The sequence below is a fragment of the Acinonyx jubatus genome, chromosome B1 (assembly GCF_027475565.1).
Source record: "Acinonyx jubatus isolate Ajub_Pintada_27869175 chromosome B1, VMU_Ajub_asm_v1.0, whole genome shotgun sequence".
Classification (NCBI taxonomy): Eukaryota; Metazoa; Chordata; class Mammalia; order Carnivora; family Felidae; genus Acinonyx; species Acinonyx jubatus.
The window spans coordinates 53,130,874-53,202,962 of record NC_069382.1 but is presented as its reverse complement, the minus strand read 5'-3'; the positions used below and the strand labels follow the sequence as shown (position 1 = coordinate 53,202,962).

The window sequence follows — 72,089 nt, the reverse complement described above, 5'->3', positions numbered from 1 at the left end:
GCTTTTAACATCCCCGGGCACACACATGCAAAATCGAGTTTTCTTTGCGTGTGGAGTAAATTAGCAAAGTACAAAGATCAAAACTCTTGTTAATAATGAGTTTTCATGAGGGGGGTTAAGTGGATTTGGGCAGAGCTGTGCTTTTCTCCTTTTAGCTTCTTTCCTTCTCTTCACACGCGCTCGTGGGAAGAAGCTAATAGAACTAATATTCTTTGAGAGAAAACAATATTCTTCCCGAGAGAGAGCTTGCCTGAAGCAACCTCTTTTCGGCAGTGCTTCCTAAGTCTGTTAGGCCAGCCTTTTATAGACAGTGTGTATATATATATATACGTGTATATATATATATATGTATATATATATGTATATATATACGTATATATATATACGTATATATATATATACACACACATATATATATAACACAGGTGTGCTAGAGCTCCACTAATGAGCAGCGTATACTTTTAGTTATATTCTCATTTGTGGTGTCATCAGGGTCCAAGAAAGCAGGAATATTACAAATTCAAGTTAAAAAACAAAAAAAGAAGGAAAGCTTTGAGGCTCTTTTAAGCCAGGTATTCTGGGAATCATAAATGAAATCAAAACTTTGAATTATTACGGTGCACCCCATTTACAGCAAACCATTCACCGGTGAAAATTACATGGAGAAAGAATGCTTTAATGTCTATAAGAAAAGGGGAGAAATAAAACAGGTTTTCTTGTAATGTCAATTTGTGCCAACCTTGACCAGCCTCCCTTCTAGAAGCAAAGTTTGGCCCAATGTCTTGATTTTTATATAAGTTCTGTTAACAATGGCTTTTACACAAGGTAAAAACTGAAAACAACTTAATGACTTACCTCGAGTCTTAGCTTCCCTGGACACTGTAAACCAAGCCATGGACTCCTTAAAACTCTAACTGGCTCATCTACAAAAGTCAACTTCAAATTTGATCTTGGATTCATTTGGAGGGATCGCTCCTATCACAATCAAAGGTGGTGATGAATCTTCAGAAATCTCCCTGTAGCTACAAACAATGTCTGGATTAATAAGAACCGTCTTGGATAAGGACATATGCTTGAGCTCCTTATTGTATTCGCGTGAGATAATGAAGGCACGCCATTCACAATCATACCCTTTTCTGTTGCACAACAGTTTAAAATGGTCCTAGATGCTAATATGTGCAAAAAGTTGAAGTGTGCTTCCACTTTGAGTTTTAGCCCAAACCGTCAGGCAGTGAGGATGAAGACCGTGAAAGCAGAGTGATAAGCAAAAGTATCAGCCTTTTATGGCTAATGTTATAGTGCATGGGTGTGAAAGAAGCGGGAGACAATAGAAGATTATATTTATACATTCTGGACTGTGTAGTCCCTTTCAGTGGAGACTGATGCCTCAGGAGTTGTGAAGTCAATCACTAGAGGGTGGCATGAGGTCAGACACTGGTCCCCACCCAAAGCCTAGTACTTAGAGCAAAAGTTGAGCAGGAGACAGGCCAGTCACATACCAATCAACTGGCATCTGACACCAGATCCAATCCGAGCAGGTGTAAGAACCAAGGTCCTGGAGCACAGTTAAGATTAGAGGTGACCAGAGTGGACGAGGACAAAAGGAAACTGAGAAACGCATCTCCTTTTGGGATGCACAGTTCTTTGTGGTGGCTTCTTGTAAAAGTATGTGCCCTTCCCTGCCCCCGAATACCATGCTACCTCTGGTATTTGAGGGGTAGCATTTGATAATATTTCATCAGGTTGTCATCTCCCCCGCACACACCTTTCTAGTTTTGACACATTTCACACAGATGTCGTACTTACTGTCTTGGGACAAGTCTGTGCACTTCACACAAACCACGCTGTGCTAATACAAATGTCTGTAACTGATAAGGAATGAGGCATCTGGAAGATTTATTGCAGCTAAGACCAGAAAAGAGCTCTGTCCCTTCTCCTTCTCTCCCTGGAGACTGATGCCCTTTCATCTCTCCATCGAAACACTTGTTCTTCCAAATTTTCTATATTTGCCAAAGCAAAGATAATTCTTCCAGGTGCCACATCTCTCTTTTTTGACACAACCCTTCTATTCATCTACATGGAATGTCATCATGTCTGCCAATCTCTGCTTTTGAGTAGCTTTTGAATTTATATTTTCCTTTTCTCTCACTATCACCAGCTAGAGCAGACCCTGATCACATCAAACCTGGATTATTTTAATAATTTCTTCATTTGATGTGCTAGTTCCAGCCTTTTCTCTTCCCTATTTTCCACACCCCAAGCCCTCACTGTTGGATCCGTTGGTGCGATCTCTTTACCTGTAATAATAAATCTAACCCCTCCTGTAACACTTAGGATCTGTGCCACCTTCTCCATCCAACAACCTCCTACCCCCTTCTCACCACTCTTCTCCCTGTTTCCAATTTTGCAGTGTTTCCCCCACTTCTTCTAACCAATTTTCTCTGCTTAAAATGTCTTCTCCTTCTTCTCCAGCTATCCAAATGCTATTTATCCATCTAAGTCCATGTCAAATTATCTCCATTCTCTGAAAAATTTGGTCTCTTTGAATTCCATAGCCTTGTCAATACCACACATTTAGGAATCTAGAAGATTATGTTCCAGTTTGTGTCATTTAATTCTTGTTTTATAAGTTCAAGTTTGCTTCCTTCAACTGCTCTTGAGGACGATGACTTTGGGATGCTATATTAAGCGGTCTTCCCTATAGTGGGAAGACATCTTCCCCTACAGTGGGAAGAATGCAATGGCACAATACGCACACGATGGTTATTTAATATATATTTATAAAATTTGTCTGAAAACATGAAAAAAAATGATATTAAGAAGGACTCTTGGAAGGTCAGCTTGGGACTTGGAGAGGTTTAAACATTTTATACACGAGAATTAATTTGAAGACACAAGGAATGAAGCATTCTGCACCCTCTGACCTTTGGACCAGCAGCAATGCTGGCACGTTATACTCCATTTTTTGGCCCTTCTACCACAGTTCCTGGGCTGCTTAATTGGCCTGCATTCCAAGTTCATCGCTGGAATGTAAGACATCACCTACACGTTTAAGTAAATAGTTAACTCTGACCTCTTGCTCTACCAAGTGGAACAGTGGTTTCAAACATGGGACCCTACATCTCTGCCACATCCTTTGTCACTGTGTGATCCCCTCACATCTCAGTGTTAAATTCTCTTTCTCTTCCCCTGAAAATGATGCTAAAGCAAGACGGGGGTAAAATCAGAGTCCAGGGGAAAAGAAGAATTAAGTAAATTTGATTTTAAACTGAGAAGCAGTTTTCATTTTAAATAACTTGCATACATGGAACCTTCAGTTAAAAAAAGTAATATGATTTTTATTAAGCACCAAAGAAGCAGCGAGCCTGGGTGAAGTTGTATCTAGCTGGGGATTTGCTCAGCAGTTGGATAATCTGATTAGTAAATACTATAACAAGGTTAGAGAGTATACCCAGAATATGAAAATTTATTAAATAACCAAGAGTGAAAACTCTCTTCACTTAGATCTCCCATATTCCATCTTCAGGGTCTATAGCAGAACTTTTAAAGGATTTTTTATAAAATCAAAAAAAGGAAAGGAAAGTTGATTTTAGACTATTTAAATAACACCAGGACTGGATTCAAGGAAAACTGAACTGACATGCATTATCTCCATACAGAAGTAGCACCTGGGAGTAATCAATTAATTCGGAATAAGAGCATCTCATTTGTATTATTCTTTTTTTTTTTTTAAACACATGTGGTTTAGAATTTCAATACTCAAAACGTAACAGGCTGAAAATACCAAGTTGGCTCCCCAAATCTATGTTAGACAAGGTTAACCTTCAATAACATGCTGACTAATCTCACTCACCCTAAACATATTATTTTTGGATTTGACTTAAATAGCTAAGTTACCACTTTATCTCTCTCTTTGTCCAAGCCAATCTCTTCCCTCCCTCCACTTTACAGTACCGTCTTTTCTTCTTGCTCAATATTATCAAACCAAACCACAAATCTAATTAAGCTGTCTTGATGGCCAAAATCTCTGCTCCTGGAGAAATGCATCATGCAGCACATGTAGGTAAGTGAATTAAAAAAGCATCCAGGCAGGTATCTGGTGAATGTCTCAGTTCATCCTTGCATAATAAACTATCTTCTCCTGCTCATTCATTTGTCAGTCACAGTAACTAAGGATTATTATTTGCTGAATGTACGTGACACCAGCAATTTGCAAAGTCTGTTGGCAAGAAAATCAGGTTAGAATGACAGAGTGAGAAATTAAGCAGAAGCCTGATGTAATTAGCTACAACAATCAGTGCTCTAATTTCTGATTTATTGTTTCCTGTTTTCCTGCTGCACTCCACTCTGTGTATACTGTATGCGCTTCATATAGGTCAAACAATTGCCTTATCAGTCCTGGCAAAGCGAGGGGTCAGAGTTAACAATATTTATTTAAACATGCAGGATGCTTCCCACTGCAATTAGGAAATAACTATTACTAATAGGTCCTTGGCACTACTTCCTCATTTATACAATTTTTTTGGGGGGAAAAAAAAGAAACAGAAACAAGAAAGAATTGGGATTTATTTCTTACATATGCACAAGAGTTGGCTTAGCTCTCCTTGTAAAAGAATTTTCCTTACTTTCAAAAAATCTATGCTTCTAAATGAGGCAAACAAATCATTATTGTTATAGCTGAATATTCTTTTAGGGGAAAAGTATCCTTCCTGATAATTAATACAGTTGCATTTTCAAATCTCTGTTAAAAGGTTTTTGTAGACCCCAGCCCCCTGGTAAACTCTCTGGAGGATGTCTTTGCTTTCCATCATTTGGCCACAAACTTAAAATGGAATTAGTCATCCTTCTCATAGTTTAAGAAAGCATTCTTTAAAACTACATGTAGGATCTATTTCGAAGAGGAAAACCATGAGCATGTTTAAACTCCAAGAAGAATTTTTAAAAAGAAACCTCTGAAATAGAACAATGAACTCCTGTAAGATAGAAATACCACTATGCTTAACTCAAAATAATGTTTACAACCTGAAAATATAAGTCAAGGTAGTATAAATTCAAATGAAATTTTTATCACTAGCCGGTAAGGGACAATTTTATAGGCCCTTCCTTTTGAAAAACAAAGGAACTGGATATGATGAGATAAATACTTTTGCTTTTATGCTTTTTAAAAAAAAATTGAAAAACTTTTTATTTTAATTTCAGTTCGTTAACATGGAGTGCTATCGTAGTTTCAGGGGTACTGTATGGTGATTCAACAATTCCATGTGTTTTTATTCTTTCAGTTTCAAAAATTTACATATCAAATGCTCTCAGAGCACTATATACCTACAGTAAGAGGAAGCGGAACATCTTTAGAAGGCCTTCAGGGAGTCCTCCACAGCCTGCAAAGCAATGTGGACATTACAAGACTACATTGAGTATCAGGAGACCTGGATTTTTATCCAGGCCATTTCTCTCATTAACTATTGGTCTTGAGCAAGTCGTTTGCCCTCTCTAGATCTCATTTTCCTCATAGATTAAATTAGAAGTTTAGATTTGATCTTTAAATCTTCTTTATAACAAAAATTAGTGTATGTCAAGCATTTATGCTCTGTGTCAGACACTATACTAAATATTTTAGAAGCCTTATGTCTTTTTTTTTTTGCTATTAATACAACTAAATTAGAAACATTTCAAATTCCAATTAAATTAAAATTTAAAACATGATAATGGACAAAAGAGGGACATTATGTACTTGCAAAACACATGAGGAGAAAAATTGTCTATTATACTTGCCTTTTTTTCTGCTCTTTCCATTGTTCTGTCTCTCCTGATGCTCCCTGATTCCTTATTTGTCATTTCCTGTTCATTTAAAGAACTTCCTTTAGCCATTCTTGAAGGGTAGGTCTGCTTGTGACCATTTTTTTTTTTTTAGTGTCCATTCATATGAGAATGTCTGGATTTCCTCTTCATTCCTAAAGGATAGTTTTCCTGGATATACATTTTACTGTTGACTGTTCTTTTCTTACAAGTTGAAAGACATTCCATGTCCTTTAATTCTCCCAGTAGTCTATGAACGAGGAACTAGGAACTCATTATCTCTGCTTTACAGATGAGGAAACTGAGACTTTGAAATTCAGTGGCTTGTCTGAGGTTATTCAGCTGGAATGAGACCCAGGGATCATTTCAAACCTATAATTAATACAAGTTAATTTGTGCTCATAACCCAAGTGCTTAACCTTTTTGTTCTACAGTCTTACATCTTAAGCTCTTAACATATTAATACTGTAATCAAACATATATACAGATCCATGGAAATCAACACTGTAGTATACCTTAAACAAAAATGCAAAAATCCACAAGGTTCTACTGAAATAAGATGGATTACCTTAACACATGATTATCCAATTGTACTTGTATCTAAGAATAGTTAAGTGAAAATGTCAATAAAGATTTCCAAAATTAGCATGGAATCAATCACTAAATCATTGCTGATTACATACTGTGTTCTTAATTCAGAATTTTATTCTATAGAATGCTATAGACATCTAAAATGCATGCTTTTCTCCCAAGAGGTTAATAATTCAGTTGGGGTTATAATCCATGTTATATATCCATTTACGATAAAAATTGAGGTTCACATACAAGCTGAAGGAAGTCATCTGAAGAAAGGATTTCAAGTCTCAGAGCAAGAACAGTCAGTGTATATTCATGGATGAGGTAGATGAATATAATCTACATTAATGCAAGTGGGGAGAAAGAGATTTACTGGAAAAAAAACTGGCAGAAAGATGTTAGTTAAGGGATTGAATAGAGACAAGAATCTTTAAGAAAGTCTAATGTAATAGTGCTCAGGATAGAAGAATAGGTGTGTGTGTGTGTGTGTGTGTGTGTGTCCCAGAACCCTGTGACACTGTGTGTGTGTAGAGAGGAAAAGTAGGGAGAGAAGGGACCTCATATTGAAAGAAGTTACTTAGGCATTATTACAATGTTCTACTTATAATGGATAAAACCCAAAATGAAAAGTGCCAGTAGGAAAAGAGAGGGAAGACACATGTGAGAAATGTTTTTAAATTTGAAAAGATTTTTATTTGTTCACTCAATTATTCATGTGATTAACCTTTCTTAAAATGTTCTTTTTAATTTTTTAAAAATATTTATTTATTTATTTTGGGACACAGAAAGTGAGCACAAGTGGTGAGGGAAGGTGAGGGAGAAAGAGGAAAGAAAATCCCAAGCAGGTTCCCCACTGTAAGTATGGAGCCATAGGTGGGGCTCCATCTCATGAACCGTGAGATCATGACCAGAGCCCAAATCAAGAGTCAGGTGCTCAACTGACTGAGCCACCCAGGTACCCTGTAGGCTAAGTTTTGAGGGATAAATAGGTAGTATCCAAATGAAATACCAAAGTAAGGGTATTCCAAGGCATAAGATAAGCATGCTCTAAAGTGAGATATACCATTGTATGTTTGGGATTCTGAAAGAAGTTTGGAAAGGTGAAGTATGAGGTGCTAGAATATAGAATGGGAGACCTACCACTAGAAAAGAAAACTGGGACAAAATCTTAAAGAGTCTGTTATATCTTCATCTGAAGATAATAGGCAACAATGAATGGACAGTTGGGTTGCTTCCATATCTTGGCTATTGTAAATAATTCTGTAAGAAACATAGGGGTGCATGTATCTTTTCAAATCAGTGTTTTTAATTTCTTTGGGTAAATGTCCAGTAGTGGAATTACTGGATCATATAATAATTCTATTTTTACGTTTTTGAGGAGCCTCCATATTGTTTTCCACAGTGGATGCACCAATTTACATTCCCCTAACATTACTCAAGTGTTCCTTTTTCTCCACATCCTCACCAGAGAAACAAAAATACCATATCATTCCACTCATGTGGAATTTCAGATATAAAACAAATGAATAAAGAGAAGGGGAGACACACAAAAAAATACAATTGTTTTTGAATTTTATTTGAGAGAGAGAGAGAGAGTGCAAGCAGGGGAGGGGGAAGAGGGTCAGAGAGAGAGAGAGAGAGAGAATCCTAAGCAGACTCCACACTCAGCACAGATGCCAACTCGAGGCTTGATTCCAATACACCATGATCATGACCTGAGCCAACATCAAGAGTTGGTTGCTCAATCAACTGATCCACCCAGGTGTCCCCCAAAACATACTCTTAAATACAGAAAACTAACTGGCAGTTGCCAAAGGGGAGATGGGTGGGAGGATGGGTGAAATAGATAAAGGAGATAGAGTACACTTATTTTGATGAGCACTGAGTAATGTATAGAATTGTTGAATCATCATATTGTACACCTGAAACTAAGATAACATTATATGTTAGTTATATTTCAATTGTTAAAAAGAAAGAGAAAGAAGAAAAAATAAAATGAACAATGAACGTGATTGGATTTGAATCTGGGAAACCCAGATATTCAGTGTATACTATTATGTCAGCTGCAAGCAAAGATAGTTTTATTTTTTACTTCCCAATCTGTATACCTTTTATTTTCCTTTCTTGTCTTATTGCAATAGCTAGAACTTCCAATAGGATAGTTAAAAAGAAGTAATGAGAGGAGATCTCCTTGCCTTGTTCTTGATAACTAGTGAATATGCCTCAAGTTTCTCATTATGTTAGCTGTAGGGATTTTTTGTTGTTTGTTTGGGGCGGGGTGGGGGGTTGTTTGTTTTTTATAGATATTTCTTATCAAGTTGAGGAAATTCTCATCTATTCCTAGCTTACTAAAATTATTTATCATGAATTGGTGTTGGATTTTGTCAAATGCTTTTTCTGCACCTACTAATATGATCATGTGAGTTTTTTTTTAAAGAAAGTTGATGCAATGGATTACATAAACTGATTTTTTTTTTATTTTTTTAACGTTTATTTATTTTTGAGACAGAGAGAGACAGAGGATGAATGGGGGAGGGTCAGAGACAGAGAGACACAGAATCTGAAACAGGCTCCAGGCTCTGAGCTGTCAGCACAGAGCCCGACATGGGACTCGAACTCATGGACCATGAGATCATGACCTCAGCTGAAGTTGGACGCTGAACCGACTGAGCCACCCAGGTACCCCTACATAAACTGATTTTTGAATGTTGAGTCAGGTTTGTATACCTGGGATAAATGTCATTTGGTTATGGTGTATAATTCTTTTTATACATTGTTGAATTCTACTTGCTATTATTTAGTTGAGAATTTTTACATCTATGCTCAAAGAGAAATTATTTCTCCTAATGCCTTTGTCTGATTTTGGTATTAGAGTAATGCTAGCATCATAGAATGAGTTAGAAAGTATTCTTTCTGCTTCTGTCCTCTGAAAGACATTGTCAATAACTGATACATTTTCTTCCTAAAATGTGAAGTGGAATTCGAAAGTGAATCTGTCTAGACCCCACCTTTCTATTTGAGGAGGTTATTAATTTTTGACTCAAATTATTTAATAAATATAGGCTTATTCAGTTTGTCTATTATTTCTTGTGTGACTTTTGGTATTTTATGTTTTTCAAGGAATTTCATCTAGATTATCAGTTTACGGGCATAGAGTTAATTCATAGCACATCTTGATTAGCCATTTAATGTCCAAGGGATCTGTAGTGATATCCTTTCTTTTATTTCACATATTAGTAATTTATATTGTCTCTCTCTCTTTTTTTTTTCTTACTTAGCCTGGCTACAAGACTATTGATTTTATGTATCTTTCAAAGAACAAGTATACGATTTTGTTGATTGATTTCCTATTTCCAATTTCATTGATATCTGCTTATTGTTTCTTTTCTTATGCTTACTCTGAATTTAATTTGCTCTTATTTTTTTTAAGTTTCTAAGGAAGAGACTTTACCTATTTTAGATATTTCTTCTTTTCTAATATACTCATTTAATGTTATAAATTTCTCTCTATGGACTGTTATTGCTACATCCTACAAACTTGGTTGTGTTTTCATTTTTATTTAGTTGAAAATATTTTTAAATTTCTCTTGGGATTTCTTTGATCCATGCTTTATTTAGAAGTGTGCTCTTTAAACTCATGTATTTTGAGATTTCCTACTCATCTTTCTGTTATTGACCGCTAGTTTAATTCCATTGTGATCTGAGAGCAGACATTGTATGATTTCTATTTTTTCAAGTCTGCTATGGTGTGTTTATGGCCCAGAATGTGGTTTGCCTTGGTTGCATGTTTCATGTGAGCTTAAGAAGCATGTCTATTGTGTTTGATGAAGTAGTCTGTGGATGTCCATTATAGCCAGTTGAACAATGGTGTTGCTGAGTTCAACTATATCCTTATAGATTTTCTGCCTCTTTTATCTGATCATTTCTGATAGAGGGATACTGAAGTCTCCAACTCTGATGTGGTCTCATCTATTTCTCCTTGCACTTCTGCCTCATGTAGTTTGTTGCTCCAACGTTAGGCACCTACATGTTAAAAATCATTATCTTCCTGGAGAATTGATCCCTTTATCATTCTTTAATGTCCTTTTTTATTGCTGATAATTTTCCTGCTTTGAAATTTTCTCTGTGTGTAATTAATATAGCTACTGATTTTTTTTTAGAGGTATCATGGTATATATTTCTTCATCCATTTATTCAACACATATTTGAATCTTGTTTTTTGATCTACTCTAACAATCTCCATCTTTTAATTGTCCAATTTAAACCATTGGCGTTTGAGATGATTATTGATATAGTTGGATTAATATCTATCATATGTATTACTGTTTTCTATTTGTTGTCCCTGTTCTTTTTTGCTTTTCTGTCTACTCTTTTTCTGCCTTTGAATTGAACATTTTATATAATTCCATTTTCTCTCCTTTGTTAATGTACAAATTATACTATTTTTTAAAACTTTTTGTAGTGGTTGTTCTGGAATTTATAATATATATTTGTTATAAATCTAAGAACACTTTCTAATAACACTATACCACTTCATGGTAGTATGAGTAACTTATAATAATAAAATAATCTTAATTCCTCTCTCCCATGCCTTGAATCATTGCTGTCATTCATTTAACTTATTATAGCATACATAAGCATATGTATAAATATATATACATATGTAAGATGCATACATTAGCACACATAATCAAATAGGTTGTTTCTGAAAGAAAAGAAACATATGATCATCTCAATAGACACAAAAAAAGTATTTAACAAAATTCTACATCCATTTATGATAAAAACATTTAATAAGTTAGACACGGAAGGAGCATTGCAACATAATAAAGGCCATATATGACAAGCCTATAGTTAACATCATACTTAATGGTAAAAGGTTAAAAGCTTTTCCTCTGATAGGGAACAAGAGAAGGATTCCCACTCTCACCACTTCTACTCAACATAGTGCTGGAGATCCTTGCTAGAAAAATCAGACAAAATAATAATAATAATAAATTAATAATAATAATAGACATCAGAATTAGAAAGGAAGAAATGAAGCTGTTCTATTTGGAGATGACATAATTTTATGTATAAAAAATCCTAAAGACTCAACTAAAAAACTGTTGGAACTAATCAATGAATTCAGTGAAATTGAAAGATACAAAATTAACACACAAAAATTAGTAGTGTTTCTACACGCTAACAACTAATTTTCTGAAAAAGAAACAAAAACAATTGATTCCATCCAGAATAACATCAAAAACAATAAAATAATTAGGAATAAATTTAACTGAGAAGACGAAAGATCTCTACTCTGAAAACTACAAGCCACTGATGAAAGAAATTGAAAGAGACACAAATAAATGGAAAGGTATCCCATGTTCATGCATTGGAAGAAATAATATTGAATGTTGCTAAAATACCATCTATAGATTTAATGCAATCCTTATCAAGATTCCAGTGGCATTTCTTACAGAACTTAAAAAAAAATACTACTAAAATTTATATGGAACCACAGAAGACCCTGGAGAGCAAAAGAAGTCCTGAGGAAGAACAATGCAGGAGGCATCACACTTCCTGATTTCAAGCTATATTATAAACCTATAGTAATTAAAACAGTACATTTCTGGCACAAAAGCAGACAAATAGACCAATAGGACAGAATCAAAATCCCAGAAACAAATCCAAGCACATACAGTTAACCAATATTTAATAAGAGAGCCAAGAATACTCAATGGAGAAAAAAACAGTGTCTTTAATAAATGGTGTTGGGAGAATTGTATATTCACATGTAGAAGAATGAAAGTAAAAAATTAACTCAAAACTGATGATTAAAGGCTTAAATGTATACCTGAAACCATTAAACTCATAGAAAAAACAAGAAAAAATCTCCTTGACATGGGTCTTGGTAATATTTTTTTTGGAAATCACACATAAAGCAAAGGCAACAAAATCAAAATAAACAAGTGGGGTTATACCACACTAAAAATCTTCTGCACAGCAAAAGAAACCATCAACAGAGTAAGAAGACAACCCTTGGGGGTGCCTGGGTGGCTCAGTCAGTTAAGTGCCCGACTTCGACTCAGGTCATGATCTCTCGGTCCGTGGGTTCAAGCCCCGTGTCGGGCTCTGTGCTGACAGCTCAGAGCCTGGAGCCTGTTTCAGATTCTGTGTCTCCTTCTTTCTCTGACCCTCCCCTGTTCATGCTCTCTCTCTGTCTCAAAAATAAATAAGTGTTAAAAAAATTAAAAAAAAAAAAAGAAGACAACCCTTGGAATAAGAAAAATATATCTGCAAATCATGTATCTGATAAGGGGTTAATATCCAAAATATACAAAGAACTCCTCCAACTCAATAGCAAAAATAATAACAATAACAATAATAATAATCCAATTCAAAAAGGGCAAAGGACCTGAATAGATATTTTTCAAAGAAAATATATGAATGGCCAACAGGTACATGAAAAGATGTTCAACAATCACTTGTCATTAAGAAAATGCAAATTAAAACCACAGTGAGATATCACCACCTGCCCCTTAGAATGGTCATCATAAAAAAGACAAGAGAAAACAAATGCTGGTGTAATTGTGGAGAAAAAGAAACTCCTTTGCATTGTTGGTGGGATTGTAAATTGTTACGGCCATGATGGAAAAACAGTATGGGGATACTCAAAAAACTAAGAATAGAACTACCATATGGTCCAGCAACTCCACTTCTGGGAATGTATCTAAAGGAAACTAAAACACTAACTTGAAAAGATACCTGCACCCCCCCTCCCCGCCACAATGTTCATAGCAGCGTTATTGACAATAGTCAAGACATGGTAATAACCTAAGTGTCTATCAATAGGTGAATGGATAAATGTGGCATATATATACAATGGCATAAAAAATGAGAGAAATCCAACCATCTGCAACAACATGGATGGATCTGAAGGGCATTACAAAATAAGTCAGGGAAAGACAACTATTATATGATCTCACTTATATGTGGAATCTAAACACAAATCAAAATAAAAGAAAACAAAGCAAAAAACACCAAACTCCTAGAAAAAGACATCATATTTGTGGTTACCAGAGGTAGAGGGTGGAGGGGGGTAGGTGGAGGAACGTAGTCAAAATATACAAACTTCCAGTGATAAGAGATAAGTTCTAGGGTTGTAATGTACAACATGATGACTAGAGTTAATATTGCTGTATGATATCTAGGAAAATTGTTAATGCAGTTGATCCTAAGGGTCCTCATCACAAGGAGGATTTATTTTCTTTTTATTGTATCTATATGAAATGATGGATGTTAACAAAACCTATTGTGTTAATCATTTCACAGCATGTGTAAATCAAATCATCATGCTAAACACCTTAAACTTACACGGTGATGTTTATCAAATTGTTTCTCAATTAAATGCATTGTTACTAGTATTGTTTTGAACAAACTATTATCTGTGATATCAATTAAGGATAAGAAAATTTTAAGTTTTGGGACACCTGGGTGGCTCAGTCAGTTAAGCGTCTGACTTCGGCTCAGGTCATGATCTCACAGTTGGTGGGTTCAAGCCCTGTGTCGGGCTCTGTGCCGACAGCTCAGAGCCTGGAGCCTGCTTCAGATTCTGTGTCTCCTTCTCTCTCTGCCCCTCCCCTGCTCATGCTTTGTCTCTCTCTGTCTCTCAAAAATGAAGAAATGTTAAAAAAAAAAAGAAAATATAAAGTTTTTAACTTTATCTTTATTATTTCTTCTTCAATGCTCTTCCCTTCTTTATGTAGATCTGAGTTTCTGACCTATATGGTTTCCCTCTTCTGTAAAGCACTTCTTTTACCATTTTTTGCAAGGCAATGCTACGGGCAACAAATTCTCTTAATTTTTGTTTATGTGAGAAAGGCTTTAGTTTGCCCTCCCTTTTGAAGAATAATTTTTCAGGGTACAAAATTCTAATTGGTGTTTTTGTTTTGTTTTGTTTTGTTTTGTCTTGTTTTCTCTCAACACTAAATATTTCACTCCACTCCCTTCTCACTTGGATGGTTTTTGAGCAGTCGGATGTAATTCACATCTTTGTTCCTCTTTAGTCAGGGTGTTTCTTCCCTTTGCCTTCTTTCAGGATTTTATTTTTATCTTTGATTTTCTGTAGTTTAAAAATATCTGCCTGGTATAGGTTTTTTTTTTTTTTTTTTGATATTTATCCTGTTTGGTGTTCTCTGAACTTTCTGGATCTACAGCTTGGTGTCTGACATTAACTTAGAGAAATTCTCCATCATTATTGATTCAAATATTTATTTGCTCCTTTCTCGTTTTCTTCCCCTTGTGGAATTCCCATTACACGTATGTCACATCTTTTGTAGTTGTCCCTCGGTCTTTGATATTCTGTTCTTTTCCTTCAGTCTCTGTCTCATTGCTTTTCAGTTTGGGAGGTTCCTGGACATATCCTCAAGCTCAGGGATTTTTTCTTCAGTCCTTTCCAGTCTACTAATTAGCCCATTAAAGGCATTCTTCATTTCTGTTATAGTGTGTTTTTTGGTTATTGTTGTCATTGTTGTTGTTATCTCTAGCATTTTTCTTTGGTTCTTTTTAGGATTTCCATCTCTCTGCTTACAATCGCTATTTGTTCTTGTATGCTGTCTACTCTATCCATTAGAGCTCTTAGCATATGAATCATAGTTTTTTAAATTCCTGGTATGATAAATTCAACAGTCCTGCCATGTCTGGTTCTGACACTTGTTCTATCTTTTCAAATTGTGGGGGGGGGGGATGGAGGGGCCTTTTGGTATACCGTGTAATTTTTTCTCAAGAGCCACATGTGAGGTACTTGGGTAAAAGGAGTTGCTGTAAATAGGTCTTTAGTAATGTGGTGGTGAGATGTGGGGAAAGAGAAAGTGTTCTATAGTCATGAGATTAGGTCTCAGACTTTTAATAAGCCTATACCCCTGGACTATGAAGTTCAGAAGTATTTCTTAGTTTTTTTCCTCCATCCTTCAGTGGTAAAGGATGGCTAGAGTGGGTTGGAGTTGGATATTCCCTTCTTCCACATGGAAAGCTAGAGTGACTGGAATTTGGTTTTTCCCTCCCTCTAAGACAGTTAGGCTCCGATAATACCTGGTTCACGTGGCAATTTCCACACATGAGCCTCTGCTCCTGTGAGCTATGACTTTCTATATTCGCCTGTCTCTCCTATCTTGAGGGCCCTGTGTTCTCATTTCTCCTTTGGATCCTAGAAGAGTTGTTGATTTTTCTGTCTGTTCAGCATTTTACTTGTTATTAGGATAGAGTGGCAACTTCCAAGCTCTTTACATGTGGAACCAGAAACAGGAAGCCCTTAGTTTTTTTTTTTTTTTTTTATGTGAATGATAGGGTAAACATTGATGTCATTTATAGAAACAATATTTGTTATTACTGAGGTATTGTTGACGTATATATAGGCATAGCTGGGACATAAACCTATACACAATCCATATGAAGCTGTTCTATGAAAGGCATACATTCCTTAATTCTTTCATTTACTCCACAAATATTTACTGAGTGCAAAATAGGCTCTGTACTGTTTTGAAAAAACAATGGGGAACAAGTAAGACAAATCTTTATTCTCATGGCAGAAAGTCAGGAGTTCAAGGTACCTATCAGAAGTGAAAGGCTCTATGAATGCTAATTGGCTAAAGTTGAGGCTCCTGGGTGTGATATTTAAGAATAGCAAGACAGGCAAAGTGGACAACATCCAGGCTGGAGCGTTAATGGAAGGTCATCTAGTACAATGTAGTTCTGGATCATGGACTTAAATTATTCAAAAAGAACAGCCACGTCTACAAGTATGATGGCATATGAGAACCTGGATTTAGGGAACTCTGATTTCTTCGAAACTCACTGTTGCCTCGAACTAATGGAGGAGGTCCTATTTATGAAGGGCAGAAGCTGAGGGACAGTAAAGTTTCGTGGACTGCTGCCTTCCTTTGACATTGACGGCCATCTGCTTTTTGAAATACTCCTCAGCAACATGTCTCAGTGCACCACAGGCAAGAATGAGGTGACGCCAGAATTCCACCAGAATGTTGATGTCAAAATCTCTCTCACGGAGGTGCACTTCTGTGGGTCTCCCACCCTAGAGGGTGACGTGGACCTGATTGAGGCCTTTGCCTGATACATGCTAAGATGTACATAATCCTGGAGGCATTGAAGATACATCTTCCAGAAGCTGCAATGTGTGACTTCTCTTGATCGTGAGAACATTTGGATCTACCCCAACCTTCTGCACTTGCACAGCAAGTTCTTTGACTATGAGATCCCCTACACCATGATACTTAATCTCTTTTTGCTACTCTACAACGACTAGCACCAGAGGCTTTTTGTGATTAGCCTGAATCTGCCCATCAGGCAGGATCAAACCTAATGCCACTTCCTGACCCTTCTTTTCCCTAAGAACAAGGACATTTTCTTGACTCCTATTACTAATAAGGAAGAGATGAAGAAGCCCTTTGACAGGCAGATCACCAAGAACATGTCAAGATGCCTCCAAGAGATGTTACTCGGGTCATGATATATGCTTCTTGTTCAGGTCAAGTTGGTATAGCAGGGGTCATGTGAGGTCGGGCCTGTCGCTTCTAACTGGGGCCTATTTCTACTTTTATTTTGTATTTCTGGTCTGTGAAAATCAGCATTCAATAGAGGGAACTGACTTCGGGGAAGAAAGAGAAGGAAGGGGTGATCAATTTTGCCAAATACTACTGATTGGTAGAGAAAGACAATGGCAAATGGAGGTTAATGATGACCTTGACAAAAGCAGATTCATGAGCTTTGAGGTAATACATCTAGGGATTTAAAATCAGGCTCCACCAGTTAATAGCTTATGACTATGGGCAAAAAACTTAAATATTCTGGGCCTCAAAATTTTCATCTTGGCAATCTAGTTATATAGTGTCTATATTCAAACTGGTCTGATGACTAACAAAATAACATATGGGAAATAACTCATGATTCAAAAAATAGTCTTTCTTTTTGTTCCGCTTTTCCAAGTCAAAAAAATTGAAAATATTGTTAATTAACTGGTTTTGTCAAAGATCCATGGGTTGAAATAAAAAAAAAAAATAGATGCCTACATTTCTGAAGTAATTCTTCCACTCACAAATTCAAGGCAACAAAGTTTAAACTTTTAATGGGAATAGTCACAAATTACTAAACAGTCACATAATAGCTAATAATTTTAATAAATGCTTTAAATTTCAATCACAAAGAAAATAACTAAAACATGTTTCTTACACAAAGAACTAACTTCCTCTGAAATAAAAACAATGAAAGAAGAGATTGCGAAAATGGGAGTATTAATAAAATTAAAGGCATATTAACTTAAATTAAAATGGTAATGATGTCCCAGTAGGAATAAATTAATTCTTTTTAGACTGAGGAAACAATTTCATGCAGAATTTACAGCAAAAGAAATGCTATCCTTGTAATGGAATCTATCATTTTGCAATTAATTTAACATTTTGTCTGGGTTAAGGCTTAATTACTGCACAAATATTCTTAAAGTAACATGAATTTCTGTTATGACAGTGAAACAGTTAAAACATTTTAGGGATGTTTGGAAAATACCTGGGAATTTTTGTAATACTTTCTTGTGTCTTCAGAGGAATGAAATTCCCTAATTTTAATGTAGTCTGACATGCTAATCTTTTTCTTTTTTTTCCCTTTTTTTCTTAAACGATTTTTATGTATTTATTTTGAGAGAGAGAGAGCATGAGTGGGGGTGGGTCAGAGAGAGAGAGGGGGAGAGAGAGAGAATCCCAAGCAGGCTCTGAGCCGTCAGCACAGAGCCCAACATGAAGCTTATCTCTTGAAGCAGAAGATCATGTTCCAAGTCGAAATCAAGAGTCAGACACTTAACTGTCTAAGCCACCAGGTGCCCCATGATATGTCAATCTTTTTCTAAACGGGACACATTCTATGTCCTATTAAAATTTTAATGTGTTTTAAAGTATATCTACTTATTCACTCATTTATTCAACAACATTATTTCCGTGCCCCTCTGTATCAAAAATAGGATACAAAAATGAACAAGGTAAATCTCAGTTCCTAAAGAATTCATCACACAATTATGGAAGGGTGAGAGGCGTGGAAAAGACAATTAGCACAGACAAATAAATATACATTAAAAAACTAATGAGATAAATGTTATAGCATAGATATCTATGAAATGCCAGGAAAGAAAAAAAGGGAGGTTAATTCACACTAGTGGAGGACAGGGTTTATTTCAGAATTAAAAGTATATATATTTCCAATACATCTAAGGGCTGTGGATATAATGTGTTTAGTCTTATTCCTGGATAGGCCTAAGGGTATGTCTGACTTTATTAGCTGCATAATTTCAAGTAATTATTAACCAATCTGAGTTTCAGTTTATCCATCAATAAAATAAGCATGATAATGCCTGCCTGATGGGATAATTAAAGGTTTAATGAGACAATTTATCAAAGGATTGACATCTAAAAGTAACTCAATAAATGCTAATTCCCTTCACCTCTATTTTATCTTAAGCTGTTAAAACCATCTCAGTGTAAATGAATTATCAATTGATATCAGAAATCTAAAAAATGTCCATAGTCCCTCCAATGCTTAAAACTGTAGTAGCTGAGAAAATGTTAGTATATCAGATGATTCTAGTGTTCCCCACTTAAATTTCCATCTGTTTCGTCCTCAGTAATTAAAAAATAATAATAATAGAAAGTTGGGCATATAGCCAGTGAGAATGAGGATTAAATCTCAGTCTTCCTTACGGTACCTAGATGTGGTCACATACTATAGTTCTGGTCAATGGTGTGTGAAGGGAATCTGTAGGCATCTCTCAGACCCTTCCTCACTATCTCTTGTTCTTGCCAATTGCCCCTCATATGCACTGGATCCCATTCCTCTTGTCTTCTGCAGGGTTTCATTCCAATAATTCTCCCCATCTCTCCTAGATCACTGATACTTTTCTTTTCTCCTAGACCATTTTGTGTCAGCACGAAAACATGATGGCATTTCATCCATCTTTTAAAAGAATCTTCTCTTACCTCACATACCTTGCCAGCTACCATTTCATTTCTTTTCTCCCCTTTGCTGAAAATTTTTCAGAAGACATGTCAAAACTCACTGTTTCCAATACTTTTCTACTTTACCAAAACAACTACTCTCAACCATTCTTCTGATTTCCAGGTCGCTCTCAAGTTGTCATTTCTCTGTCCTTATCTAGACTGGACTAGTATTTGACTCAATTCATGCCTCCCTCTTCTTTAATGTTTTTCCCTTACTTGTTCTCTTGTTTTCTTTCTTCCTCATATAGAATTCCTTCTCAATCTCTTTGTACTTTTCTCTTTTCTACGATGTTTTAATGTTGGAGTTCTCTAGGACTCATATCTTAGTCCCCTTCTCCTCCATGTACATTCTCTGGCTGATATCATCAAGCACCATGCCTTTGAATACCATTTGTATGTCACAAACCTTTTGTTTCTGATTTCAGAAAGTATTCACTGTTTCACCATTTAGTATAATACTTACTGTATATTCTTTTGTAACTGTCCTTTATTCGATTAATGAAGTTTCCATCTCATTTCTAATTTTCTAATATCTCTTTTTTATAAACGGACGTTGAATTGTGTCAAATGTTTTCCTGCATCTGCCATTATATCATTTTTTTCTTTATTCTGTCAATGTGCTAATTAATACTGGTTTATTTTTAGAATGTTAAGGCAAACTTACATTCCTAGAATAAACCTAATTTCATTGTGATATATTATCACTTTTATATGTTGTTGGGTATAAAGTGTTAATAACTTGTTAAGAAAATGTCGCACCTATGTTCATAAGAGATTGGCTTGAAATTTTCTAGTTTTTGTGAGGCCTTGTAATTCTCGTATCAGAATTAAGCTGGCTTTATGAAGCAAATTGGAAAATATTCCCTCTCTTTTTATTTTTAGAAGAATATGTTAATAATGGTGTTATGTCTTTCTTAAATGTGTTGTAGAACTCACTTTAGTAAAGACAACTAGTCCTGGAAACTTTATTGCAAAGAATCTTTTAATTACGGATTCAATTACCGTAACTGATATAAGACTCTTCACATTAAAAAAGAAATTTTTTTAACGTTTATTTATTTTTGAGAGAAAGAGAGATGGAGTGTGAGCAGGAGTGTGGAAGGGGCAGGGAGAGAGGGAGACACAGAATCTGAAGCAGGCCCCAGGCTCTGGGCTGACAGCCAGAGCCCAACTAGGGGCTTGAACTCACGAACTGCGAGATCATGACCTGAGCTGAAGTCGGATGCCCAACCGACTGAGCCACCCAGGTGCCCCAAGACTCTTCACATTTGTTAAATTTGTTGCTTTAGTTTTTGATAGGTTACGTTCTTCTAGGAAGTAGCTCATTTCATCCAAATTTTAGAATTTTTGCCATTTACAGAATATGTGGTGATCATTCTGCTTTCATGACAACATTAGTAACTTTTGTTTTTCCTCTACCAATCTTTCCAGATGTTTATCAATTTTATTTTATTTTCAAAAAGAAATTATTTCAGTGATTGCTGCTATTTTTATTTGCTATCTTCAACTTTCTTTATGTTTAATGTGTTACTCTTTCCACAACTTCTTGAGATGGATACTTGAAATAATTTATTATTCATCTTTTTCTCTAATATATAAATTAAGAGCTATAAATTTCTGTCTAATTTCCCCATAAAGTATCTGTATATCATATCTTCATTATTATTCAGTTTAAAGTATTTTCCAATTTCCATCAGTTTTTTTTAACTCATGTACTTTTAAGAATTATATTGGTGATTACGTTAGAAATTTCCTACTTAATCTGTATTTATTTATTTTTATGGCCAATTTTGATAAATGTGACAGCTACATTTGAAAATATATATTCTGCAGTTGTGTGCAGTGCTCTATATATTTAATTCCATCCAATAAGTGAACTGTATTTATATTCTTACTGATTTTTTTTCTGCCTATCTTATCAGTTGCTGAGAGATGTACGTTAAAATGTCCTCAAATGACGGTGGGTATTCTGTTTGTCCTTTTAGTTATGTCAACTTTTGCTGTGTGTATTTTCAAGCTATGTGTGAAGTGCATGCAAATTTTAAATTCTTAAATCATCTTGCTGGATTGAACTGTTATCATTACACAACATCTAAAATCAAGGTTGGTATTCGTTAGTTTGCTTTGTGGATGATTCTTTATTCTTTTTGCATTCAATTCTTTGTTGTTTTTGTATTTGAGGAATATCTCTTATCAGTAGCACAAAGTTGGCTTTTTTAAGGAATTTGATATATTTTAAATGAGAGTCTTTGTTATGTAACATTTAATATAAGACCCGATATCTTGAGATTTAAATCAGCTATCTTACCATTTGCTTTTTTTTCTCTCCTTACCTGTCTTACATTCCATTTTTCTCTTCTCTTTCTTTCTATATGATTAATCAAATATTTTATCTTATTTTGTTTTTTCTCAATGATAGATTACTCCTTTTAGTGATTAGTTTGGAGATTATAGCATGATTTTCTCACTTATTAAAATCTGATATAAATTTGTAACTTCACCTCCTTCCAGAAATTGCAAAGACTCAAGAATAGTAGAACTCCAATTACCCATCTTTCTTATGTAATTATTAAGATATATTTTAATGTTACGAATACCTCAAATCCAAAGGAAAAGTCATGCAATCTTCGTTTAGAGATATTAACATACTCACCTTTTACTGTGTTTTGCTCCCTTAATGTGTCTCCATGCCTCCATCAGTATCATTTCACTTCTGTCTGAAGATATCCTCTCAGATCTTTGTTGCTTTACTAGCTTACCAATTACCTACAAACAATTATTTTTAAATTTTTCCCAGATTTTCTAATTATTCTTGGTAAGTGCCTTGGTCTGAAAGAAGATAGTCTGTTTTTGCTGGAAGCAAAAAGTCTCACTGGATGTTTCCATCTCAGACCTCTCTCCCAGATTCCCTCCCGGATGCATATAGTCAAATGCCCACTTGATATCTCTATGTAGCTATATAACAGCTCAAACCTCGGGCTCCCCCTGACACTCCTCCCCACATCCCAACAAACCCTCACTTCATGTACGGCATCCTTTTAGTTGGCCAACTTCAAGCCTTCGAAATCATTTTTCATTCCTCTTTTTTCCCTCAGAACTCCTAGTCAATCTTTCAGAAATTATGTTGGCTCTGTCTTCAAGACTTACCCAGAAATCAACTATGTATTTCCATCGTACTGTTACAACTCTGATGTGAACTACTATTATATCTCACCTGGATTATTACAAAAATCACCTAATAGGTCGCTGAGTCTACTCCTTCCCCCCACCAATCTGTTCTTAACAGTGCAGCTATAATGATCCTTCTTATACTTGCAGCTATAATGATCCTTCTTATACTTAGATCATGTCACTTCTCAGCTCATACCTTCCATTTCGATAATCAAAGACCTTACAATACTTTGCGAGGTCCCACCTGATTGCCCTTTCCTTGCCTATCTGACATCGTCTACTATTTTCACTGTACTCCATCACACTAGCCTCTTTACTGTTTCCAAAACACAGAAGGCATTCTTATATCTCAACATTCCCACTCTAGCTGTCTCTTCTTCCTGTAGAGCTCTTATCTTATATATTGTATTGGTTAACTTTCACTTTTCCAGGTCATTTCTCAAATCCCACCTATTCAATGAAACAAAGCCTACCATGATGAATGTATTAAAATTGCAACTTGCCTTACTTCTGAATGACCATCTTAATCCCCCTTCCTCTGCTATAGTTTTTCTTTCTTTGTATTGAATTTTTTTTATCTTTAACATAATATATGATTTGCTTATCTTATGGTTTATCTATATTTGTCTTCAACTGCTGGCATATACGTCCAAAAAGAAAGAGGAGTCTTTGTGTTTTTCATTGGTGCATTCCAAACATTTAGAACAATGTCTGGCATCTAACAGGCTTGCTATATGTGTCTGTTGAAGTGGGTAAGTGAATGAACGGATGTATACCTTCCTCTGTCTACACATTCTCTTTCAGAAAATAGGTGATATTTGTCCATTTTGAACCATGAGACTATGTATCATCTCTTAGTGTATTAGTGCCCTGTGTCAGCTGTAACAAATTACCACAAACTTGGTAACTAAAACAAGAGAAATTTATTCTTTCACAGTTCTGGATGCCAGAAGTCCAAACTCAGTATCCCTGGGCCCCAGTCATAGTGTCTGAAGCCATGCATCTTCCAGAGTCTCTAGGGGAGAATCTTCTGTTCCTTGAATTCAAATTTGAGAATGAAATTCCTGGGTTTATGGCCACATCATTCCAATCTCTAAGACCAAAATTTTCAAATTTCTCTCTGCTCTGTTTTTGCATCACCTTCCCCTCTGTATGTGTGTCAAATCTCCCTCTCCCTCCGTTTCTAAGATACATTTAGGATCCACATGAATCCTCCAAGATAGTCTCTCCATCTCAAAATTCTTAACTTATTCACATTTGCAAAGACTTTTTTCCCAAATAAGGAAAGATTTAAGGGTTTCGGGATTGGGATGTGATATCTTTGGGGGCCATTATCGGCCTACTACACCTAGGGATACTGGTGTAGTGAGTATATTTTCCTTAAAACTCCATGGAGCAGGATCCTTACTTTGGGATATTAGGTTAAAGAGAAATAAACCTATTTGAAGCCGCTGCTATTTTGGGCCTTGTTAAGTTCAACCAAATCAAATCCTAACTGATAAAAGTTGGTGAATCATTGTTAATGTTGTTTAATTGAAATATTGCATTTACCTAAGATGAAATTACACAGACTAATCCTAAGGTCATGTTTTTTTAAATTTAGACTGGAACTTTATTGGTTCATTGGGCAACATTGGTTATTTCATGTTGATCAGAAACTCTGATATGAAATGGGAAAAAAGTTACAACTTGATAATGAAGTACAGTATAATTTAAAAAAAAAAAAAAACTTGAAATGACAAGGGGCCTGGGTGGCTCAGTCGGTTGAGCAGCTTACTCCTGACTTTGGCTCAGATCATGATCCCAGGGTCTTCTCTAGCTACAAGTTGGGCTCTGCACTGTGCTCTCTCTCTCTCTCTCTCTCCTTTTGCCCCTCTCCCCCACTCTCGTGTACTCTATCTAAACAATAGCAACAACAACAACAAAAAACCTTGAAATGTCTAGAGTATACAAAAAGTAATATAAAGAAATCTTATAGAACTGTTTAGAACCACCGCTCTATATGAAAGCACATTAAATAGCTGAACAGTTATCTTCTTTACCCACTACATTTTCTCAAAAACCCTAATAAGGAGCAAATGGCAAGAGTCTAGACTGAGTCAAAAGACGTGAATGTTCAAAGAAAGTATGTTCTAAACAAATACCATATTTGGTAAGCACCACTAAATGGTGACCAAAAAGCCTAGTTTTTTAACTACAAAACTGCCTCTTTAGCTTAATTGTAAAACCTGATTTTTATTTTGACATGTTCGTCAAACACTACATTAAGAAAATATTGGGCAATCCCAATTCTGCAAAAATAATCCCCAACAATCTTACAGATATCCTCAAGGGAAAGGTATTATGGAGGATTATAAACCAAAAATGTTTTGGGAGATTAGGACTCTGAAAGACAGTTCAGCATATTGTGGAATTCTAGAGAACATCTGTGTTTGGTCGTGTTTGGTCATTGCCCACATGTCCTATTAGTAAGTAACACTGTTGGGTAAAACATGTCAGGCCAACATAAACTTAATCATCTGACACAGTTATGTACTAAATGTTATCATCTTACAATTAAACTTCATTGGTTGCCAACTGCTGCCCCAATGATCATATAGACCATACATTCCATCGAGATAACCCCAAATTTTATGTTGTAGCTCTTTCTAGAAATTATCATCAGTTGGCTTATTCAGTAACTAATGTACCACCATTTACTCAGCTGCCAAAACCCAAATCCATTTTTCCAGTCTTCCTTTACCCATCCAATAGGCTCACCTATTAAATATCTTCATTCCTGTATCTCCCCATTATAACCATTCAGGTCAACTCTAGAACTAGCATTTCCCATCCAGCTTGCATTAAGGTCCTAAATAATCTCCACACACTTATCAATGCCTTTCTAATACATTCTCCTCCAGATGGATCTTCTAAAATTTAAACACATTCTTCTGCTGAAAACCATTTGGTGACCCACCAGATTCCCTAAGGCATTACAGTGGAGCCATGAAGAATGTGGGCCCTGGATCCAGACAATGTGGATTCCAATCTTATCTCTACCACTACCTGTGTGATTCTAGGAAGTTGCTTCATGTCTCTTGTTCTCAATTTCCCATCCTGCAAAATAAGGAATATAATAGTACTATTGCATTTGCATGGTTGTAGGGATTAAAAGAAATGATGCATGTAAAATTCTTAGTCCAGTGGCTGGTACACGGGAAACACTCCATAAAAACAAGCTGCTATGTCTCTAGTCTTGTGTTCTCTGCAGTTATAGGAAACTGCTGGCAATTCTCTGAAGGTATCATTCTGTCTCTGATTTCTGTCTTTACACATGCCGCTTCCTTTTACTGGCATCCAGAGTCCTTTTCCTGCAACTTTAATACCGCTTTCCTTAATTGATTCCTACTTTATCCTTAAAAATTAGTGAGATTGAATGTCCTCCTGGATGTTTTTCCTCATTATTCTGGTCTAGGTTCAGTCTGTCTATGGTACTCACAGAGTAGTTCATACTGAGGGACCTGATGTGCTATATCACAATTCTTGTCTAGTTGTCTATATATCCATATGGATTATAACAACTACAACTATTCCTCTCTGTATCCCAGTTGCTTAATATGGGACATTTACTATAATGAAATCTAATGGCACACCGAGTGACCAAAGATTGTAAGTGAAGCAAAAATGGCAGAAATAAGGGTTATGTAAAGTTGGATGAATCTGAGGATACAGGAGTCAACAAAAAGATCCCAGTTGTCAAGAGAATAATCATATGCAAATACTTAAGACTGGATCTTTTTTACACATAATAAATTCCAAACTAATCAGATCCAAATGTAGGATTTGAAACCATATAAGCAATAGAAAATGACACGGGTGAACTTTAGAGCCTAAGAGGCAAAAAAAAAAAAAAAAAAAAAAAAAAGAAAGAAAAAAAAGGAAAGAATGATAATTTTGAACACACATACACACATTCACAGGCTTTTCATGACAAAAATAAAAAAAAACCATAAGCAAATTAAAAAACATAATGTTTTCTAAAATCCTACTTATAGGCAAAGATTTATTATTCCTAACATAAGTTTTTAAAGTTGATAAATAAAATGAAAGAATAGAGCATTTTTCTTGTCTGGAGGATTTTCAGATGAAAGGATATGATATTTAAAGCTTAACTTTTAACAATTTAAAAATTTTTCCCATAAAAGTTGAGGGATAAATGAAAGATTGACAAAATGATAGCTATTGAACTATGTAATGGGTACATGGAAATTCATTCTACTCTTCTCCCTATTTTTATGTATAAAAATGTCCATAATAAAAAAGCTTTTTGAAGTTGATTGGAAGAAAGAAAATTCAATCATTTGAAGATTTAGGCTAATTGAACTCCAGTGTTTGTTTATCAGTATTATAATTTCTAAGAGTCTTTACCAATGTTCTAATATTCACTTTGGATTGAAATTACTATATTCCAGGCTCTATAAAAGGCTAAGGAATTTTATCTAGTAAGTTTTGTTCATGAAGGGTCAGCTATGTCTGGGAGGATGTCTTCTGAATTAGAGACTGAGCTTCCTAAATGTCAGGCTGTATCAGATGTATCAAAATAGTTCTTAATCATTTCACACATACCAGGCAGGACTTCCGGCAATCATCTAAACCAGGACCTTAGTAGACCCACGCCTTTGAGCCTCCTTCGAGCCAATGCTGTTTCCTGGATGGGGACTCAGTGGCGGGTGTCAAATCCTTTGTGCTGACATTCAAATGGTTGTCTTACCTTTTTCTGAAATGGCAATAAAATGTCTTCAAAGGCTTAGAGGTTTATTTAAAGCCTCTAGTACAAGAAAAGTGACTTGCCAAAGAGGGATATAAACCAACTAACAAATGATCCTACATTTTGCGTAGATATACATATATATCTTTTTTAAGTGTATTTATTTATTTATTTATTTAGAGCAAGAGCAGGGTAGGGGCAGAGAGAGGGAGAGAAAGAATCCTAAGCAGGCTCCACGCTGTTAGTGCAGAGCCCAACGGGGGGGCTCGATCTCAGGAACCATGAGACCATGAGCTGTGCCAAGATCAAGAATCCTATGCTTCACCCTCTGAGCCAACCAGGCTCTCCTATATCTTTATCTTTTCATCTGTTTTCTCCACAATGGTCACTGAAACTTTCTAATCGCTTCTCTACCTGCTACTGTTGCTCAACAAATTCTGTTCTGCACTTGACTGCAAAACTAATTTCTAAAAACTTCATCATTGTGCTCTCTTTTTGAAAAACTTTTGATAGCTTATCAATATCTGTAGATAAATCCACCCTCAGAAATTCAGCGCCTTCCACTCCAGGCAAACTTACCTTATCAACTTCTGGGCCTTTTCTCACCTGCCTTTCTATCCAATGAGCCTCACTGTACAACTTAAATTATTACATACTGGTTTATTTTTATAATTTTATTCTTTCTATTCCCACCTGGACACTAAACTTCTTAAACAGTAGAAACTACATCTTAAAGTTATTTTTCTTCCTAGAGTTCTTAGCATAGTGTTATAATATGTAGTAAACAATTAGATTTAGAAAAGGGCTAACTTGTTTGATTCAGCCTAGCATTTTACTTTATTCTGGTTCCAAAGATAAGGAGACTAAAGATAACCTGTTAGGTTTCTTCTTCCGGATTTCTGCCCTCAGTCCCCCACATGTCTAAGACTAGAGATGGAACCATAATTCAAAGGACTCGATGTGTTTGTAAGTGCATTTTATTTTATTTTTTTTTAACGTTTTATTTATTTTTGAGACAGAGAGAGACAGAGCATGAACAGGGGAGGGTGAGAGAGAGGGAGACACAGAATCTGAAACAGGCTCCAGGCTCTGAGCTGTCAGCACAGAGCCCAATGCGGGGCTCGAACTCAGGGACTGCGAGATCATGACCTGAGCCGAAGTTGGACGCTTAACCGACTGAGCCACCCAGGCGCCCCTGTAAGTGCATTTTAAAATCTCTGTGCGAACACTGAGCACATTGCATGACTCATTTTCAGAAAAGTTAAATTTCCATATATTTGTAATTTCTTTTTTGAAAACTTTTTTTTAATGTTTATTTATTTTTGAGAGCGAGGAAGAGAGAGAGTAAGCAAGTGCAGGGGAGGTGCAGAGAGAGAGGGAGACAGAGACTCTGAATCGGGCTCTGTGCTGACAGCAGAGCCTGATGCTGGGCTGGAGTTCACGAACTGTGAGATCATGACCTGAGCTGAAGTTGGAGGCTTAACCGACTGAGCCACCCAGGGGTCCCTATGAAATTTCTTTGATAAGTCTAAAAAGTAATTTTTATTGATTTTATAAATAAACAAACCTAACACTTGTTTTCTAGATGACCATAAGTTTATGATGCTACACGATGTCTAGGAATTTATGGATATGTGAAAGAAAATGTTTACATGGAGTTGTAATTGCTTATGTCTCTTGTAACATCAAATGTGACTTTTGCTAGAAAGGTATAGCAAAATTTGGGAAGTTAAGATTTCATTCAAATTAGCCAGGCCCTGAATTTTTCTCTTAAAATTTTGAAAAGTTTCTGATAATAATGATTATACCTTAAAAATGGAAACCACTTTAAAAGATATGCTTAGGATGTGTATCTGAATCTATCAATCTGTGTGTCTATCCATCCATCTACTCTCTACCTTCCCCTACCTCTCACCCAAGCTCACTGTAGGAAAATAGAACACTGAATTAAAGGGGTCAATGTGAAATGCAAAGCAAAATTAAGTAAGTATAACTCTGATGATAAGCATCATCTAATATCTGCGCTCGGCCAAACACACAACAGTGAAAACTAAATTCAATATCACAAACATGTAAGCAAACCTGCTCTAAGCATGATCTGTTAATGCCTGGGGGGAGGGGGGCAGTATTTTCTTAACCATTAAACAATATCCTATTAATAGCTACATTTATGGAAAGAAATCCAAGTGAAAGACACCACTTGGCTTCTTTAAGTGTATCAAACCCACAGATTGTTGCCAAAAGGGGTACTTGCTGATTTTTCCCTGCGGTCGTTTAAGAGGGCAGAGTCACTGTAAGACATTATCGCTAATTTGCTGCTAGTGAATTTGTGGTACAAACCAGAATTTTAGTTTGACCCTTGATTTTATAATTTAATACGAATATTACTTACATTATTAGTTTTACTGGTAAATCAGGAGCAAGTTGTTGGAGTCCAGCTGTGACCCCGGGGCAAGAACTTTTTGCCTGCTGTCACCTTCTGACAGTTTGGGCTGTTAATTACCTCAATCAACTAGCACACAAGCACCTCTCTGTCTGCCAGCTGGCAGACTCAGCTTCAGAAACTGGCAGCTTGGGAAGATTTAAAACCTGTAAAAAGGACTGCTATGTAAACAGTTTATTGTGTAATATTTGATGACCACAGTAGACCCGCATCAGTAATCAAAGGTAGGGTCTGCTATTGTGCCTTAAGAGGTTAGCAAAGAAGAAAGTTTAAAAATGGCTTTTGGTTTTTTATCTTTTTTTTTTTTTTTAGCCAGAAGAGTGAACCTAGGGATTTCAGTTCTGGAGGCGTTATGTTGGTGCCTTGGAGGAAAGCCAGTCATTTCGCTCTACTGAAATAAATGTGGAACCAAACAGAAAGAAAGGTAAGCAGTTGTGTTTCCTTTGCCAAAATCACAAAATAGGTGGGAAAGCTTAAAAGTCTCTACTAGGTAAGCATGTTTCTTGGGCATTCACCCTGAAAAGGAATCAGTACCCACGACGCATGTGTGTAAATTACGTATGTGCTGTATGATGTAGCTGAGCATGCCTGCTATTCTTTTCTGACTGAAATGACTTTCCACACATTCAATGACATTTAAACTACATTTTTCAGAACGATGCTCCAACTTTTGAGATTCTATCTCATATTTCACAGTTTGCTTTCCAAACTCCACAGAAAAAAATGTTTAAATATTAATTTGATTAGACTATCAAATGGTAAATCAAAATGCTAAATGATTTTTAATTTTGTAGATTCTATTTGAACATGAAAATTCAGAGGCTTCTGGCTTTTGTTGATTTCCTGGCTGGTTTCACAAGCAAACTGGCCAAAGTTCAAATCATGATCAAAACCTAAATTATTTATTTGCTTTAAAGCAATAAGAAGAAATGTAAGATGCCATGGTAGGGGCGCCTGGGTGGCTCAGTTGGTTAAGCGTCTGACTTCAGCTCAAGTCATGATCTTGTGATGCCCGAGCTCGAGCCCTGCGTCTCTGCTGTGAGCACAGAGCCTGCTTCGGATCCTCTGTCCCTCTCTCTCTTTGCTCCTCCCCTACTCGCACTCTCTCTTCCTCTCTCTCTCAAAAATAAATACACATTTTCAAAAGTAATATGCTGTGATGAAAGAAGTTAATTTTCGGAAAAGAAATAAAGCTAAATTAGAATCTATCTGCTTTTGATTCATTTCTTTAAGGCATTTATTCATATATCTTTCCAGAAGAAATAGAGAAACAGTAACCTTGTTGACATCTTCCTTGGAACCTCTTTTCATGTAAATTATCAGACCTATTTAGAAGTAACTATTTTTATTCAGGTACACACACACACACACACACACACACACACACCATCCAGACATCCTGCAGGTGAGCGTTTTAAGTTATCTGTATTCCAGAAAGACATGAAAACCCCATGTCTGAGTAAGAGTAGTCCCAACAGGTTTGTAACCAGCCTTGCCTTCCAGAGAAGAAAAACTTACCTCTGCTTCTCTACCTTCATTTTTCTCAACCTCTCTGCAGCATCTTTTACTATTGTTGATAATAGTAGATACTACTGCTGGCTAACTATATGCCGCGCAATGTAAGAAGCGCTTTAACGGTATTATTTCTCATTTATTCTTTGCAACAGCCGTATGAGATACGTCGTAAGATCGCCTTCATACTGTACAGACGTTAAAGCAGAGATTCCATAGGAAATCTGCCCGACTCATGGCTCTCGCCTCTTAATGGCTCTACTACTCCCAGTCCGCAGCATTACCTTGAAAGGTATTCTTGAAAGGCAATCACATCTCTGTGCTTTCTCGTCTCTTCTCCTTCTTCTGCCTGAACATCACCGGCTTTCTTTCTTTTTTTTTTTTTTTTTTCCTCTACGCATATGGAGTGTTTCGTCCATTCCTAGGGCTTCTTCCCATCCACTGTTCTTATTTATCTCAGTGGCTTTGGCTTTTACTACTACACATGTGGCTTCACATTCTTCAAATTTCTTGAGTCCCCAAACCTGCTATTTGGCTGTGGTTATGGCTCCTCTTTGCAGCAAAACCGCCCTTTCCCTGCAAGTTGTGTCTTAGTTAATGGCATCACTGTCCACCCAAACTCAGGATTACCCGTCATCTCTTCATTTACCACCGCTGCAAGTGAAAAGATCTTAAGAATCTTACTTTTGAAAAAAAAGAGCTTACTTTTGAAAAAAAAAATCTCTTTTCTTTTCTTTGCACCTCCAGCATGGCCAAGTTGGAGTCCTCATATTTAGTCAATAAACTAGTATTTCAGCAGCGTCCTAACTGCTTTCATTGCCTCGTGTCTCTATGTTCTCTAATCAGTCCCACATTGTGCCACCAGAAACATCTTTTTAAACACAGAAGAGTTCTTAGAACTCCCCTTTTCAAAAACCTTCACTGGCTTCCCAGAGTACACAGACTAACATCCAAGCTCCTCTGTTCAGTAAACCCCTTGGCTTAGTTCTGGCTTATCTTAATCCAGCTTAAGTTCTACCTCAATATCCCAAGATATACGCTGCGCCATTCCCTCACCATGCCCTGCCCTCGTCTCCTCTTGATTATGTTTTTGCTCTCTTTCTTTGTGGGCTTCTGCTTCTTTTTTATCTTAATCCCTCTTGATCCATCTCTGGATTTCCCCTATGAAATTCCTCACAGACCCACTAAAAATTCATCCGCCGCTTCATTTGTTTAAGAAATATTTATTGAATGTTTACCGTGTAGGCACAGTATACTCAGATCTGGAATCTTAAAAATAAAGTACAGTTACCTTTCTCTTAAGGGAGTCTATAATGATCTAATGGGGAAGACAAACAAGTAAATAGGCAAGGAAAACGATGCATGGTTTTCATGACAGGCATAAACCACCAAATCTCACTCAATTAAAAAGTAACCTTAAAAGTGCCATGAATATTTAAAGAAGAAGGAAGAGGGGGAGAAGGACAAAGTAAGGGGAGGTAGGGGAGGAGGAGAAGGAGAAAGAGAAGAAGAAAGATTCATTAATGAAGTCTACTAAACCTTTATGCAAGCAATGATACTAATTATACACAAACTTTTCCAGGAAATAAAGATTCCACCATTATATTACAGTTATGCCAACTAACAACCTAATCTCTTAATACAACAGAAGTTTTGTGTTTCTTTTTTTTAAGTTTACTTAGTAATTTTGAGAGAGAGTGAGCAAGCAGGGGAGGGGCAGAGAGAGTGGGAGAGAGAGAGTCCCAAGCAGGCTCCGTTGTCATCACAGAGCCCCACTCAGGAACCCTAAGATCATGACCTGGGCCAAAACCAAGAGTCGGGCATTTAATCAGTTGAGCCATCCAGGGACCCCACAGGGGTTTGTTTCTTACACTTACCATAATCATTTGCAGTTTAAGGGAGCCATCCCCTAACATTAAAACCAGACAAACACTCTACAGAAGAGAAAACTGGAGACCAATGTCTTTTATTAATATAAATGTCTTTGATTAAGGTGGTTTTACCACCTTAGTGAGAACTCATGTTACTCTACCATATCCTCTGCGTCCAGCCGAAGACAAGGAGAAATAGAGTGTGGGGATCATGAGACGGGTTACCAGGTACCAGGTCTTAAGGTATATGTTGCCTCTGTTTTTCATTGGCCAAAACTCAGTATCCTGAACCCATCTAAAGGTAGGGTAGGCTGGGAAATATACTTATGCTGTATACTCAGGAAGAAAAGGAAATAAACGAGCACTTACAATTGCCCCTGACACAGTGGCCATGAAAACAACATATACCTAATCAATTTCCTTTGGTATTTACATATATTTTAGTTGCCTCGAAGTTGTTGGAGCAAAGTGAAACAAATGAATAGGTTGTACTTTTCTTCTCATTGAATAATCACTGATTTAATGTAACAGAGATGTTTTCTCTGCCCAAAACTTTCCACCGTACTTATTACAATTATAGAAGCAGCGTCTTCAACTTCTACTGTGATAATTGAAAAATGCTGAAGAATTGATTTGCTGAATGTAATGAAACTGAAAATCTTTCCATATTTGTATCCATGTGGATAAATGAGATTATAGATATCTGCATCCATGTTTCATAGTAAATTCAAACAAAAATGCCTGCAGTATGTACAGACTATCACTTTTTTTTTTTAATTCTACTTCTTACCTAGGACAAAAAAAGTACAGATATTCTTTGCCTTAAAATGGGGTTATGTCCTGGCAATCCCATCATAAATTAAAAATAATCATAAGTCCAAAACACATTTTTTAAGTTTATTTATTTATTTTTAATTTTTTTAAATGTTTTTTTATTTATTTTTGAGACAGAGAGAGACAGAGCATGCACGGGGGAGGGTCAGAGAGAGAGGGAGACACAGAATCCGAAGCAGGCTCCAGGCTCTGAGCTGTCAGCACAGAGCCGGACGCGGGGCTCGAACTCACGGACCGTGAGATCATGACCTGAGCCGAAGTCGGATGCTTAACCGACTGAGCCACCCAGGCGCCCCTATTTATTTATTTTTGAGAGAGACAGCATAAGTGGGGGAGGGGTAGAGAAAGAGGAAGAGAGAGAATCCCAAGCAGGCTCCACGCTGTCAGCAGAGAGCCTGATGTGGGGCTCGAACTCACAAAACCGTGAGATTGTGACCTGAACCTGAATCAAGAGTTGGACACTTAAGCGACTGAACCACCCAGGAGCCCTCCCGCAAAAAAAAAACATTGTTAATACATCTAACCTATCGAACATCATGGCTTGGCTTAGCCTACTTTAGATGTGCTCAGAACCCTGACATTAGCCTACAGTTGGGCAAAACCATCTAACGAAGTCATTTAATATTAAAATGCTGAGTATATTCTGTCATTTATTGAACACGTCACTGAAAGTGAAAAACAGAATGGTCGTATGGGCACAGAATGGCTGTGTGTATCGGTCATTTACCCTAGAACGGCTGACGGGGAGCTGCGACGTGTTGCCACTGAACGGCAGCACGAGAGTGAATTGCACGGCATACCCCTAACCCAGGAAAAGATCAAAATTCAAAGTTCAAAGTATGTTTTTTTACTAAATGCTATCGCTTTCTCACCATCGTAAAGTTGAAAAATTGTAAGTCAGGGACCATCTGTGGGTATTAACCATCTCATTATATCATGGAGTAGTGGAAAGAGAAGTGGATTATGAAGTAGGAATCCCAGGTTGTAGCGGTGGCACCATTAATATCTGTGGTCTTAACAAGCCAGCTCAACTCGCTGGATCTTGTCAGTAAAATGAAAGATGTGGATGAGATTATCTCCAAAGTACTTTCCATTTCTAGTGTTGTGAGAGTCTTTAGAAAGTCATAAACTCAAGCTGGCTGGCTCCCTTTGGAGTCAGAGGGGTTTATTATTCAAGGACTGAATGTTTTGGTGGCAGAACCTCAACTGGTATGAAAAGAGAGACGGGAAGGGAGATAGAAACCCAATTGAATCAAAATGCCTCTTTATCTTAGGAACTTGTAATGTACAATTAATTCTATCCAGGGAAACCTAGAATTATTTTTATTCTTCCCATAAGAGGCTATTTGGGGCTCAGAAAGTCAGTAATCATTGCCACAGATCATAACTTTATCCACCCTGCACTTATGACTTGTGGAACATGTTCTAACAATCCAATAGCTAAGACTCTCAAATGAATATTAAAAATACTGAAATTCTCTGATTTGCATTTAGTTCATTTCTAAGGAGTAACCACACAGAAGATGATTTAGGCCTCAGAAAAGGCCACATGAAGTAGTAGAAATAACAGAAATAGAAGCCTGAAAATCTGTATTCTATTCTCTGCCCTGCTCCAAATTATTTTCATGAGGTTGGCAAATCACTTAAGATCTTTAGATCTCAGTTTCTTTACTAAAGAAAGAAGTGTTTGGGTTTGTGGGATGTTAGGATGCCTGACAATCATGGGATTCCTTGAACATATGAAAAATAAGACCCGAATTGAGAGATGCAAATTATCATATAATACTGAAAGCCTACCTCAGATAAATCCAGTAGGAAGACTCATAAACAATACTTCCCCCCAGAACTGGCATTCTGGCTTACCTTGGACCTACCCCCACTGTTAAGAGAGAAAGTGAAAGGACAAGTTTCATACTGTTTAGATGATAAAACATGAGTTAAGTTCATATGTCAAGGGTCTCAAAACCAGAGAAGTCTAAAGTAGAATAAGTGAAAGATAAGCAAGATGTCACTTGGATCAATGGGAAGGTGACCAATTTTGCATATTTTTCTTGTCATTAGGTCCGTGAAATGAGAGAGGCAAATGTTTCTGGGGAAACTAATTCACTGTCAAGCCTCAACTTAAATCTTGCCAAGCTTCGTGTAACAGGTGTCGTCTAAAGAAAAGTAGGGAGAGAATATATATTGAAGACGGATTCAAAATAAAGTGAAATGTATTTTCTAGCAAATATTAATACTGCTTTTAGGACTTAAGATGCAAGAAAATTTTTAAAAAGAGGGATTTCATTCTCAGAAATATTCTTACAGCAGGAAATTTTTCTAGAACCACACTAGAATATCTTCTGAATATTAGAGTAGGAAATGAATTTCTCTTTACCTTTATTTTGCTGTTAGATCTCACACACCAAACAGCTTACTAATCAAGGTGGTTCAACTGTTTAATCACGGTACTTTTCATTCTTTTGATTATTACTTTACTTTTCTCTTTAGGACTGTTGGATAACTTCGATTTTATCCTTGAGAGAACAATTCTGCTGTTAGGAAAACAGAAACTGTTGTTTAACTATGCAGATCTTAGGACAATCATAAGAATTTAGATTCATACAAACAAATAAACAAAAGTGGTTTTTGCCTTACTGACCACATGATGAGCACCAAGCTGCTTTTGCTTTAAACAAATAGGGACTGTTATTTTAAATTTCTTCCCATTGTATAATGTCACAAAACATTTCACAAATTATAACCAGAAAGGAAATTAGACTCACGAGGATTCTCAAGATAGTTATTGTAAGTACTTGTGCACATTCATTCATATACACCAACAGGCACGCGTGCACACACACGCACACACACACACATGCACACATACAGACTGTCTTGGAAATGAAAAGCATGGTCTAACAGTGTCTGCAAAACGTACCTTATTAACCCTTGGGCAAATCGTCCCAGGAGCATGTAGGAGATAAAATTTTGAATAGAATGGCCCTTTAAACCATTCATCATTCTTATATTAGAAACAACTACTTCTTCATAGGTTACCTACAGTGTTTAAAGTGCCAGAGGTTCTGAGTACATAAACAAGTTAGAAAGATTTCTAAAATAATTACTCAAATATCATTTTCCATTTCCCTTTCACAGTAAGTATCTAAAATAATAATTTTTAAAGTTATGCCTTGCTTTCTTGCTCTTTTTTGGTAACTTTCCATGAATTCTTATGTTTCTCTGAATCATCAATGCCTCTGTTCTCAGTTAAAGTCTTCAATGAATGAACATTTTCAATACAAGAAAAAAGAGAGACGCCAAAAAAGTAGAGAGAAAAAATGAAAGAAAAAAGGTAGAAATTTAACATTTTGAAAATAAAGAAAGCATCTCTTCAAGATTCTACCACTCAAGGCTTTCAACGTTGACAGCTGGTGACTAAAGCTTCTAAGGATTAAGGAAGTATTTTGAAAAATTTCACATGCTCTTCAATTCACTAATTGTACCCAGAAGAAAACAAAATTCAACAGGCTTTTTAAAGCTCTCTTGGATGTTATAAATACCCTGCACTCTATGTGTGCTCCAGGAGGAAGGAAGTTTGCCAGAGATTTGCAGGATGAGGTGTTTGTCCATTCTGGGGAAATCATCCATTGACATTTAGAAGACTTTTAATATTCCACGATAGATTTCACCAGCAGCCTTTGTAAGACATGCTTTTCTTAAACTACCTATACTAATACTCTAACTGATAGTGGTGAAGGACAATCCTCAGCCCCATAGAGGCAGACAGTAAACTTACAACTGAAAGAGAATAAACTGGAATCTGGATAAGGCTTGCATGTGCCTCTCGTCAGTAGTATACTGGTACGTATAACAACAGACTCTCTAGAAGAAAATAAAATGTGTGTGTGCATGTTTATTGCTTATGATAAATTCTATTGATATAAAGAATGTGTAGCATACAAATTACAAATAGTAATGAAGTTTCTAAAACCCTTTCTTCTTCAAATTTCATATAGCCAATTTATGTTCACAGGAGGCTTTTTGTCGATTTTTGCCAAAATCTTAAGTCCACAATTGTTCTCTGGTTACAATCCATGAATGAATATATTTCCAACATGAACATTGGTTAGAATTTTTCTTTACCTTAACAAACAATATGAAAGTAAAAACCCTGAAGAAATACTTTGGAACCTCACTCATTGTCAATGACATGGACATTTCCTCTGCTGACTCTCCTAACAGTTTGCAAATACTAGAAGAAGTTGTCACCAAAGTTTGCGTTATGCACAATAGAACAGCCACAGATCTAATACACTTTTCAATATGATCTGCATTATGAACATTTCCTCCATCATTGCCTGAAGTCTGGGCCATCGGAAAAAAAAATACCCCAATACATAAAACCATGATACGCAGCGTTTGCCAGTTTCTGTGGCTTCAGCACTTCCACAGTGATGGAGTTCAAGCTACTAACATGCCTCCCTGAGGCAGAGTTGAGAAGAAATCTACAGTAGCACAACTTTATATGGCGTTCCTACCATACAGAGACAGTGGACATATGTTATGTCAAGAGCATAGATAATAGTACACTATAGTAAGTTAATTAGGAAGTAATACATTTTGAGTATTTACTGCCTTTGTGTGTAACATAATTGGTTTAGTTGTAAGTTTCTATCATCCGATTTTTAACAATGGCTATGTTTAACAACCGGCTCACAAAATTCTTCAGTACTTAACCATCAGCTCCTGTGAGCCAGTGTGAGCAGATTCTGGCACACCACTACCTCCTGTTCAAAATGACCAGGGGGTTTCATATTTAGCATTTTGTCACAGGTTCATGAATCTCCATTCTTGCCTAGGTAAAAGATTACTGGAAGAATCAGAAGAGAATTTCTTTTAACTTCATCTAGGAATATACCACTTCATAGAGAAGTCCCAAATTTGGCAAATGCTTTGAAAGCTAATGTGTTAACATTATAAACATCTTATACCTATGTGTATTTACACACCATAGAAGAAACAATAGAGGGTTTACATGGGTTTACACCTTATATAGGTTTAAAGGCTTTCTGTTTCTTTGTTTCCATAACAATTGCGGTGATCTGAATAGAAGGGGCAGGCAAATAGTCTGCTTAGACTCATTGAAAACATTCAGAACAAAATTTATTTATAGTGTAAAACACAAGAGCCTATAAAATTACCGAAGCCCAATCTTCAAGAATGTAAGCAGGACACTGGATTTGTAGATCAGAGTCTGGCCAAAATTCCATTAAGTGACCTTGAACCCTGTCAGAAAGTTAAGTTAAAGATACCTAGGGGCACCTGGGTGTTCCGTTGGCTGAGCATTCGACTTTGGCTCAGGCCATGATCTCGAGGTTCGTGAGATCGAGCCCCGCATGGAGCTGGCTGCTGTCAGTGCAGAACCTACTTTGGATCCTCTGTCTCCCTCTCTCTCTCTGCCCCGCCCCCGCTCTCTCTCTCTCTCTCTCTCTCTCTCTCTCTCTCTCCTCAAAAATAAATAAAACACTTAAAAAAAAAAGATACTTACAAATAAGTCATAAAATTAGTTGCCAATCAAGCTCCACACTGGAAAAACAATGAGACAGTGCAACCTAGTAGAGAAGGACAGAGGGTAAAGAGTTGGAGGCCAAGTGTGGGTCTAAATTCCGGTCAAGCCACTTAACTAACCATGTACCTTTAGAAAACTACTTACCCAGGCTAAGCTTCTGTTTCCTCAAAAACAAACTGGAGATTACAATAGTTAGTTTAAAACGCTGTCAGGATCGTGTAAGAGAGGATATATACATTACCTGGCACGTAATAGCAGATCCGTAAGTGATAGTATTACGAAGACATACTCTTTCCTGTCTAACCAAATGAGTGGAGAAAAAGATAGGAACCCATTAGAAGGTAAATGTTTGTAACGCACTCAAGATTCTTTTTCTGGGCAGACTTCATTCAAGACAAAGTAAGCAGTGATTTGTATCAGCCCCAGAGGCTACCTCAGGCCCCAAATATCTAAAAAACATCATTGGATTTCTCCTTCGGGTTAAGGCCCCACAAATTAAATCTGAAGCTATATTTGGTCACCATCAAGTACAGGACCTTCAGAAGTAGTGCAAATTCCCAGCAGTCCAGTAAAGAAAAAAAAGGTATCAAATATCTGTTATTTTGCTATGGAGTCATATCCAAAGGGCACAATTTAGGAATAGTGACATTAGAAAACACTAGTGCAAAGGGTGCGTGGGTGGCTCAGGCGGTTAAGCGTCTGACTTCAGCTCAGATCATGATCTCACAGTTCATGAGTTCGAGGCCCACATTGAGCTCCATGCCGAATGAGCCTGGAGCCTGCTTCAGGTTCTCTCTCTCTCCCTCTCTCTCTCTGTCCCTCCCCCACTCACACTCTGTTTCTCTCTCAATAATAGACATTAAGAAAGAAAGAAAGAAAGAAAGAAAGAAAGAAAGAAAGAAAGAAAATTCTAGTTCAAAGGCACTGTTTGCTTAAAATTGATTTCCTTAGCCCTGTAGTACCTACTAATGAATTGGCTTTTCATTTCGTTTTCCCGAGAGAAGATGGGGCAAAGAGAGGAAACTTACTGTGGGGGTGGAACAAAACTACTCTCACCTGCACAGCTACTACCTGGAAAACCTGTCACAACAGCAGGAGGCAACGATGCGCTCGGGTTTACCACCGCCATGGGTTAGTGGTGTGGGGAAAGAAAGAAAGGGAGCCGTGTAAATAAAATTATTTTATGTTGCAGGTTTGTATGAAAACAGCGCTGGCAACAATGGCAAAAGCGCTATTTTCTCTGAGCCACAAAGAATATTTTCTTGGATATTCTCCTTAATACAGAAATGTCAACAACTTTGTAAATTTTTCACTTGGACTCTTCTTTAATGGCAGAGAGCCATCTTCTGAGGTAGCTAGGTACCAGGAGGGGGTGCATCAGTTGAGTTGAAAGTAGCCTTTCTATGTGCTTGTAGATTCGGAACCAGAATCCTTGAAATGGCAGGAAAAGGCAGTAGCAGGCACACAGAAAATTAAAGTCCAAAAGCAAAAGTAGTGACAGTTCCAGAACATGAGAGAGGCTTGGGATAGTCATCCCGTTGGAAGGAAAATTAGAGGACTTTCCTTAACACAGTATTTGCTCAGCAAGCAAGCACACAGTTTTCACTCAGAGAGCATATTTACTTAGGGCACCTTGGCACCAGGAATAAGAGGGGGGCCCTGAGAGAGATTATAAAGGAAGTAAATTCTCTACCAGAAAGAAAGAAGAAAGGAAGGAAGGAATGAAAGGACGAAGGAAGGAAGGGGGAAAAAAAAATAAAAATCTAAAATTAGAATTTAGCTGAAAAACTGTACCCAATTTTTTTTTTCAATTATAAGAAGCTAAGTTAATCAATAATCAATCCATATTTGTTGACTGCCTAGAATGTGCTTGATACTAGGTAGGAAAAAAATACATCTCCTGATCTCGCATTGCACGGAGGAGGGAGAGAAGAGGGATGTTGGGCAAGAAAGCGAGGTAACTGGTCTTATAAAGGTGAGACGATGGAGATTCAATCTGGTCTAGGATCAGGGAAGGATCCCTAAGGAAGTGACCTTTCAAGGAGGAGTTACCTGGGCAAAAGCTGAGAGGTAAGTGGTAAAAGAGGGATGGTAAAAGAACAGGGACAGAAAAAATACCTAGCAGAGAGAACTGAATGTGGCAAGTCAAGAGCAGAGCCTTGGTGATCTGAGGAATTTAAGAATTCTTTGCTCTGTGGAGCAAAGTGGGTATACCAGCCAGGGTCCAAAAGGAAAACAGAAACCAGGCTGGTTTTTCTAACAGAGAGACCTGGGAACTGCTTCACAAGCATTCAGCAAGAGGTAGTAACTGCAGAGAGCAGGGGCCCCTAAGGCTGGGAGAACAAAGGGAGGTGGGTGGGGTAACTGGGACCTGGAAGCTTTGAGGACAGGCCAGAGCTCGACTCCAGATCTCAAAGGAAGGGACTGACCAGCAGATCCTGATCATACCTGGGAGGACATGGTGAGATTGGTTCTCGGAGAATGGGGAAAAGGCTAGAAGCTGGAACTCCTTGCTTCCAGAGTGGAGAGTTATTGGTGCATAATCGAGAATAGAAACAAAAGAAGCTGGTCTTTTCTCTCTTCTCCAAACTCTGTCTAGCACCTCTTATTGGCCAAAGTTAAATATGAGCCTACCATTCCTGTAAGAAGATCTCCGCGTGTGTATCCAGCTGTATTTTCATATGGAATTCGTCCCCCCTTATATATTAATACTTGATTTACGTCCATATTTTCATAGTGAAAAATTGCTATATCGTTAAAATATTATAAGGTGGGTGGGAGGAGGGGTGAAATAAAGGGGATTAAGAGGTATAGACTTTCAGTTACAAAATAAATAAATCATAGAGATGAAAAGTAGAGCATATAGTCAACAAAATCATAAAAACATTCTTTGGTGGCCATTGAAGACTACATTCATCGTGTTGGGCACTGAGTATTTTATAGAACTGTTGAACCATTATGTTGTACAGCTGAAACTAATATAACACTGTATGGTAATTATACTTCAATAATATATATTATATGTATAATAATATAATATATATAATCAAGTTATTTTATTCTCCATTATTTTACATTTCATTTGAGCCCTGCAGTTCCCCTCCTGAGCTGGAAATATTTCACTCTGACCAAAGCCTGTTGAAAATGTGTACTGTTTACTGAGTATGCTCTCTTTTTTTTTTTTTTTTTTTTTTTGCCATGTTGTCAAAGGGGCACCACTCTGGGCGCCTCACTCTTGACGGCTACTTCAGGGAGAAAAGTATAGGCTGTTCTCTCGATGAAAGCAAGGAGAGCAAACAATGAAGCTGAGTGTTTTTGCTCTTCTGCAACTGTAAAATGTGGACACTGAGAGCAGCTTCAATCTCTTTGATCTCAAAAGCAATTTAAATTTGGAAGAGCAAATAAAGAGATGGGATTTACCCCATTCCCTTAATCTCAATTCCTCGACATTTCTAACTAGTCCCGAAGGATGAGAAGTTCAGATTTCTGCAATTGTTGTACAGGGGGGAAGGAACAGATAAAGTTTTGTAACGTTTTTAAGTACTGAAGTCTTTATACTATGATAACATTACGAACTTCAGGTAATTGGCAAGAAGTTTCGCTTGGCCTTTTTTTTTTTTTTTTTTTAAATCTTTCTCCCCAAATCATTCTACAAAATGTGAACTCCAATAATTTGTTAAACAGTGACAACCTCCAGGACCTCTCATTTTATTTTTCTTGAGCTCCTAATTCTCTTTCATAGATACTACAGCAATACTTGGAAAAGGCAGGGAAAAAAAAAAAAAAAAAAAAGCAAGACTTGCTTCATCACGTTAGAACATCAGAGCTGAAATATATTATGTACATAAATACAAACCCAGAGTTTCCAAAATGGATATAATTTGCACGGCTCCATGTTTGATATCTAGATATATTTGTAACATCTCAAAAGCACTCTGGGCTGATTTTTTTAGACAGATTTTACAGAACCCAGCTTAAGTTAACAGAAGTTGTAAATTATGTCTAAGTGGACTTTATAAACAAAAGTTAAAGTTGAGCATGCAAGGGAATATTGAAAAGTTTGCATAATGCTGTCAACATCTACAGTGCCAAATGTTCATCCTTTCTTTTATTATTAGCTGAACTTTTTTCTGTATACATGGATATATGTCTAACTAAGTATGTGTGTACAGATTTATGTTTTCAAATGAAACAAAGCTGTGCAGCTATTATTGCCGGGGTCGACTGGTCTCTGCAAGCACGTGCTTCCAAGAGCCTATTAAAGTACAGTACCGACATTTCCCTCTCGTAGCTTGGTGAGTGTGATCCGACCTGAGCTCGCGTTTCTGGGAAAGCGCCTGGAGAGTACCAATTTAATTTAGAAACTGCTCAGCTTAAGTGTTTGGTAGGGTTTGACAGCACTGCATCAGGTGATCAGATATATTTTCCGCGATACCACAAAGAAAGTTGGAAATGTCACCAAAAAGTTTACATGAAAACATGTTTTTCCTGCAGAGGAATGGGTTTTTAAACATCACTGCAATTTATAACACGCGCCCGATTTCAGTGTTTTGTTACATGACGGAATTTAGTTGCTAGTTCTCTGCTTTCAAATTATTTTAGGACTGGCGTGGGCTTTTTCTTGAATTGCAAATGTTGTGATTCTGTTGGGTACCATTAAGCTAATGGCCAAACTGAAAATTCTTGTGTGATAAAGATAAACAACTGTTTCTCTTGCTGGTTGAACTGCGGTAAAGTTGTACACACAATATTTTTCGATATCTTCCTTCTCTTCAGTATATAGGCTTTTTCATTCCTATTACATGGAGCTTTAAAAAAAGAAGTACAAAATTTTGTAGTTGGAATTGCCCTGTAATACCTTTGGGAAAAAAAAATATTAAAACATGTATCCTTCCCCACTTACACCCCCATCCCAAAACCATGCATTCACCTCAAATTTTATCGAACATAAAAAATGTATGTTGAATAGTATTATATATTGTCCCTGAAATTAATGGAGGGTGGGGAGAATATTCCAGGCTAGGTGAAATCTGTCCATCAGTAACAGATATAAAAAGCTAGTATGTTTCAAGAATAGGATAATCAACTTTTTTTTTTTTTTTTGGATGCTACTCTGGGGAGAGGGAAAATAGTTTAATTTAAAAATTGAACTGTTTCTCCTAAACTGGCCTACCAGATTTCTTCTCTGCCTGCCTTTTTATTGAATCCATACTTTGTATTTCAGTGGCCCATTAAGTTCTTCCTGCTTTTTAGAGTTTCTTTGAAAATGCCTTGTGAATACTAAAGGAGAAAAATTTTCACTAACAGTCTCGCAAATCTCATGGACTCCCGAAACAAGAACAGATCTGTCTTCAGGTTTTATTTTGTTTTGTTTTGTTTGTTTTGTTTTGTTTTGTTTTTAAGGGAAGGGTAGAACATTAACCCATGACAACAGTGAGATAAGGCAGATAAATTTTTGAGTTCTTTTATCTGGTAAACATTCTAACGATCAACTTCAAAGACTGGACGGGAAGAAGCTTCCTTGTCTTTTGTGCCAGAATGAGAGGCGAAGCTCTTTACCGCTCATATGGGAGATATGAGGAACCTTTGAATGGATCATTGCTTTTTATGAGTAGTAATGAGGTGAGAAGTATTCTGGTGTGTGGCACAGGCCTTCATTAAAAAGCGTGAAACAGAATGGCTTACGGTTAAAGGGGGTAATTTGTTCTAACATACTTGCTAAATTGTGCTGTAACCATGCCAGTTAACAGCACTATATTTTCCATAGGATTCCTGAATGCATTTGTGTGCAATTATTCTGCCCATACGAAGTTCAGGGATTTTTCCAATGGCTTATGTTAACTACTTGACAATGCTCACTCCTTTAGTGGAAAGTATATTGAGCCCCACGGTTAAAGAGGGGTGGAAGAATTCAGAGATGTTCTCATTCCCCTTCCGAAGCCAAAGGGTTCTTGTAAAATCAAAAATTCACAGAACCCAAATTTAAATGAATACCGTTTGCTTAAAAGGTAATATCAGAAGTAATAGCCAGTTTAATAATGACGAAGCTTGAAGTTTTACAATACGTATTATAATAAAGATAGTCCATAAGAAAGACAATCAGATTTGGTCATTTCAAGTCCGCTATTTAAAACAGGAAAAAAAACGAAAAACAAAAAAAACCCTGAAAAGTAGGAACAGTAATTTTGCTACATTTGTGAGGAAATTCTGCGCATAGGAGAATTTGAAATTCTACAACATACCAAAAAGGTTACTTGGTCAGGTTCTTACTGGGGACATTGGACTAAGATTTTATTCATTGGAAAAATCATTCTGCTTAGAGAAACATAATTTTTTTTTTCACATGACCAGCTATCAAAAGAGAAAATGTAGGGGAGAAATACTAAGTTTTGGACAGGGCCTAGAATTTGGGCGTATAATATGGGAAAATGGATTTATAAGTAACAACTTTTTAAAGACAGGTTTACAGTTATACTGAAAATATTATAACACTGGACTTCAAAGGGGAAAAAAACTCCTTTGAATTTTCTAGAATTTTCTTAACAGGTAATAATACAAATATTAATTGTTTCATAAAACATACCCCCATTTCATAACTGATGACACAATTTTATTGGAACAGCAATGGATTAACTGAATGCAATTGATATACCATCATGGACTAAAAATGGGGACAATTTTTTTAAACTGGTTAAGAAATAGAGTTTTTATTCAGGATACAATTTAGGCAATATATAATGGAGAAATATTTCCAACATCTGTTTTCAAAATGCTCAGTGGAGACTTAAATCTAAGCACCAAAAGACTTTACAGTGAGACAGGAAGTATCAGTGTCTGTCCACTCGGTGGAATTTCTGAGACTTAGCAGTAGGGAGGAGAATTTGAGCTTTGTCACTTTCCACACTTTTCATTATTATTATTTAGGGTTTGCGTATTTGATATTTGATATTTTGGGGAAAATATTTACAGCCACAGTTTTGTACATTATCCTAGCTTCAAAAATAAATACTGTCAAACTTAATAGAAAGCAGGCAGTGGGCCTACAATAAATGTAATAGGCTCAGCCTCGCCTTTCTATTTCTTTTTATTGGGTTTTCGGGAAAGTCTATGAAGGAAATTCTAATTGCAATTGCTCCTTGAAAATGCTCAGTCAGGTTCCTTTAGCCTTAGAGAGGGAAATGCTAGCCCTGGGCTATGTGGTAGAATCAAATGGTATTTTTTCAAGCTAAATTAAATATGTAGCATATGTACATTTTACAATGCTTAATCCTCATCATTGTACCACAGGAAGGCAAATCAGATAAGGGTTGTGATTGCATACAAAATAACATCTTACTCTATGCTAGATTCATTAACCTGGAACACTGCACAGAGAACAGAACCAATTTCTTTTATCACTGTCTCTGTAATTACTCTCAGTAATCAGAACTTCACTTTTCCTCATTTTAACACAACTGTGGACATTTTGAGTTACTTAGGAACAACTAGGATAGAAAACCTGGGATCTGATATAGGAGAAAATGTGCATTGAAGGGAATTTACCATTTTTAAGCTTTCTTTTGCATTGTCTGTCATTTACATCTAACTAGAAAAACTAAAGCCCTTCAGTTTGATACAAAGAAGCAATTCAAAGGCTAAGTGAATAAGATGTGACATGAGTAAGTTTCACTGAAACTGTTCTGAGCTAAGCTTGTCCAATTCCCCTATGACATCATGGCTCCCCATGATGGAGAATTCCAGTGGCTTCATGATGTCAAATGCCTCTACTTGAGATAAACAAGTATAAAGAGACTAAAAGGCATAGATACTGGACAGAAAATACTGATCCAAACATGTTGAGACTGTATGTTATGTAATGAAAACTTTTTCTCTCTGGGGAGAAAAATCCAGTTAAAATATTCCAAACAAAATATATACCTACACTTGAGGAAAGTTTTCATTGGGAGACGACCAGTGGTTGCACTTTCCTAAGAAAGTTGGACCAGTTACCAAAACTGTCACGTGCTCCAAACCCCTGGCAAGTGTGTAGAGACTGATGGGTGTAAAGAAATACACAAAGGTCTGTTCAGTGAGAACTACCCTAGCAGGTGAAAAGATGTTACAGCTCCATTCTGCTCACGGGCATCGCTACTCAGATGTAAATTAATGCAGCAGAATGCATGGAAAAGTTTAGAAAAACGTCTCCTTTTATTTTATTTCACCAGGTAGTGTCTGAAAATTGGGAAACAGAAAGGACGAGGGATAAATACTTGGAATAACGCTAGACTTAGCCCAAATCTTAAAGCAGTCAATGCAGATCTTTTGTTTCCCTTTCTTTGGTTATATCCGCACACCCTTCCAAAGGCCTCACGTGTGAGTCTTTGATGGATGCTAAATAAACTTAGAAATGTCCTCATTGACTCAGCACACTCAAGGTGATACTCTGGCCTCCCCAAGGTCATCTCTGCCACATCAATGCTTACCATACTTGGAATTTTCTCTCTGTTCCATCCATTCAGTGACAACCTCTGGACTTTCACTCTTTTCTTTAGATAATCCAAAGCCCAACTCAAGTTACTTCCACACATAAACTGGACTCATAAACTCCCACTCATGTCCTGACTATTAGCTGTATCACACATATTTGATTACTTGAAATAATTATATTTAATTTCTCAGTTTGTTATTTGTTATTTGAATTGCTCATAGATTGTTTCAGGTGTGTTTATTGTCTCATAATAAACTCCTTGAGGATACAAATCATGTATATTATAGTATTTTTGTTTTGCCAAGAGCAATATTCAAATAAAACATAATATAAAAATAGAAAGACTAAGGAAACACACCAGACTCAGTACCTTTTTTTTTTCATTACATATATTTATATCTTTTAATGCAATTCTCCTGCCTTATTGTCTAGTTTCTAATGAATCTGGTAGTGGCCATTACTCTCTGTCTAAGAAGAAAACGGATCAAATTGGCACACCGCAGGAGGAGTCTTTGTGACACCCCGTGAGATTTCTCCCTATACGCTGTCTTTGCTCCAGATTGTACAGAAAAAGAGAGAACAAAAAAAATGAGAACAAAAATGGCTGAAATTTAGGACCTTTAAGATATCAGGGAGACTAATTTGAGGGAATAAAGCAGGGCGAAGACATGCTTGCATTTCTGAAAACCATTTTCTGCAAGTTCCTCAAAGGCTGGATATACTGACTTGGCAAATGGAGCCAGTGATTTGGCTTGTCTTGTTTTGGATTTCTGCACTATGAAGAAATTATGACTAGAGTGAAGGCCTACAAACAGCAAAATACAACCAATATATGTTTCTTATTAATTGAAAAACCCTCAATGAATGCAATGTGTTTGTCCTATTCATGATATTAAAATGGATAGAAGTGTCATAATGTTCTGTCTCACCGAATGGAAAGCCTTTTATTCTTTTCATCGGAGCAACACCTCTCCAAATTATCTTACAAGCCATAAAATTATCTCTTACAGCATGATTTGCCACGTTTTAGGTTACTGGTCAAAATCTCCTTTGAATTAGTGGTCATATATATGAACCCGAAGTATCTATAATTAGGATCTCTGTGGTAAGACTAACCCATTGAATTTTCTTGTTTATGCAGCTCATAAGTGGAGGAATTTAAGGAAACTAGTAAATATTGCCTCAATATCCTTCTTGCTCGATTTCTGCGTAGAAATTACAGAGACGTGCCATATTTAAGGACATTCAGCAAGACATTTTAAATCTGTAAATAAGATTCCAGCTTAATTCCAAACACTGTTTTGCACCTCAATAAGGAGAACCATAGAACATAGCTGGCTGGCTGCCAAAAATGAAGAAATAGGATAGAAAGTCTTTCTTATATCCAAGTTAGTCAAATGAGAAAATTAAAATGAATGTTCCTTATGATGTTGAGAAACCTCCATCATCCTTAGGCCAACTCAAATCATTCTAGTTTTCAAGTTAATATTTCTAATTCAAATAAATAACTGTGAAATGGCTTAAACTGTTTGTCCAAATGCTTTCTGGTGGTGGGGACAGGGTCATGCTAATGAGTTTCCTAGGCTCTCCACAACTTAGAAGCAGATCGAAAGTGTTCACTTCCCTTGCAATTTTTTCTTTCCCAATAGCAACACGCTAAAACCCAAGCATTTATGTTATATTATTATAATTTTTAAAAATTGCTGATCTGAAAAACGTTTCTCTAATTAGTGTCTTTGCAAAATTGAACACAGACAGATTGTAATCCTTCATTTACTGATTTTATGTTAATGCTATTACTCAGCATATGTTGGCTACGTTAAGCCATTACAGTAAAAATTAAAATGAAAGTCATATGATTTATCCCCCTTTAAAAGTGCTCAATCGGTCTAATAAAAGTCGAGTACCAAATACCAGATGTCTGATTTAAAAGAAATTCTAACAAAAAGGAAAAACCCTCCCATTATTCTCTTAAGATATTTTGTTGAGATTAATGCCATCCAAGGTAAAACATTTACATATAAATACAGTTGTATGGATATATTTGACTTCAGTTAGAAGATTAAGGTAGGAAAAATAAAAATATATTAATATTGGTCTTGATTGTTTTAAATCTCCATCTTGACAAATAAACCTGCACCGCTTCTGTACACAATCATAAAGCTATCTTGGTATTTTAAAAGAAAATGACGATAGTTGGAAATTTTTATACTGCAGAAATTCAGGCGACCTCTGGCTGGCTCAGTTGGTCGAGCTTCCGACTCTTGATGTCAGAGTTGTGAGTTCCGGACCCACGTTGGGTGTAGAGATCACTTAAATGAATAAGAACTTTTAGAATGCAAGCGGTCAGGGGCACCTGGGCGGCTCATTCTGTTAAGCATCTGACTGTGGATTTTGGCTCAGGTCACCATCTCACGGTTGGTGGGATCCAGTCCCGTGTTGGTCTCTGCACCGACAGCACAGACCCTACTTGTGATTCTCTCCCTCCCTCTCTCTCTCTGCCCCTCCCCCCACTCGCGCTCACACTCTCTCTTTCTCAAAAGTAGAATGAAGATGGGAAGAATGGGAATACAAGATATAATCAAGGTAGATATTTATAATCAAGTTTTGTTCATTATTTTTCCTTAAAACTTTCTTTCCTCCTCGCTATTTAATTCTCAGTATAATTTCTAGCCAAAATCCATTGTCCGGGAAAATAAATTCTTAGTTCTACAGAAAGATGTTTTCAAAAGAAAGAGCCAAATAAAGACATCTACCTTTTTTGGGTTTTGTTACATTTGAACTCAGCTACTCCATATCTACCACTCCCCCAACAGTTATTTCCCTCAACTCCGTATCTTTGCCCCTATCCTCTTTTTCTTTTTTTTTTCCTAAAAACAACTCTTTTCTCCAACAGTTGAGATGCACTCCTCAAAGATGATCTCACATAGCAATCCTTTAATACTTTTTTTTTTTTTTTCCTCTGATTTTTCCTCCCTCCCACTGCCCTGACTGTAATCCTGTTATGGTCATCACCAGCTATAAGTTCCCAAAATGTATCTGCCTTTCCTCCTGAACATAGCAAGATGACATCCCCCAGCCTCCTTTTCAGTGAGGTATAGCCATGTGATGGTAGACTGGCCAATGGGTTGTCAGCAGAAGTCCTAACACCCTGCCGTGTGAGCCATTACTGTCTCTTCTGCTGGTTGGATTTGATTTGCAGAATTCAGATTATGGAAGAAGCCACATGCTGGAGGTGGCACAGCTGGAGTTCCTAAAGACTGTGCAATAGAGTCTGCTCCCCTTCCCATCCCCCACCCTCTGTTGCCGATTGAATTTCTCTGTTTATCTACTGAGATCTCTGGGCAGCTGATATTAACTTAACTAACACAATGATAATTATGACCTATCCATTGACTGAATATCCATAACACTTGGTGTTGTTCTTGTCACTGTCTCCATTCTCCTTATATATCAATGATACTTCTTCTTGCCCCTTTCTTCTTAAGGTCAGGAGCTACCTTCTTTTCCAGCTTTTATTCCTTGCGTTATTAAGCACAGTCTCTCGTACAAAGTAGCTCCTTAATGAATTGTCCTGTATCCATCAATCTCTGTTAATTAGACGACTACCCCAAACTAACAGGGTCTCTTGGTTCACTCATTTTTTAATTCATTTATGTGTTCTAAGTATTTATTTTATCCCTACCGCATGTCAGGGCAATAGACATCTTTGGGGTATCTGCCCAGCTTAAACTGATTCTCCTTTTTGGAGACCTTAGGAAGGTCCATCAGGGGTAGATCTCCAACAGCCATAGTTACCCCCCATGAGCTTGTAGCTGACTTGGCCAGAGTTGATCATGTCGCTCAAGCTGGGCCAAATAGATTCTGTCCCCAAGAAGGTTGTTAGAAAGTAACACGTTAATCTTTTATTGTGGCTACAATTGTCTCATATATACTGGGAGGAGAAGGCAGGTATATAATACCATAACGGCCTGAGAAGCCCAAAACGCTAGTCTATGGAGCAAAGAAGAAAAATAAAATAAGCACCAAGAAAGAAGCCTTGAGCCCTATAGGCTCTCTCGGGCTTGTTTGCCATTTTTTCCTCAGGCCAGGCTAAATTCAACCACTGCTCTCTATAGCCTTATACCTTGCCTGTTTTGTAGAAGTTCTCTCAAAAATGATTCCTGCTACTTACAATTAGTGTAGCTTCAATTAATAAAACAAAACCTCTTGCTTCCCCCCAGGGATAAAATGGTGAACAAGAGATACATAGATCTTACCCTTCTGGTAAGGTCAGTAGGTGGTAATTCAGTAATATATTGCTAGAGGGAAGAAAGGAACTTATCTTGGTGATGCTCTTGGATGCTGATTTTTCTCCTCCAGATGAATGAAATGTGGAGGTGATTTTCTTTTATATTACACATTGAACAAGAGTTTTTTATTCCCCAGGGGAATATCCCTTTCTCCTATCCTGATTTCTTCCTCTTGTCATTTTGCCATTTGACAGTGCTACACAAATCGTCAAGTCAACCATCAGCAAAAGAAGCTAAATACAACAATGTTGGGGAGAGAGAATGGTGGGAAGCTTTGGATGGAGATGATGGTGTTGACGAAGAGACAAGGTGGAACGTTATAAGACATTAGTGAGATGAAGGAGGCAGACTGTGGGGACTAATTACACACATGTACAGAAGAGGGAAGGGTAAAGATGGCTGAGTTTTCAGTACAAGTCGCTAGGAAACTCCGTAAGACCAAGATGCTGGTGTAAGGGAAAGGCGATACGTGACATATCACTGCGTTTCAGAGTCTCAACCCTCAATGTGTATCAAGATACTCTGGAGAGCTTATGCTTATTCTGGAAATTCAAATGTCCCACCTTAAGCCCTAGAATTTAAGACTTAATTGGTCAGGCGTGAATTCGGTCCTGCGTGTTTAAAAAAAAAAAAACAAAAACAAACAAACAAAAAAACACCTCATCCCTCCCCAGTGATTTCCATGTTTTGATGAGGTTGAAACAAACTTTTACATGTCTGGACCTTCCATAAATGTGTGTTTGCTTGTTTCTAAAAGATGATTCTGTTGAAAATAATAAAACATGGTACTAAAAACTGGAAAGCTGTGACATTTAGTATAAGGAGTTGTAAATTAAGGCAGAGGATGAGGGAAGGAATGACAAAGAGATGACGGAAAAGCATCCATAAAGTAAGACACACGGTTGAAAGATAAACTTCAAAAGGATGGAGTCTGTAAGTCCTGCTCTTGCCGTTTCTTTCCTTTACCTCACATGCTGAAGCTCCTGATGACTCAGAAAATCCCGGAGGTGGTGAGGCTGATGACCCTGGGAAGTAGTTGAAAATTCACTTCAGTCCCTTCCTTCTGCTCAATCCTCAGCCTTTCCAGTGCCTCTCAGAGCATGTCAGGCTTGCCAGTTCCTTTCACTTAAACAGATAGCTGCTCCTCAGGACTCGGACCTCCACTTGGCAATGTTCTCTGGGATGGGAAATAAGAAGATCCTAAGCTAGGTAATAGCCAAAATATTGTTAATCGATAATTCGCTATTACATGATTACCTCTTACTAGACATTGGATGAATACGTGGCCACTTAAGAATCAACTAGAACTTTGTTTCTCTTCTTCTCTCCAAAAGGCAAAAAAAGAGAAGAGACTTTGTCCATCATTTATTGCACTGAGCATAAACAGGAACTGAAACCAAACCTAGTTTCTCCTCCCATACAGACTAGACGAAACAGACATGTATCAGAGGAGCAGAAACCATGTAATGAAAAAAGTGGAAAGTAATAGGTTTGATTTTGATGTGAAGTATTTTACAGATACCCCAAGTCAAAATTAATAGCAGTTAAAATGACAGATGTCCTCCAAGAATGGATGAGTGTGTGTGTGTGCGTGTGTGTGTGTCTGTCTGTCTGTCTATCTGTCTGTCTGTCTGTAAGGACAGGAACAGATTCCTTTTCAAAGGAGTGGCAGAAAAAAAAACATATCATGCCACCTAGTGGCAGAAAATAAGCCGATTCCTTTTAATGGCACAAAGCCACTGCCTTTTCATCAGAAAAAGCAAATTAATTCATTAATATAGTGGACCCTTGATTTTGCAAATTACACAGTAGATAAAATTTAAATATCATGTCTGTGCTTTAGTTTTTCAGCCACCAATGGCATTTAAAAAATTGGTGAAGTTTCGAGAGTCCTGGAGTCAGAGTTAGGATAACTCTCATTTCTCTTTCTAACCAGATCACTTAACCATCCTGGAAGATCATTTCTGCCACCAGAAGGGCAGGATAGATGAACCTAACCTGTTATCGTGCTCTTAAATTCCACGTTTCAAAGTAAGCAATAGGCCATATAATAAGGGTACTCTTATCTAATGCAGTTTCTTGTGACGAAGTCAAGCCACCATATTTACTGACCAAATACTTAATTACATCATTTACTTTCCACACCCTCAACCCCATCCCAGTTACATTTTACAGACTCTACTCTTCATCCCAAGCCCTTATTTATTGATACTTCTCACTATCAGCTACCTGTTGCCTATAGCCCCTTGATTACAATTTTTAATTTCTGTGAATATCAGTGGTGCATATTTCTAACTTACATAAATGTCCACATATTTCCCCTTTCCCTTGGAAATAAGATAAACTATTCCTCAAAGAGGAAATAAAGTGGAGTTATTATAAAGTATATTATAAAGTATAATTTCCCCTTCTCCCAGCTCTCTCTTACAATATACATCCAAGGGTGACCCTGCTAATCGGAATTAGGAAAGGCATTCTAAACCAGCACTTAATCTGAGCTCTTTGGAATATTTAATCTCCTAATAAACAGTCTGTTCTTGGAGCCAAGAAACAAGCATGTTAAAAAAATTTTTTGATTCCAAAAAAAAGAAAAATTTCTTAAGATCTAATATGTTAATTATTCCAAAGTGATGGGACATTTCTCCAAAGCAACTGTTTAAAAAGCGTCAGAGTCATCTGCAGAAAGTCTTTTCATTTGGGAATCTGACTTTCTCTACATCGGAGCCTTGCCTCTCGCCCCAGCCCCAACCAATAGCAGGAATAGTAAAGAACGTTCTAAAGAGCCAAAGTGGCTGATGCAAGAACATAGTTACAGGATCTAAAACGGCGGTCTTTGGATTATACTTCAGCCTTACTGTGTCGTCTATTGCCAACACAGAGTGTCACAGGTGAAATTATGCAGGGAGGGTAATCAGTATTTCTTCTCTAAACTGGCGGATAGTTGGGGCGCCTGGGTGGCGCAGTCGGTTAAGCGTCTGACTTCAGCCAGGTCACGATCTCACGGTCCGTGAGTTTGAGCCCCGCGTCGGGCCCTGGGCTGATGGCTCGGAGCCTGGAGCCTGTTTCCGATTCCGTGTCTCCCTCTCTCTCTGCCCCTCCCCCGTTCATGCTCTGTCTCTCTCTGTCCCAAAAAATAAATAAACGTTGAAAAAAAAATTTTTTAAACTGGCGAATAGCGAATAAATGGGACAAACAGAGGAAGGGGACAGTATCTGCGTTGGTCCTCAAAGTACACAGAGGGACTGGCAAAGAGAGTCATGTTGAATGGTGCTCACACCATCCTGATGCAAACTCATAAGATAGAAATAATTTTCTCAAACATGCCTATCGCTGTATCTATTTGTTCAGCTCCCTTCCTTAACTTGCCCAGACGTTTTTCAAACCTCCAACCGCCTCCTCAGACATGCACACAAATGCACTTCACTTTCCCCCTAACACTTTATATCTCTATTTAAATCTTCAGCCCCTTATAGTATATGTTTACTTGTTAGTCTATCTCACTAGATTGTTATTTATAGGAGGCAGGGACCTTATCTTTGTTAAACTTAAGACCTACTACTCTGGTATATAACAGGCATTTTAAAAACTTTTATTGAATTGAATAGACTGTTCATTTATTATTTTTTTATTTTATTTTTGAGAGAAAGAGCCCATGCACATGCAAGGTAGGGGCAGAGAGAGAGGGAGAGGGACAGAGAACACCAAGCGGGCTCCACGCTGTCAGGGCAGAGCTCAGCATGGGATTCGATCTCACAAACCATGAGATCATGACCTGGGTGGAAATCAGGAGTCAGGTGCTTAACCCACTGGCGCCCCTAGCCTGTGTTAATGTAAACAGTTTGTTATTAATACTGGGATCAGATGATTCTGTCTTACTCCCTGTTTTTCATTGCTAAGGGGCTGTTTATGCCCAATAACAGGGTTTCATAAATAAAATACCCTTCTATTCCATTTGGAACTATTAGAAAATACTGCTTGCTTTGCTACTATTTTCAGAGTATAGTCGTCAAAGTTCTCTACTGACTTAAACATTTCCATTAACTGGGACCAACTAGGAAGCCTCTTCAGTGAGGTCAGAGGCAAAAATCAGAGGTATTTCTTCCCTCCATTTTCAGAATGTTATAGGGTAGGGCAAATTTTTCATTTTTCTTCAAACTCTTCATTTCTTTCTCTCCTTGCCCAGAGTAAGATCTTTGAGCATTACACTTGAGACATGGTAAAATGTAGCCTGAGAAATATGTTGTTTGATTGTTGATGATGTTTGCTATACAAATAGTTCACTCTGGAAAAATCTCAAAGAACAACCTAAGTTTTTTTTCCTAGAAAGGATCTATCAGTTCCCATAAATAGAGCCAAGAATAAAAGTCTCTGATGCTTTGACCTTGGCATGCTACTGAACAGAAGCTAGGAACTTGGAGCAAGGGACGGGGGAAGGGCAGATGGGCAGAAAAGACAGAAGAGATGCCTCCATAGACTTTGACTTGATGCTAGCTCTGTGTGAATTAAAAGGTGACGCAGTGGAGAAATTCTTGGCAGCATTTTCCAGATTTCACACATCTTTATAAAAGGCTAACATTAACGTTATTTTCCAGTGAAATCATCTTTCTGGGACTGGTGTATACACATCCTTCCATATATTGGAGAAAGCCATCAGGTGGCCACATTCACAATGTGCTTGGGTTTCTAGATATGAATGAAGAAACAGCAACCACTATGTGCTTATTAAGGCATACCCAAGTTTATATCAAAGGTGGGCTATTGGTACTATCTAACTAATAGCTTGTACATATGATACTAGTTTTCACTCATGCATTGCATTGTAAAGACTCCTCTACTGGATTGCCCCTGCCTTGAGGGCAATGCTATTGGCTATTTTCTCTTATCTTATCCCTCCCGTGGTGGCTCACAAATAGTAATTACACCCTCGAACAAATTCTACGTTTGAGAAAATCTTGAGTTTATTATGCACGAAACGCTGCTAACACTAAAAGGAGCTGAGGCAGGAGAAAAAGTAGACGTGATTTGAAAAGGGGAAGTAATTACACAAGGAGTAAAGAATTTTTGTGCCTAGCTTCTGTTTAGTAGCAAGCCAAGATCAAGGCATCGGAGACTTTTATGCTTGGCTCCGTGTATGGGAATTGATAGATCCTCTCTAGGAAATAGCTTAGGTGGTTCTTTGAGATTTTTCCGGAGTAAACTATTTGTACAGCAAATATGGTTTTAAATCATTATAATAGTCGCTCTTTACTGAGTTTCGATTAGGTGCAAATTACGAAACCAGATTTTTTTTCATGTATCATCTAATTTCATGCTTACAAACACCCTCCAAGGTGGGATATTACTAGCCCCATTTTTCAGATGAAAAAATACAAGATCGAAGAGATTGACTTGCTCAAGGTGACATTACAAGTCAGTGGTAGATCAAGTAGTCAGACCTAGATCTGTCAGACCCCATATTCCTGGTTTCAACTTCTATCCCAGAAAGCACTTTTCAAGTTTCACCAGAAGTTCTTGATCTTGTTTGTTGATGGAAAAGCAGTTGTAGTTTTGCTCAAGATAACCTTGAGAAACGTTACAAGAGAGCTCAGTGTTCTAGATAATGTAAAGAAAGCTATGATAAGGTTCCTACAAAATGTTTTGAAGTCAAGGTTATATTTTGCCGTCTCTTTCACTTAAGGATCGGGATTCTTTCTCTCTGTGGATCCAAATAGTCAATGGCTCACTGCCGAGCTCAACCCGGATGTCTCACAAACCTCCAACTCAATTGGTCCAAAACAAAGCACCGATTTTCCCCATCCCAGTCAAACGTCTTCTTCCTCCCCTCCTTGGTCTCCACTGTGGTTGAAGTAACCAATTGTGCAATCTTCCATGTCAAAAGCTTGAGAAACATTTTCAACTTCTCTTCATTGTGTTGAACACCTCACAAATCTGATTTTTTTTTTTCCTTTTCTTTCTCTGGCCCCTCCTCAGCTCCATTTTCTGCTTCTCCTGTAATTATCTTTTCCATGGCACTGCCATTCACAAAGTTGATCCAGCCAGGGATGTGGCTGGATATCATTTTTAACTCTTCTTTTGGCTCCTCCCATCCCACCTAAACATCAGACCACTCACAAGACCTGTTTGCTCCATGTCCTAACCACTTCCTAAGTCCTTCCACTTAGTACTGTCCCTACTGCCACCTCCCTAGTTCACCCTCCACATCTCCTTTCACTCAGGTGGCTGCTCAGCACCGTGGATGCTCTTCTTACAGCTTTTCAGTCATTCTGCCTTTCTCCACGCCGTCCTCAGAGCATTTCTTCTCAGATAAAACCCAGTCTTTATTAACTTACAGCATTTCCATGTTTTCCATCTCGCCATTTGCAATGACATGGATGGAGCTAGAGAGCGTAATGCTAAGCGAAGTCAGTCAGTCAAAGAAAGACAAATACCATATGATTGCATTCATATGTGGAATTTGAGCAACAAAACAAACAAGCAAAGGGAAAAATAAGAGAGAAAGAGACAGAGAGAGAAATCGAGAGACAGACTCTTAACCATAGAGAACAAAATGGTGGTTACCAGTGGGGAGGTGGGTGGAGGGATGGGTTAAATAGGTGATGGAGATTAAGGAGGGCACTTGTTATGATGAGCACAGGATGTTATATGGAAGTGTTGAATCACTATATTGTAAACTTGAAACAAATATAACACTGTATCTTAACTAATTTGAATTTAATTAAAAACTTGAAAAAAATTTTCCCATGTTTTTTTTTGTTCTCAGGATGAAGACCAAACTTACTGTAATGTGGCTTTAAGACCCTTTGTGATTTTGACTTTTTATATCTCTCCAGCCTAGTTTCTAGAGACTGCATCCTTGAACTCTAAACCTCAGCTGTCTAGTTTTTGGAAGATCCCATGCTCCCTCTCACCTCTGGGCTTATTTATATATTCTACCAGGGACAACATTTCCTTGCCAGAACACTTTTTAGTTTGGGAACTTCACCTCATCTTTAAACTTAACTACTACTGCCTCTAAGAAGCCTTTTGAGAATCCCCTCCACTAAGTCCAAGATAATTGTTATTTTCATGCATTCCCCTGTACCAAGTACTTCCCACAAAACAACTGATTTTCTCATACTCTGTTGTATTCTTCAAAAATGTATGCTCAGCATCGAACAAAGCGTGAGAAGTATAAAAGATTTTCGGGAAATTTGTGCTGGAAAACTGAGTAAGAACGAAAAAATGAGTGAAAACCAACACTAGATTATGTTCAGAGCTACTTCACTGGGTTCAGGGCTGGAGGTTACAGAGAGTGTGCTAAGGAAGAGAAAGGGTAGGCAACTCATTCTACGATCCCATCCTGTGGATTCATGGCACACTTGAGGTTAATTTGGGATCTGGAATATGGTTGTGATTTTAAACTGATCACCAGGAGTTGTTACACTGGATTCATGCCTCACAGAAAGTGCTGCCTTTACACCTGAACTCGCTGTTAAGGAAGGAATGTTTTTGGAAGAGTCACTGTAAAGGGTCTTTGGGGGCTCCACTGGGAACAGACGGAGCAGAGGAGTCTGGAACAGCCAGCTTGTACCCACAATCTCCGTAGTTCCACACCCAGAGAAATCTCCACCTGCTGGTTGCCCTCCCTCCATTCTCTGCAGCCCATATGCTCTGTTAGACAGACTCTGCTGCCTCTGATCTCTGAGAAGCCTCAAGTCTCCCACTCTGGAGATCCCAACTGTCGAAGTGTTCCTGGGCTGCTTTGTCCAGAGAGAGAGATTGCAGTGCCCAGGGTCACTGGCCTGTGCCACCAAAATCTCTGCCTATGAGGCAAAAAGAATTGAAAGAGCTTTATTCCAAAGGACCCCACCCTAATAGTGCCTGGGATCCTTTCACTGAACATCACATTAAGAAGATTAAGGTCGAATCTTCAGCTCCTAAAGATTAGTTCATACAGGGAGCAACAGATTTCCAGCAATGTTGTCGGTTGGGGACCCCACCCAGCTTTTGTTCATACTTTAAGCACAGCTCAGTCTCAGTGTCTTCCACTGCCATCAACGATCTGAGGTAAGATTGAACCCTTGGCAAGTAAAAAAAAAGTTTGGAAACTAGGATGGGATTTGACTGGGTGTCTGAACTTCCTGTTACTACGAGGAAGTAAAGACCTCATGCATTTGCATGATTGAAGATGGATGGGAATCAGTGAATTATACCTTTCAGCCTATATGCCGGGCAATTAAGCTTAATTTTGCCTCATATTGTTCTACTCATCTATTTATCAAACAACGATTATCTAAAATGGATATCCAGACTATCAGCTTTGGCAAAAAGAAGGAGCCATGAAAGATTCTAACATTAACGTAGACACGAAAATTGACCATTGGGGAAAATGAACCGAACATCAAATACTGTAGGGAATTCATTTAACAAAGCTTAGAATTGCCAAATGTAGCAATATCCAAGAGTATTCTAAGTTGGTTATTTTATAGGCTCAAATTATTTAATTTTAGGTCACGATTTTAACAAAGTTTTAATGCTCAAATGAGGATTACACAATATTGTGGATCTTGCCTTTCACAAGTTATTGTTTCCTCTCTAAGAGTTTTATGATAATTGTATGCAAGACCATGTATTTTATATCCACAAAATCTATCTGGATTAAAGGGAAATAATTGTGCAATAAGCATGAATTAAGAAATATGTTTCCACTGGCCAATGTTGGGACAATTGAAGCAAACAAAAAAAGTAAATGAAATCAATTTATAACATGCCAAATAGATATTTTAAGAAATGAGTTTGTTGTGATACCACAACAAGTAAAAAAAAAGAGTAAAAGCTAAACAAATCAAAACAAGTTGTGAGTACCTTTGGAAGTAACTAGAGTGCCAGCCCTTCACCATTAAAAGAAAATGAGTATTTAAGATGACATTCTTGGATGAATTGTATTTTGTCATTTTTTATGGAGGGAACTTTGATTATGGATAGCATATGAGGTTGATAAATGGGTTACTGCTAATTTTATTTGGCGTGATTGTACTTATGTGCATATATGTTTTAGTATGTAGGGGTAAAATGAGATAATGCTTCAGATTGAAAAAAAACACTTCAGTAAAAAAAAAATAAACAAATGCAGCAAAATGTTGATAATTGTTGCATCTAGGAAATGTATTCTGTGTGACTTATTATACTATTCTAATTTTGTTTTCGTTTGAAATACTTCAAAATAAAAACCTTATAAAAGAAATATTGGCTTTCTGAAGTGTTGGCTAATATCGCAGCATAATGGGTCTAAAATGTACCCTCTCAAATCTGCCTCTCCTCTCCATGTTCATAATGGATTTTCATTATCGCTTGCCTCAGTGAATGAATTACCTTTTTTTTTTTTTAAGAGAGAGAGAGAGAGCACAAGTGAGCAGGGGAGGGTCAAGAAGAAAGAGAGAATCTTAAGCAGGCTCCACGCCCAGCACGGAGCCCAATGAGGGGCTCAATCTCACTACCATGAGATCATGACCTGAGCTGAAATGAAGAGTCGGATGCTTAACGAACTGAGCCACCCAGGCGCCCCATGAATTACCTTTCTAATTGCCCTTCCTAACTCAAATCTCATAGTTCATGTGGTGTGCCATGGTCCCCAGGCAGGCACTGACCAAAGGTTCTGAAGCAGCAATCAGAAAACATTCATGTCAGATAGGTCACACAATTACAGGGAGTAAAGGCCAACCCAGTGAGAAAATATGCAGAAAACATGAGATCCTAATGGTGCTCCAGTGTAGGGCTTCTTGGGTTCACGAGATGGCAAGTCCAGGTGACTATGGGCCATTCCCAGCTAGCATGACCTCTTTTCTGATGTATACTCTTCCCATTGATCAAATATTAGGTGCACTTAAGAGTCTATGATCTACCACTGGTTTTCATTGTTTTGGTCTATTTGGGCTAATAGAATAGAATACCGCAGACTGGGAAGGTTGTAAACAACAGAAATTTACTTCCTACAGTTCTGGAGGGTAGGAAGTCCAAGATCAAAGTCTAGCAACTTCAGAGCTTGGTGGGGCTTGCTTCTTACTTCATAGATGATCATCTTTTCACCGTGTCCTCACATGATAGAACGGACTTAGGGAGCTCCCCAGACTCTCTTCCATAAGGGCACCAATCCCGTTCGTGAGGGCTTCACTCTCTTGACCTCATCACCTCTCGAAGGCTCCACTCTCAAATACCATCACACTGGGGATTAGGTTTCAACATATTAATGAGTCTTTAAGGAGACACAAACATTCAGTATATAGCCCCCATCCATGTTGAGGGATAGGGGAGAGGTCTCCATTCTGTGCCCAGCTGATAGAAGTAGAGAGGAGACCATATCTGTGTAGATGGACGAGCAGAAGCCGCCATCTGATGGGCCAGCAGTGCCCCCATCCACCACCTCAAATGGCCTTTGGAATGAATTGTGCTGCTTTCATGCGATTCTCAGCTTTGGAAGATTTTCTCAGTTGGCAAGCTTAATTTTCTAATTTTTCTTCAAATCAAACAGATCTTCAAAATAATATTAATTTTGAGGTGGCTCTGGAAGGGTGAGGAGGACGGTGTTTAGGGGTTTGTGTAGCATGGGAAAGGGCCTTCCTCCAAGTAGGGAGAATAAAGGGCCCAGAAGTGGAAGAGCATGGGGTTCCAAAAGTACCGCAGATAATTCTGTGGGTCTGACATGGGGTATATCGATTATTTAATATGAGCGATTATGTGCATTAAGTTCCCATCCAGAGGTACAAAGATGAACCAATTAGGGGCGCCTGGGTGGCTCAGTCAGTTTAGGCCTCTGACGTCGGCTCAGGTCAAGATCTCACGGGTTCGTGAGTTTGAGCCCTGCCTCGGGCTCTGTGCGAACAGCTCAGAGCCTGGAGCCTGCTTCTGATTCTGTGTCTGCCTCTCTCTCTGCCCCTCTCCTCATGCTCTGTCTCTCAAAAAATGAATAAATATTAAAAAAATTTAAAAAAGAGAGATGAACCACTAAATCCTTCACACATTAATTGAACATTGGAGACAGGTATGTATTGAATATATACTATGTGCCAGACATGGTCCCAATTCTTTTACTGCTGGGAAACTCCGGTGCCTTGTTCATTAGGCTGCTGCTTGGGGGCAAGAGGGTCCAAGCTAAGTGTTTTGACCTCCTGTCAGTATTGACAAGAGTTACTTTTACATCTCTTGCCACGCTTTTTTTTTTTTTTTTTTGAGTACCTAGAAAACTGAATATATGAACTCCTCCAAAAATGATTGTTTGACTTAAAATTTAAACATGGTGTTTTTAAAGGAAAATTACATTCTTAAATCACACGAACTTTGCATGAGTGGCCATTGGTTTTCATGAACGAGCGGTGTGTATAGCAAATGAGAACAGAAATTAGCTCACGATATATCTCCCAAGTCTATTTTGACAAAACGAAATGTATAGACCGTAGTAATTCAACATGAGAAGATTAGGTTGGAATTAAAGCCTTGTAAGGCGCTAAAGGTAGGTCATTCTATCATTTAAGTTTGCATTTTGAAACCAGAATAGGTAACCTGTGGATAACTTCTTGACTATAGAATGCTGCCCATTTCAACTGACCCCAAACTTTATTTGTAGTGCATTTGATATCAGAATCATAGTCATTCAAATTTTTTCTATTATTCCTCATATCACGAAGACTCTTACTTCAGGACACAGGGTCAGGAACCAGATGACTGAAGAAGTACTGTAGTGAACGGGAACATTCTGCTTGATTTTAATGTCACTAGATTTGAAGTATGTTTCTCTTAAATGAATGTAGGACAGTAATCACTATAAATTTCAAAGGGTAGATTTTTCGATGGGCTATTAGTAAATGTGCTATTATAGTGAAATTCCAAAGAACTGATGGGTAGGAAGTGAGTTGTTAGTGTAAAAGCAGATCCCTGTGGCCCCAGGTACTGGAATAATGCCTTTGGTTGATATAATACAAAGACCAAAGAAATGATCCAAAGTGTTTTAAAATACTTCCGAGGACACGACAGCAAGAACGTGTGGGCCATATTTCCATCTCAAAGACTTCTACATCACCACGGTTTTCACTCTGTGAAATTATTTCACTCTGTTGGAAATTATTTTCCCAACAACCTTAATGCAAGCCAAATTGAAAACGGATTCTCATTTCTAATATTTGCTTTACAGCCATTTTTGCTAAAAACACTTGTATTGTTCGAAGCAAGGACTACCCCACTTCTTACAATTGTGATTATTTCAATAGAATATTTTCAAGATAGTTCTAAAATAATTAAGTTACTTATTAAAATGTGAAAGGAAGTGGTGCAAATCCTCTAATTATATGATTTCCTGTGGTTGAAATATCTCAATTTTAAACATTAAGAGTTAGAATGCTGTATTTGTTTGGTAGATATAATGAAAACCCACGACTTGAAGTCGACTGTGGGTGTCACCTTACTAACTAAATGGTACCTAAAGATAACTACTTTCAAGAGCTGCAAAAACTTTTTTTATTCTTAAATAGGTTACACGAGGCATCAAATCCCTGATCGATTCACTTCGAAAAAGTCAATCCAGTTAAAGAAGATGAACCAAACCCGTTGTTTTACTGTTGGGAAGTACATGCTCAAAAAATGCTTTTTGAGACACAGAGACACAGCTGTATTTCAACAAAAGAAACATAGGACCCCTAAAAATATGTGTAAATTGAGCCAATTATTTCTTATTTTCCTCTTGTGGATAAAATTCTTACATGTGGATGTAGCATATCATTTATTTACTTACTAAGAGAATTTTCTGACCAGTAATAAAACTAAGAAAACACACATAAAATGATAGAGAATCTTTGAGGAAAATTGCATTTCATAATACTAAATAGTAAAAAAGCAAAAAAAGGTCAAAGTTATTTCAGCCACTGAGTCAACATGATGAAGTTTTATTGGGTTACACAACATGCACTCTCTTATATGACAAGTAAAATAACCAGGTTCAATCTAAAAATCAAAGGTACAGAGACACCCTTTTGTACATATAGTGAAGACAATTTAAAAAGAACAAGTAGTATAACTTGTGTGAGATTTTGTGGGTCTTTAATGCATAGTAAAGAAGTGTTTCCCACTCACCTGAATTAATAACACTGAAGATTGCAAATCATCTAAATAATTATTTTCAAAACATTTCATTGAGATGTTCCCCAAGCATTTCAGCTGTGGGGGGAAACATATTAATAAGAGGGGAGTTTTATATATATAACAAAAGATGGATATACCCTTTATTCATGTTTATTAAAAACCAAATGCTACCAGGAAAATGTAAAAAAAATGTATTTATTTTCAAATCCTACATGTGTGGACTTGTTTTTTAACATTGAAAGGTCCCAGTATGACTTTAACTCTAGTATAATACTTTCAGAATTTTTTTTCTTTTCTTTTCTTTTTTTTTTTTTTTGTTATTTAGTTTAAGAAACAGCTCATATCTTTAAAGCTCTGGAATGGTGTAGATCATTACAGTGGTTTCACATTTTCATGGGATCAAGGAAACAACAGTAAGCTCATAAAACAGATACCACTAATTATGCAGAGGAGAAGTCATAAAGTTACTAGGAGAAGCATGTTTTATATTCATGGACACATCATTAAAAGTTTAAGACATGCTATCAAATTCTGCATTTTAATACTATACCCAACAGCATTAAACCCTCCCAACAAGAAAATCAGATTGTTTAATGATCCTTTTTTGTCACACTGGTTTTATATGTCTGCAGTTGAAGCAGATGTGGAGTTTGTATTGCTGAACCTTTTTTTAAAATCACTGAACAATTAAAGAATCACTTTATCCTTCATGCCTAGTAGTTCTTAAAGATCTGAATCATCTTCTGACATAATATTTCTTAAATCAAGTGTATTCGTGAGGGCAATCAGCCTTGATTCCAGATAGCGCGTGTGGACTTTTAAAATAATGACTTGAGTTTTCTCCAGAACATACAAAACCATAAGGGGGCTTAGTAATGATAAGCTGGCTTCCATCTTATACTAATTTCTAAAGCTTAAGTTAAAACTGAGAATATAAAATCAGATTTCAGGGGCACATATGAAAACACAAAGTGCTGTTCTGTCACTGGGAGAAAGCACTGAGAAATCCAAGAATCATACAAAATGTTCATATTACAGATGGCAATTTTAATACATGTTCAGAGCTAGAACATCACAAACAGTTCCCAACACAGGCACACACATAATCAGCTACAGCTTTTTATCGCTCGCCCACAGAGAGACTGAAGATGCTCTCCTAGCTTAAATTGTGTACAAGTCGATAGTGTTTCCATTCATATAGAAGTAAATGTTTTCCATTCCGCGATTTAAGCACATCTGATGGCTGGAGAATACACACTTTCTTACTTTAATGGGAATCTTACATGTTAATGGTTTCAAGTTGAACCTCAAAGTGAAAGTAAAATGTAGTCGTGGCAATCGAGCGATGAGACCCAAAAGACTGCAAATGGAAAAAACAAACAAACAAAAAAAGCGGAGCGATTAGTTGTTGGGAATAAGAAATAAACCATGGGAAAAGCAAAGTCGTTGAAATGCTTAAAATCTACGAGAGAGATTTATGCACCAGGATCAGAGCCTGAACTCAAGGACCCAATCACTTCAAGGAATTTAGTGAGGGTTTATTACTGGAACGTGGTGAAAACAGCTGTGTGGATGGATGTCCATGGGAAGAAGACAGAGAGCTTGGTGCTGCTACCCCGTGGTCTGGTTTGTCGCCTCGCTTTGCTGTAATTTCACCATCATTCCATAATTTCTTCTTGATTTTTTCATGCATCACAGTGAACGTCAAATGGGAAGAAGGTACGGAAAAAATACTGAAAAACAAAATCTTCTTGCTTTGATTTTTAGATTCACCAGATCAGGACAGACACTGGCTTACAGTTTGAAAGCTACAATATGTTCCTCAGAATGCAAGCCGCATGTTGCATTAAAAAACTGATCAATTTTGGGGTGTCTGGGTGCTCAGTCAGTTAAACGTCTGACTTCAGCTCAGGTCATAATCTTACCGTCCGTGAGTTCGCGCCCTGGGTCGGGCTCTGGGCTGACAGCTCAGAGCCTGAAGCCTGCTTTGGATTCTGTGTCTCCCTCTCTCTCTGCCCCTCCCCTGCTTACACTCTCTCTTTCTCTCTCAAAAATAAATAAACATTAAAAAAAATTAAAAAGAAAACAAAACTGATCAACATTGTGAACTACATACAATGTGACATTTCCTCACAACTAATTGTCCTAAACTGAAACATAGAGGAAAAGGCAGATTTATAGATAGATAAAGACAGATAATTGGAGGGATTATTATATGCCAATCTGCCTTTTGATAAAACTGTTATTTGTTTCATATGCGCGCACACACACACACACACACACCAGCGATTACTAAACATCCTGGATTATTCTAAGCACTTTATATATATATATAAATGTAAGTAATCCTTTTGACAACGTAAGAAGTAAATACTATTCTTCCCCCATTTGATAGTGAGGAGACTGAGGAAAAGTCTGCCCAAGGTCCCAGAGTTTATAAATGAAGGAACTGGGATTAAAATTTATCAAAATTTATTAAATGTATTAAATTTATTAAAATTTCTCAGATAAAATGTAATCTTGGTCTATTTCACAAAGCAAATAATATATATAAAACTTAGAGTCTTTTAATTATCTACAGATAATCTTACAATCCATACACTTATTTTATTAACACATAAAAACTTGTATGCTTGATACTATCAGAATCTCCACTTGTGAGCAAACGTTCAGTAAAAGACACAAGAACATGACGTCTTTGACACTAAACCTGTTTAACCTGCACCCATGAGAAAGGCAGAGTTGGTTCTTTGAAGTTAACAGATAAATAGATATTTTTAGTGAAACTACCGACACGCGGACGTTCAGGAATCAGCTCTTACAGATTTTGAGCTGGTTTTAACTTAAGCACTGCAAGTGAAAAACAACAAACTTAGAAGAAAATATGGTTACTCATTTGCATCTCCAATCTAATAATGCCTCTAATTGTTCAGATACCAAAGTTAGGTCCAAATGCTTCTCTACCAAATGCAGCTGCTGGGCAAGTGAACACTGATTTGATTTTTCTGCAGGGTCCACGGTCACTCGCTGTTCTCATGATGAATAAATAATGCCACGATGCCGTGGAGTTACAGACCTTGCCCTTCTTGTGAAAAGGGCTGCATCTGCTTATTCTCAGACATTCACGATCCTAAAGGAATAAGACACCAGAGGCCTGTGAATGAGGAGGGCCTTTTCAGCCGTACAAAGCCTTCGCTCCCGAATCCACCTTAACCAGTTTGGAGAAAAGAACTTTTGGCACTAGGGCGTCCTTTAGGAAAGACTGATAATGATCACCAAAGACATACTGGGGGCTATTGCCTCACTCACTTCAAAAGATTTCTCTCTTAATCAACATTAAATCATCATTTTGCCAGGGATATAAGGACAGCTGTACACAATCTATTTGTTTGAAAACAGATTACAGCCAGGTCCCTCTGCCAAAGTATAAACTTCTTAATGTTGCATGCGCTGTCCCCTTTTTTAACTTGGAGCTTTTTATTTCTAATTGAGCGTCCCAAAGCAGCATTTCTATCTTAGTTTGTGGATTGCGTCGTCCCATAAAGGCTGAGCTAATAGTTTTGTCAGTTTCCCAGGTAGTCGATACAACCAGACAAAATAGAATAAAAGAAACCTTTTTTAATATAAATCACGCAAACAGTTTAGGCGGAAATATCTGAAGTCTCAACTTGCTTCCTCATTTTGGGTGGTGTGTCCAGATACAGATGGTTGGTGTTAACCATCTGATGTATGTAGTTGTGCCTTTCTTTTTTTCTTCTCTAGTATGTAGATCCACGTGCCCCACATCTTTTACCTTTGTTTTGATCCCATGACATTAGCAACCCTAATCCTCCTGATCCCTTGGTGGTCCTGATAAGTCAAGAATAACTACAAAGACATTTTATTGCCTAATTAAAGAAAAGATTTTTTTTTTAAGATAATGATCCAGGGCCCTAAATTTCAGCCCCAGTCGACCTCTCCCGTTTTATACAAAAGAACATTAAGCTACAATATCTAAAATCAGTCAACGATCATTACTTCAAAATTATATATATTAAGTAGATACGATATAAATTAAGTAGATGCAATTTCTGCTACATTGAATTAGAGTCAACTAATACAGAGTTCTTACTTAGTTAAATTTGGTTCAAAACAATATCATTAACAATATGAATGATTATACAATTAGAGAATGTTCATGCTATATAATATTTTTATTGATTTTTGAGTAGTTTATGCTTATTGATAATCCATTGTGAGTCATTACCTCCATTGTGCTGATTACTGAATGGACCAACAGAGATTTTTTTACTAAATTACTTTGCTACAGTATTAGATGGGAATCAATGAATATTTCTTTTGCTCGTATAATTCTAGCATCTCTTGCTAGCAATGTACTTTTGAATTTCTTACATTTTTGCTAGCAACGTAGAAGAAAAAAGATATGCGAGTTAGAATTTTCTTTAACACATATGCCAGAAGATGTTGTTTTATGACTCCATAGAATCTTTACAAAGCATTAATTTTTCAGTTATAATTTATATTATGCAGGTACTAGTGGAGGCTTTGACTGTAGCATAGAGGCCCATTTAGTTTCTATTGTATTCCACCTGTGAGAGGAGTTTTATCAATGAAAAACTGACAGAAGTGAAGACCCACGAAATGGACATTCAAGACCTCATATGGATGAGCACCTCTTTTTCTTCTGTTCACATTAGAAAAAGTGCCAATTGCCAGCAAAGGGAGTGTCATTGAGCCTCCCCCTAAGAGTAATATAGTCTGGAACCCTAACCTACTCTCAGCCACATGTCCTAGGCATGGAGAGATCCAGGAATGGAAACATTTAACTATAGCTATGCTGTCTTCACATCTTCTAAGGCAGGAGGAAACTTGTGCCTCTGTCCATGTTTTGAGTGCTGATACATTTCACAAATGGTTTAGGGCAAGTCCAAAAGGACTTCTGCGTCAAAACCGTCCTGGGACAGTTCAGCAATGGATGAATAGAGGTCTCTGATATAGTTCAGAAGATCTGGAAGTTACTTCTTTGTCTTCTGCATTGTCTCCCTTCATTCTCCCAAAGCCTGGAGCCCTCCTGACAAAATTTAGTCCTTCCTACTGAATTCTTGGGTCCTCAGGCAGCCAAAAATGGAACAGTTACAAAGCAGTATAACCTGGTGAAAGAAAGCATGGGTCCTGGTGCCTCAGGCACTACATGAGTTCAAATCTTGGTTCTGCCACTGTTCTACCATTGAGATGTTACTTAAATTCTCTGAGATATAATCGTTCCTGTAAGATTACTTTGCAAGTTAAATGAGGAAATATATATAAAGTGCTCAGCATAGTACTTGGTATATAATAAATGCTCAATAAATAGTAAATATCATTATCACCGTATCAGAAAAGCATTCAGATTTGTGAGGGTCTAGCATAAAACTACAAAGTAAATGTCACTACTCATTACAGGGTGATATTACCATGCCAACATCACTAATTGGCATGACACCACAAAAGTATTCCAAGCACAATTCTCCTTGCTTTCTTGAACAAAAATGATCGTGACCTCAAAATAACAGATAATTATTAACAGCCATAATTGGTAGAGGGGAGGAATTTACTTCTTCAGTTGATTTATATGATGGTTGTAAGCAGCTGTCTTCAGGATTCCAGGAAGAACACCCAACTCCCAAGTGAAGCACTGGAAATGCTTTGATTGCTTCATTCCACAAACCATCATCAAAGTATTTATTTAGTCTAAACGCCTAACTGGTTCATCATCTCTAGAGGTTTGATAGCTAACAGTTTATCCTTAAGCTCAAGAATTCATGTCACGAGTTGAATTTTTTCCATCAGAGTGACATATCTAGGTTTCAACACTGAAGAAACACATCCAAGCATTTTATGACTGAACTTCGTAGAACTTCTCGAGTCTTAAGAATTTTACTTTACATGTTATGCGAGGCAAATATTTATTCGTTCATTATCTCTTCTTCAAAGCCTTAAGCAAAACATTTCTCTTATTTGCCCTTGCAATAATCTTTTATTGGCATCTTGTAATTTTCATTTTTGGAAATAAAGTTCTGTCGTCTTATATATTTTCACTGCCAAAGTTGCACAAATTTGAACCCAGTTGTCCTGAAATACCGAAACATCAGAGTCCTGAATATTGAATGCAGGAAATTATGGATCACTGAAATATTAACAAAAGATTGCTTAGAGCCCCTGAAACTCAAAAAACTCCGTATGTATGAGGGCAGGAATATAATTAACAAAGCAAAACAGTATTTTAAAGAACACCAGTGAAATTACCGGAATAGGAAAAGTTCCTCCAAAATAAGAGGATGTTAGAATTGATTTGAAGAAATCAAACATAAAATAAATCATCTTTCATGTATTTTAAAGGACAGTATCGGTTAAAGGTATTGTTAAAGGGGGCTGCCTGAGTGGCTCAGTCAGTTAAGCGTCCGACTACGGCTCAGGCCATGATCTCACATTTTGTGGGTTCGAGCCCCAAGTGGGGCTCTGGGCTGACAGCTCAGAGCCTGGAGCTGCTTCAGATTCTGTGTCTCCCTCTCTGTCTGCCCCTCCCCCCTCAAAAATAAACATTAAAAAAATAATAAAAGATGTTGTTAAATGTTCTTCTCCATGCAAAAATTAATTATCCAGATGGCCACAAATTGATAGTTACTGGAAGGGACATGGGGGTGAG

General features: G+C 37.3%; 1 long non-coding RNA gene across 1 annotated transcript; it reads left to right on the top strand.

Annotated features, from left to right (window-relative positions):
- Positions 1-29,626: 29,626 nt before the first annotated feature.
- On the top strand, positions 29,627-53,460 carry LOC128314413 (uncharacterized). The gene is made up of 3 exons (XR_008296032.1): positions 29,627-29,994; positions 30,083-30,194; positions 52,492-53,460. It is a non-coding gene; the product is annotated as an uncharacterized LOC128314413 (long non-coding RNA).
- The last annotated feature ends 18,629 nt before the right edge of the window (positions 53,461-72,089 follow it).